Consider the following 57,494-nt stretch of genomic DNA (forward strand, 5'->3'; position numbering starts at 1 on the left):
AAGAAATCAGCAAGGTAAGGCTTTTCGCGAAACCTCTGTAAGACCTAACATTTGCTCAAAATTAGGCCTAATGGGGCAAAAGTTAAGCCTTAAGGCCTAATTTTTGCCAGAATAGGCCTAATTTTGCTACGAAACTCTGTCTTGTGAATTTAGTTATTTTTGACTGAGTCGGGATTCAAACACAGGACCTCGGGATATTAGGCGAAGGGAAAAAATTAAAAACCAGCAATTTGAGGGGAAAAATAAAAGACCACCCCCGAATAAGGACAATCGTGCAAATTATCCCTCAATTTTTGTGTCATTATTTAACTTTCGATCACTTTTTTATTACTTAAAGTGCCGAAGAAAAAAATTAAAGACCAATGATTTTAGGGGCAAAAAATGAAAGATTACTCCAAGAAGGGCGTTCGTGCGAATTGGCCTTAGTAAAATGGTCACAAATTTGTGTAGAAAAATTCAAACGAACCGTTTGAACCTTTGGAATTTAGACTTCAAGTACTATGATTTACTTTAACCATCTAGTTTGTCCTTTATTTAGAGCCGTACTCTTTCAAAGTTAAATCTTATTTCACGTACTTCTTGTAATATCTAGTCCAAAACTTTGTGTTGTGTTCCAACTCTTCTTGTTCCTTCTAATTTAACTCCCAAACATGTATTTCAGTATTCCAACACATAAGCATTCCTCAGTGTCCATCACTTTTACTTGTTCACTATATTAAAAATAAATTTTTACTTTTACTTATTCACTTTAGTATATGAAGGAAAAACAAACTTTTTTTTCTACTTCTACTCTTAACATTAATTACTCATTTTCAAATCATTCTCTTCAATGAGACTACCCACCAATTAATACGGGTATTATAGTAAAATACATACTTCATTTATTAATTCTTAAGGGGCGTGCAAAATCAAAAGTGGACAAGTAAAAGTGAATGGAGGGTGTAATTAAAATAGAACGCTGCTAAATGGCCACACAAATTTGGCCCAAATGTGGCCACACTTAGTGAAAAGACTACCATAACCTTTAATCTGATTTTGCAATACTTTCCTCCAAAACACACTAATAAATACAATGATTCATTCCTATTCCCAAAACACATTGAGCAACTAAATATGATCCATGTTTTCACACAAATGAAGATGAAAAGTCTTTACATGTCAACTATAAACTTTACTATACGTCTATTCCAACATGAATTCAAACGAACACATTAACAACCGATCACATCAATAGCAAAAAAACATGAACCCAAACGAAGAAAACCCGAATGCAACCGAAGAAACTTTCGCGGTGCATGAAAAACTTAACACAGACGAAGAAACTGTACTCATTGTAGATGATGTTGTGATTTCGAGAGTCGAACAAATCATTCTTTGACCGTAATATTATCATATGTCTTTTAAATATTTAACAATTATTATTTATTGTGACTTATAGTACGTTTTACGTAATTATCAACTATGTAATTTATTTCAAAAATTTTAAAATTTCTATATTCAAACACACAGTCAAAATTAAAATTTTGAATTTCGAAATGCGAAGAATATCACATAAGACAAAAAGTATAATCTATAAAACAGAAGCAAGAATTAAGGGAGAGCTCATAAGGAAAAAACAATTAGCAGCAAATAAAGAAAAGGAAAGAAAAGAAAAGAAGAAACAAAATAGAAAACGAGAGAAGAAATAAGGAAAAGTAAGAAAAGAAGACCAATATCCTGTAATTCTCAAATTAAATGTAGAAAACAAAGCAGTTATAAAAATGTGGGCCCCATGGGATTCAATCGCGGGCGGAACATTGAGGCATGCGCCAATGGCACCAGATAACTACTTGTTCTACCGAGTGCCTTTATTATATATATATATATATATATATACTATTTTCCATATATTCACTAACTAAATATTTAAGAAAGTTAATACAATTTCAGTAAATTTAACTAAATGTACAAAATTTTAGGTTCTAAGGCACATATTTTAAAACTACTTGAAAATTATTCAACATTGATGGAAGAAATTTTATAATTATAAATTGTTTCATAGATTCCAATCTCTTAGTGGTGATACAACGCTTGAATTGATATTGGTAATCATAGATATTCTATTTTTATAAAGATAATTAATTATTATAACACCAAAAAAGAAGATACTTGTTATCGAGAAGGGGGGGGGGGTAATTTTACAAAGAGCGTACTTTTAACAAGATCATTGTTATTGTTATAGATAAAATGTTGTTATAGATAAATAGAGTAAAATATAACATAAAAAATCGGTTCTTAAAAAACTTAACTATTATAGAGAAGTGTTGTTACATGATGATGTTGCTATAGAGGCGTACTATATTTTTCCCCTCCTATCCCTTGCAATGTGTAATTTTTACTCCTTTTTGAATTCTCATCCATGTAATACATTTCTATATTATAGTATAATATTTTATTTATGTGTTTCACCTATAATTTAATAATTTTATATCATCTTCTTGTAGATTTTAATTTGAATTCACTAACATCAACTTTATTTCTTATGATTGTTATTTTACTAAAAGAATTATGAAAAATAATTATTATTTTTTAAATGTGGGCCGGCCTTGCTGTGCCTTAACCCACGTACTGACGAGTCGGGGTGTTGTTTTAAAGCCCATTAAAATGGTGGGCCAACCCGATGTGGCCCGTCAAATTTCAAAGCCCGCATGGGCTTAGCCTAAATGGGCTGGGCCAAGCCGTTTTGACAGCTCTAATTGTAAGAAGCTAGATTGAACTTAACTCATTTGGGCTCAGCTCGATCCTAGGCCGATGTGGAGGTAATGATACTCTAGCGGGCGACAGTTTCAATAAATATATTTTTAAGTTTTATAATTGTGTACACATAATTTTGTCATTTTGTTTTTTAAAAAATATACAGTCAAACCTTTTTATAAATGACATTACTTGTTCGAATACTTTTTGCCTGCTTTAGTGATCGAGGTAATTTTTCAAAAAAGTTTACCACAATAGTAAGTTATAAGTAAAATGTTGTTATAAAAGGAAAATTTAATATGAAACATTGATTCCAAGAAAAATTCAATTATAATAGTAACAGATTTTTATAAAATATGATTTTTTTTATACATCAATCTGACAGTAGATAACAACAAAATTAAGCACATGAATTTTTTTTTATTTCGTCATAATAGGTGTGTTGTGTTCAAAGTAATAATTTTGAGAATTAAAATTTTGTTACATCTATCTAATATAGAAAATTTATCAATTTTATTGTTGTTAAAAGAAATTTTATTGAAAAATACTTAATTTTGTCAACATGGTATTTGTTTTTTTGATGGAAAAAAAAAAAGAATTTCAACAAAAAGGAAGGAAAATATCAACATTAATTATTTTTGAGAAATCTCCATGTATTGGGAAAAAGTAAAATCGAATGATGAGAGAGAAACTTTTGAATTTAGATGAAATTTGGAGGGAAGGGCAGCAATGTCATTAACATAGCATAAATGACCATGCTAACACAGTTTGGGTCATTGTGGCCAACTTAGTGTGGTAGAAATATCTTATTGATTAAAATAATTAATTTGACCAACATAGAACATAAAATTAAGTTAAAACTTAGGCCTCATTTGTTTGCACTTAATTGAGGTCTAAATCTTAATGATTCAGACCTTAGATCATTAAATGCACTTGTTTACATTAATATCTAAGCACTTATTTGGTATGAATAGGTCTTAATCATTAAGATCGTCAACAAAATCTTAATATATATCATCAATGTTGTAAAATAAGAGCAATATAAAACAAGAAATGTAGACAATGATGTAGAGAGGAGGAGAAAACTTTTCTTCTTATTTCAAGTATGTTCAAGTCACTTCAAGTCTATCTTCCATAAAGTTGAAGAATACCCTTTTATAGGATATACAAATCATCTGTTAGATACAAGCCTTAAGTTATACATTAATAAGGTACATGTATGTTAGTAGTTCATTGAATGGAACATTCACACAATAAATGAATTCATAACATGTTTGGGAAACTAAATGGGCAGCCACCATAAACGTAATGTATTCTTAACACTCCTCCTTAGACATTCATTTGAGAGATAGTGTGCCTCGTTAAAACCTTACTAGGAAAAACCCAGTGGGAAAATTCTTAGTGAAGGAAAAAGAGTACACACATCTTGTAATACGCATTGAGTACTAGCTGCCTCATTAAAAACCTTACCAGGAAAATCCGATTGGGACAAAACCTTGGTTAAGGGAAAATGAATGCAGCGCGTATTTTACTCTCCCTGACAAGAACATCATTTGATATCTCGGAGACGACGCATTCCAATCTTGTATCTTAGCTTCTCAAAGGTTGATGTTGGTAATGCTTTTGTGAACATATCTGCAAGATTATCATTCGACCGGATCTGTTGAACATCTATCTCACCATTCCGTTGAAGATCATGTGTGAAAAAGAATTTTGGTGAAATGTGCTTTGTTCTGTCTCCTTTGATGTATCCTCCCTTCAATTGAGCTATGCAAGCAACATTATCTTCATACAATATTGTTGGAATCTTCGTTTGCAATGAAAGACCACATAACTGCAAAATATGTGGAGTCATTGATCTCAACCATATACACTCTCGGCTTGCTTCATGAATGGCTACTATCTCAGCATGATTTGAAGATGTAGCTGATAGAGTTTGTTTCGTTGAACGCCATGATATAGTTGTATCCCCACAAGTAAATAGATAGTCTGTCTCAGATCTAGTTTTGTGTGGATCAAACAAATAATATGTATCTGCATAACCGATCATCTCTCCGGATTTGGATTCTTTGAATAATCCCATATCGCTTGTTCCCGAAGATTTATGAATATACGTTTAACACCATTCCAATGTCTTCTTGTCGGAGAGGGCCGAATTTCGCCAATCAACTCACCGCAAAATATATATATATATATATATATATATATATATATATATATATATACACTTGATCGGTATTTACAAGACAAATTACGCCCAATTGCACCGAGATATGGAGTTTCATCACCAATAAGCTCTTCGTCTTGAGGTTGGAATGATCTTTATTTATATCATGCGACATTACAACTATTGGGGTACTCAATGGAATCGCTTTAACCCTTATAAAGATTTGTTGAAGCTTTATTTTTATAAACCTTTATATGCTTCACAACAATTTAAATCCCTCACGGATTTCTTTCGTTGTCTATATAGCCATTGTGACAACAATTTATTATACGCATATCAAAATTTTCATGTATAGACTAATCAGAAACCTCATTGCATCCACCACAGGAGAACCTATCTCCATACAATAGTGCCAGGAATTTTGCAAAAAACTTTTATGCCACACGGCACAAACCGTACTTTATATCTTACGGATTTCATTTTTCATTTTACTTTTCGTACAAGAACCCATTGATACCCCACTGGCATTATACCTTGAGGTCCTTGGACTGTAGGTCCAAAACATCTCTTTTTCAAGTAAAACAAAATATACTTGATTGCATATTTTATTTGGCCAATCATTTATTAGTCAACTCTTTGATAGATTGATTTCAAGATCCTCATCACCATTTATAATGTTGAGCGCTACATTATATATATCAAAGATACCAGCGACGGCCATTTGATACCGGTTCCAATGCGACATAACTTACTGAGATCTCTTTATTTATTTCATCCTTTTTAGGTACATGAACCTTCCTAAAGTTTTATAAAGTGTTATGTCATGGCGCACTTTTAAAGCACCTCCCTCATTATTATGACCATCTTGATCATTTGCTTCTCTCTTTCTTCAAGGACTTTACCTTTGGAACCGATTGGTCTATAGCCATAGACTCCATCCTTCAAGGAATTTAATTCTAATATGAGCATTTGCAGCTGGAATATGATGTTCACTTCTAGTTCAGCAAATGCGTCTAGCGATTGACTTGAATTATCCTTTCAACGAGGATCATACCAGTGATAAGTCATTACATATACATTATTTTCCAGCACTTATCACCTCTCCCCCTAATGTTAGAAAATCTAACATTTACCCCTAACCTTATTTGGGAAACTATCTTTGTGTTGTGGTGGAGTAATTTATCAGAGCGGTTTGTCCTCGGAATGTCTACAGGCCGTGTCTAGTAGAGTCTTGTTTATCGGTGTGTTGTGCACCACATCTATAAACAGGAGGCTACAGGACATTTAGGATGTTACCCTTTCTTTGAATCTTAGATCGTGCGATAGAGCTGTGATATTAGGATGACTCTTTCCCGATCGGTTGTTGTATTTTTTCGGATGCCTCCGAAGAAGGCAAACGGCTGCCCGAAGGGCAAGGCGCGCGAAGGGCGGACAGAGAGACCAGCCGGCTCGGAGAGTTACCCGGACCCTTGCTCAGATTATGCATGATACCGCCCCGACGTGCTGCACGCTATCATCGTCGAGGGTATGGAGCGACAACATGCACCGGATCGTGGGCGCTCCACGCGCCCGCTCCCGAGGTTCCAGCACCAGAGCCTCCAGCTCCTCAGCCAGGCGCGGAGGACAGGGGCGTTGAGGAGCTGCGGCGGTTGCGACGACTCTCCGGGTGGCGCGGGACGAGGCTCGCGGCGCGGGCGAGAGGTGATGATGATGATGGCAGCGGGGATGCTCGAGAGTTCGGGATTTTCGACATGTGGTCCCCCGAGTTTTTCGGGTCAGGGCCCCATGAGGACCCCGTGACTTTGTTCGGCGATGCGCCGCTCGTTGAGACCGGTCGGGCTTCGAGACCGAGTCCGTCGAGCCGCTTCGCACGACACGGGATGTTGCTCTTAATTGGCACGAGTCCCGAGAGCTGTCCGGGGGGCGAGAGTGCTCCCCCCACGTGGGACGAGGTTTACGGCCGCTTTTTCTCCGTCACTTTTTGCCTCCGAGCCGCGCGCGGGCGAGAGTCGGCATTTACTGCCTTCACTAAGAGTGCGAGTATCGAGAGTATAATTTGGAGTTTGATTCTCTGGCCCGATATGCACCTACCATCGTAGCCGATATGGAGGACAGAATGCACCGATATGTGATGGGGCTGGACGGTTATCTGGTTGATAGTTGTATGGCGATGGCGTCGCAGACCGATACGGACGTCGCGGAGCTACGTGCTTACGCCAAGGGATGGAGGACCGCCGTCGAGCGGTCCGGACGGCGGAGAGATCGTGATAGGAGGCCGCCCGAGGCCGGACCGCGGGGTATTCCGAGAGATTCTCGGGCGGATGGCCTCAGCCGACGGTCCGGTGGGTCCGCACTCCGTCGGGCGGGGTACGCAGTCCCCGGCGGATGTTTGATGGCGCGAGGTCCGTCGGGGCCGGCCGGGTTCCAGAACATCAGGCCCGCAGACGAGTAGGGGTCCTGGTCAGTCTAGGCCACCTATGCCCCGGTGTACTTATGTGGGAAGCCCCATCGGGAGTGTTATCGCGCCACGGGTGCCTCGGGCTCTATTTTGTGCGCTCAAGATCATATTGTGAGAGAGTGCCCGTACAAGGGTGGTTCAGGTTCATCCCGGCCCTCGGGTCGATTCGTCGGCTCATCTTCTCCTTCGGTAGCCATGCGCCCCACGGGCGAGATGTCGGCACCGGCCGAGTCGCGGCGAGGTCGGAGCGGAGCACCCGGCCTAGCGGTCCTTCGAACCGCATATATATGCTTTGACTAGACGGCCGAACGGTAGCGTCACCGTATGCACCAATGTATATTATTAACCTTTCCTTGAAAAGTATGTGCATTGATTGATCTGTATTCTATTATACTACGTGATTTTCTTTTTCTGGGTGTTAGTGTTAGTAAGGTAAGAACCCAAATTAATAAAACCATTTGAGACAGTTATATATACAGATGGAAATGGACATTGAGAATTCAGAAGGGCGATATGATAATTGTATGGTTTAAACCGAGGTGGGACCCGCTACGAAAACTTTCCGAAAATTTACTGAAATCCCGATCTGCCCTAAATCGCGTGACAAAGGTCGTGTGGGGTAGTCGACGTAATTATATCAGCACTAACGCATCAAAATGCACTAAACCTTCGAGGTTAAGCGTGCTGGGACCAGAGCGATTCTGGGATGGGTGACCCCCCCCCCCCGGGAAGTATACCCAATTTTTATAAATGTTGCTATAAAAGACAGATGGGAACTCTGGGATAACCCAAAGGAAAATAGAACGTACCGAATGATTAGAAACCTTAAATAGGTCGGGTCGGCTAAGGCAAACTCCGCCGGCGAAAAAGAAGGAAGTGCGACACCGTTTGGAAATCAGAATAAGTTGAATAGCGTTTGAGGATGTACCGTGAGTGAAATGATAGTTAGTGTATATGTGTGTAAATGACATCCCAGTATGACTGTATTGACCGGCAGGTGGGCCCCAGCAGTTAGTGTTGCGGTATATGCAAAGCGTTGACTGAACGAAATTTAAAAGACAGAGCGAAAAGTATGGTATGAATGTTACAAGTAGACTGATACTGGTTCCACCACTAGTTAAGACCGGAAAGCCCTAATACAACGGAATTCAGGAATCGAAAGAAAGCAAATACGAAAAGGGAGATAACAATTGTAACGTCTGGAAAATTCTGAAGGGAAGAAAGAGACTCCCGAAGTATTATGAGACCCCATAAGGTCAGTTGAACATTCGAGGACGAATGTTCTAAAGGGAGGGAGGATGTTATATCCCGTATTTTCGCGTATTCGGAAAGTTGGAAATAATTTCGGGTTTGTAAGGAATAAGGTAATAATTGATTTTATTTAACACATGTGTTGTTTATGAAAGAATATTAATATGGAAGTGTTGAGGAAGGCTAGCGGCCAAAATTGAAATTTCGGAAATTAGTTTCGGGAATTACAAAATGTGATCCATAAGTCATTGGGCTCAAAATAATGGATGAAAAATTAAGGCCCAATATATAGGGGGTGGCCGGCCATGTATGGCCAAGCCCACCAAGACCAACACATTTTTTTCCATGTGCTAAATTATTATAAGAAGTCTTTATCTATTAGAAACTTCAAGAATAAAAGAAAGAGCAAAACAAGAACAAGAGCAAAAACCTTGAAGGCCATTCGGCCATACACTCCCAAAAAAATCACCCCTCAAAATCTTGATCCAAAAATTATTATCTTGTGGTATTCCCACTAATTCAAGGGTCCTTTACAACTTGGTGTAGTTGTTTTGGAAGAAAGGGGACTTGTTTCATCAAGTTGACAACTTAGTCAAGTGAAGAAGATTGAAGAAAAAGGTAAGAATTTATTCCTTGTTATCATGCTATGATGGTTTGTTTATGTTGTAGTATGTAGAAATGAGTAGAAATGATGGAAATATGGAAGTTGGCAAAGTGGGTGTGCATGTGTGCATGTGGCCGTGTATATGCAATGTTGTATAAATAATATGATTTGAATTTTATGTTGTATTCTAGTTGTGATTATGGTGGGATTGATAATGGAAATGAAAGTTGAATGAATTTGGTTGAAGTTGGAAATATAGGTGTTGGCCGTGGGGTGTATGGAATTGGAATGGAAATGGATTAATTTTGTTTAGCATGTTAGTTGTGTTGTTGTGATCCTTATAATGTAAATGGAGGTTAAATGGCTTAAGTTGACATTGAAATGGAATGTAGGAGATTATGTCATTTTAGGATGATTTTATGATATTATGGAAATGGAAGTGGTTAAGGTGCAATTATGATTATTGTTATTGATGGAATGGAATATGGAAATATGACATGAATATGTATGTTGAAGATTAGAGGTTTCGGATGAATTATGGTCTTGGTGGAAAATTTGTATATTTTGTATATTTTGTGAATATTTTGTAAAATGATATGAAATGATTTCGGATTGTGTTGGAGTGACCTTGATTAATAAATGAATATGAGAATAATGATATTAGCTTGATATGGTGAAGTTGGAATGGAAAGTGTCGCTTAGGTAAAAAGAGGACTATTTATGCTATAGTGCGTTTTATGATAATTGTTGATGTTGTTGGATTGTTGGGTTGTTGTTGTTGATATATTGGGTCGAGCTAAGTCTCGGGGATGCTATATGTATAGGGGAAATGCTGCCGAAATTTCGGTAGACAAACATGAATTTGAGTTGAACTCTTAGAAGCCATAACTCACAATTGGTAAATATGACCATTTGTAGATTTTGGGCGAAACGGGAATCGAACTTGGACGAGCGTAAGGCGCAACTAAGGTATGTAAAGTATTGCCCTTCACTCCTTGGCATGTTCTAAACATAATAGGCTCGGATGCGAGCCTTAGATACGACCTTGTTCCTAGAAACCCGAGATTGAAATTTGCTCTATTTCATTCAGTAAGATTAAATTGGTCTTTTAATATTTCGTCGGCAAAACAACTTATATGTATGCAACTCCCACAAATGAAGTCGGAATGCCCTGAAACTCTCTTGGATGAATCCATAAGACCTATGATCCATAATTTACTACACCACTTCGGTTCGGCCCAAGGTGGGCCCACTAAATTCTGATACTTCCTGTATGGCTTTAACTAACTCATTTCTCGTCCGAGATTCGCAGTAACTTTGATTATTATTCTCGTTACTATATGACAAGTATTATGACTATATTTATGAGCCTTATGATATATTTTGACATCCGGAACGGTTCGGACATGTTATTCGATGTAACTGTTGTGCCATCCCAAATGATCTATATGCGCGTGTTATGAATATTGTCCGATTACTTTGATTTGACCTACCGTTTGACCTACTCCAGTTTCATTGATTCTGTATAATGCTCTGTATGCGTATGGTTTCTCATTAATCTGTTCGTGGACGCCTCAATGCTTCTTTCACTGCGCCCGGGCCAGGTTCTGTTATTCGTGCACATTCCACTGCATTGTTCACCGCGTCCCTCGGTGTGCGGCCGGGATCCGTTTACATCCGTATGTGATCCGACGATGTGATGGTATGGGGATGGCGGCGCGTGATGGCATATGATCCGTCCGTCCACCGCGTCCCGTACTAAGAGGGCCGGACTGTTACCGCGTCCCTCACTAGAGGGCCGGGATCTGATATGTATGTATATGCTATCTGTATCTGTATATGTTTATGATTCTGCATGCATAATTCTGTCTGGTACACATCTGTATATCTGATCTGGATTAAGACTCTGTCTGTTGCACTTCTGTACGTCTGATTCGGATTATGATTCGGGCCCGTCATACTTTTGTACCTCTCGACTCGGATTACGATTTTGTCGCCACACTCGTACCCCCGATCCGTGTCATGATTCTCGTCGGTGCCTATACTCGTGTCTCTCGATTCATATTTCGACTCTCGTTGGCTATACCCCGTGCTTACTATATATATATTGCGGTTCGACCGTACACTCGTATTTTCGATTCGGCCGGGTTCGATTCTCGTCCGCTATATTTCGTACTTCGGTTCCGACTATGATTATATTTGTTACATTCCCGCTTTACATACTCGGTACATTTTCCGCACCGACCCCCCCCGTTCTTCGGGGTCACATGCCCGCGTGTGCGACGCACCGCGCGATACGCCACCGCTTAGGACCTCGGTCGTTAGCTGAGTGCTCCTTTGATCCGGAGCGTGTATTTTTGGTATATATCTTCCGTATTTACATATTCTGTATATATGATAACTTGGGGTACGGCGGGGCCCTGTCCCGTCATCTGATTCTGTTATGTCCGCGAGGCCCGTAGTACATGTATGTGGGTTGTGGGTTGCTACCGTTCGGTATATATGTACGCGTTTGTGACTGCGCGCGCGCGCATGCGCTATGATCGCCTCAACCCGCTTATGTGTCGGTATAAGTACGTTTATGTATCTATATTTTCGTGTGTTGTATTTAATTTGGTTTGAATTCGTGTACGTCCAATATGAATTAGCTGTTTGGTACGCCGACTCTGTTAGGTAGGTATGTACGGGTGTCCAGTTAGGATACTAGTCGCGGCCCACGGGGTTGGGTCGTGACACAATTGAATCATATACTGCACAATCAAATATCTAGACGAGAATTATTTGGTTCCTGACCTTGAACCACCCATATAGGGGAACCTTATTGGCTTGATGCGTGCAAGTGTTGCTACATATTAAACAACACATCTCATACCAAAATTTTATTTGGGAGCTTTGTTCTCATAACCAATGATTTAGCTATAATTGGAGGCATACAATTTCTGCTAAATCAACTTGGATATAAACCAGCATTATCAACATAATTTCATAGTTTGGAACCGTGCTCTTAATTTAAAAATTTGAGCAAACAACCTTGCAAAAACCAATTGCAAGTTGATACTAAAGCACATGTGATCATACCTTAGATGCATCTATTAATACCATATAATAATAAGTGGTCCACATGGCAGGTGAACGGGCCCATATTCACTTTTTATACGTTCCAAAAATCATGGGATACAATCCCAACCTTAGCTGGATGATCAATCTATCATGAGAACAAGCGGCACAAGAGAATCCTTGAAGAATCTTTTATTTCTTCTATATGTAACCATGTGAATTCTCCATTATTTTCGCATCACATTTAAACCGGATTGGCCAACCGGTCATGCCAACTGATATTTCTTTCAGTAAACTTTTAGTTTGCTATCGCATGTGATTCCATCATCATGCCCATATTTGTGTAGTTCAAACAGGAGGAAAAGTCGGGTAACCTTTCACATAATTATTTACAACCCGCTTTGATTGTAGTAATATGAAGATTAAATTTTCCCATAATTTAGTCTCAATATAATTCATTGACTTTGAAACTTAATAAGTTTCTTTTAAGACATACTACAACCCCAATATTATGAACAATTTCCTTCCTCTGGGTAGTAACAAATTAGCCCTTCCGTAACTCCCAATTAATTTTGTACTACCACATATTTCATAACACCATCCGTATGGTGAACATCTCCTTTTAGGAGAAAATTATTGTCATGGTAAAAAATTTAATAGGCAAGATTAATTTCTTACTTTTGCCCTTCGATAGTTTATGATAAGACATACCACAATAGTGACGTACTAAAAGTACGTGACCGATGATCGTTTATGCCAAAATATTTCTTTATTTCTCTCAAACCTCTCGTAGAGGTGAGTTGTGGTATTTATTCAACCATACATGAGCACGTCATTATCCATAATTGTTATCACCTTTTGACACATTCACCTTCAAGAATGGTCGAGCATTCATGATGCTTATCACAAGTCACATTCTCTTCAAAGAATTGACTATATCCATTTGTACGTGCTTCATAAATTTTCCTTATAAACTCATTGCCATGCCTTGGCATTTATCATATTTATATGAGCCACCTCAACATCACTTCGAAATCTCAAGTGTGCCTTCACTTTGTATTCCTTTCTTTTGATGGATGATTTATAAAACCTATCAAATTAGGTCGCATGACAACCTCGTGCCCAATGACCTTTTCATACCACATTGAGGCAAAAATTACCTTCACCCGTTGAAGGACTATTTGGAACCCATGGTGTTCTTTTGTTTTCTCTGGAGTCTAAAGGGTTCCAGTAGAGTACATAAGAGTGTAAGTTTGCTTGACGAGACACTTTCGGCGTTTGGCCGGGATGTGCCATCCAAAAAAAGGAAGCTTTAAGTATCTTGGGTCTATTATACAAAGAGATGGGGATATTGACGATGACGTCACGCATCGTAGGTTGGCATGGAGAGCTCACTTCGAGTCTTGTGTGATAAGAATGTGCCACCAAAGCTTAAAAAGGCAAGTTCTACAAAGTGGTAGTGAGACCGAGCTTTGTTGTACGGGGGGAGGCCGGGATACCAAGAACTCGCACGTCCGGAGAAGATGAAAGTTGCAGAAATGAGAATCTTTTTGGCCATGGTGGGCACACCAAAGTAGATAGGATTAGGAATGAAGATATCCGAGATAAGGTGGGAGTGGCATCAGTGGAGGACAAGATGCGGGAAGCGCGGCTGAGATGGTTTGGGCATGTGAGGAGGAGAGACACAGATGCCCCAGTGCGGAGGTGTGAAAGGTTGGCTATGGACGGTTTCAGAAGAGGTAGAGGTAGGCCGAAGAAGTATTGGGGAGAGGTGCTTAGACAGGACATTTCTACCGACTTACGACCTTAGATAGAGGCTATGGAGGACTTATTAGGGTAAAAGCTAGTATGACTAGTAGTCACGGTTTTGATTTTCATTTTCTTGTCCTTTGATTCGTGTAACTATATGTTAGTCCGTGTATCACGATTATCGTATTTATCTGTGGTAGCCACTGTTTCTGTTTTCTCATACTACTTTATCATGGCTTTTTCGCTTTCGTTAGTTTCATTTTCGAATTGCTTTAAATCTTATCCGACCTTTTCTCATCATGTTTTCGAGAGGGGTCTTCCGGGAATTTTCTCTCTATCTTTCAAGATGGAGGTGTCTGCGTACATTTTACCCTTTCCGTACTCACACGGCGTGGATTTCACTGGGTATGTTGTTGGTGTTCTTTCTTTTGTAATTATCACAAAGATGACTCTTATTTTGTCCCTTGTCACGCCCACATTTATTTATACGACCACAATAATTATTTTGTCATCTTTCAGACTTTAAATCTATCGCTCTCACATTCTCTTCAACGAATGTAGCAGATCCAGTGGGGAGAAATTCAGAATTTTTCATCAAAAGTATATTATTTTGCCTCAGTCATCATTCCATCATCACCGTGGTTCATTGAGACTTAAACCCAACACCTTGCCCATATAAAGGTGTGTTAGGCCCTAATGTGCTGGGACTAGAATCCAAGGTCTTAAGCCGTGTTAGACTATAATGTGTTGGGACCCAACCCAATATCTTATCATCATGGTGTATCAGGACTTGAAACCGATGTCTTACCCTCATGGTGCGTTGGGACTTGAACCCACTGTCTTACCCTTATATAATGTTTATCACAATTTGTCTTATTCATCAAAGAATGTAACATAATTTTGTTTAGTCACAATTAGACATAAAATAATCTCATAATATATTTTAAAACTCTTTTTTCGTAAATGCTGCTTTAGGAGCACATTTAAGATCATAAATATTGAGAATATTTTTTTATACATTTTCATAATTGATCTCAAATTTATTAGATCAATATTCATGTATTTTCGATCTGTTGGAATAATTGAATGCCATAAGATATTGAAAACACAACTTGTCGCTTACCTGATGAGGGCTTTCCGAGCTTACCTTTCATTGTACAATTGTGAGCTACAACTTTTTCACATTATTAGAAAACTTACAAAGTATAATATTTTTACAAGCAATAGAGCAGTTCATGAGTAATAAACATAGTAAGCATTTGAAAATATTTTCACTTTAAGTGATCATTCCATAATTAATAATATCTTGAAAGTATTGTCACTTAATTTAACAGTTATAAAGTTAAATGGTTAGTCATACTATTTCCCTTATGAAAATATTTATTATCACTCTAACGGTCATGTGTTTCTTGCAATTTTGTAAGTAACATTTAGTAATGGAACGGATATGTATCTTGTATTATAACCTTCAAAATTTATTGAAGATGCATCTAATATTGATAACCAAAAAAATATGATGATCATCACTTCCTTAGCATGAATAATGACCAAGATACAATTAATTGCTGACATTCACATATTAATGAAAATTTTAGTCATACTTGTGTAAAGTCTTTTATCACAGAGAAAAGTTTTTTTATCCACACAAAGATTTCATGTGATAGTTAATTGAGCATCTAATTCACATGCTATATAGCTATCGAATAAAATAATACATATGCAATCTCATATTGTAAATTGTCATAGTTCACTCGTGTTAAATAACTTTGGCATTTTATGGATAGTCAAATAATACCAAATATGAGTGATAATTTTCTTATATTGTGCCACATTTATTCAAAAACGTAATAGCGAATCAAGATAAGATTATGTAATGACAAGAATGTGATTGTAATTATAAGACTAAAGACAGTCAATCTTATCAAATTCATTTAAGCTACTAGAGCAATCAATATCGCTAATATTACTTCATGCTTATGTCTTGAGAATTCAAGATATAATTAGGTTCTATACTGACATGTAATATAATGTAACTATAATGATACTTCTATATTCCAAGAACCAAATAAAGTAGATCTTTTGGAAAACATACCTCGCTTGATGTTCATAACACAAAAATGAAAATCATATCGAAACCTTCTCAGTTGATTAGAGTTTCGTGTTGATAATGTGTTGTAAAATAAGAGCAATATAAAACAAGAAATGTAGACAATGATGTAGAGAGGAGGAGAAAACTTTTCTTCTTATTTTAAGTATGTTCAAGTCTATCTTCCATAAAGTTGAAGTATACCCTTTTATAGGATATACAAATCATCCGTTAGATAAAAGCCTTAAGTTATACATTAATAAGGTATATGTATGCTAGTAGTTCACTGAATGGAACATTCACACAATAAATGGATTCATAACATATTTGGGAAACTAAATGGGCAGCCACCATAAACGTAGTAGGCGTTTGGCCATAAGAATTATTCACTTTATTCTGGATTTTTTTTTTCATTTTTTTCACTTTTCAGGGTTTGGCCATAAGAATTCCAAATACAACTTGAAGTTGTATTCCGGAATTCCAAAAACAAGAAAAACTTGTTTTTCAAAAAAATTCACTTTTTTACAACTACATTTCAACAAAAAATACAATTTCAAAAACTATGGCCAAAAACAACTCCAACTCCAAAATTCCAAAAAAAGTGATTTTTTTAAATTTCTATGGACAAACGGGCCCGTAATGTATCCATCTCATAACGTAATGTATTCATAACAATTAAGAGGTATTTTGTATGTATAATTTTTACCACCGCTCCACCCCCACTCCCACCAACCAACACCCACCACCACCCCCACAACCCTCCCGCCACCACTCACCCCTACCTACCAACCCCCACTCCACCCCCCAAAACCGCACCCACCACTACTACAAATCATCTCCACCATTACTTGCGAACATAGATGTTTCATTTTTTTTATCAAAATAATATTTTTATTTTATTACATTTGTATTTATTTTCTAATATTTAGTTACGTGTTTGTTTGAATTGTATATTTATTTTATTTAAATAAATACGTTACGGACATGCTGATGTTGAAAAACACACAGTCTTAATCATCCAGTGTTTAGATCTAGAAACAACATCTCAATCATTCAGATGTGCATTCAGATTCAGACGTCTTAATCTTAATGAAAACAAATGAAACATTAGTAACTGATTTACGGGACATAATATTTTTTTTCCCGTTTAAAATATTTATCCTCGAACGTTAACAAGCCACATCGGAGGGCGAAAAGGGTTGTAAGTTGTAACCTCAGCTTTCAGCTCATTCCAACTACATTCGCCTTTCATAGACAAACTGTGAGCCAATATATACGTGTGTTCTTTGATAACGGAGAATGACATGAGCATCTTCTGTGTAAGACTTTTATCTAATGTTAGCTAATAAACGACATAATACAAACCTCTTAAAGTCTACAAAAATAATAATTTACATGCTCAAAATTTTAAAATCTTTTCTATTTATTGGGATGTGTATGCCCAACCAAGAAAATGTTGGTGATGGATAAGACTTAAAGAGGCATCTACAATTACTGGTAGTTTACACCACAGATCCTCCAAAGCCCATTACGATAACAGGTGTCGAATAGAGGAAGAAGTTTAATGTTATCCTGTCCCTGCCAAAATATGTTCTTGTGAAAAAGAGGAGAAAATTAAAGCATATATCCCATCAACTTGTGGCCTCAACATAGAAAATGACATCCTCCCATTCTTTTAGAATCTATTTTAACCTTATCCTGATTGGCATCCAGATACCAAAACTGTGCACCAAGTGAACTTCCCCTCGTACGTGATTGGATTTCACATCTTTTTTTTTTTTCCTTTTATCTCGTTAAAACCAGTAACTCGGTGTCTTGACTATAAAAATAAAAGACTCTATATAACAACCAACAAAATTAACGTCTAATAAGACCTCTATAGAGTTGTAGAAGTCCTACTTCGAAATAAGATACACAGATGTGATTATAATCATTTGCAAAAATATGACATGCACGGTCGCACCTGCCTTTAAGTTGTTTTATAAATTTGAAATACGTTTTTGATGTGCGATTTTCACACATAGAAAAGAAGCCTGAATCAAATTGTTGCAACTATAATTGACTCATTTTTAAAGTTTGTAGATAACATGATAAAATCATATGAGATGGCATCTCATCTATCTCTCCACAAAATTTAGATAATTTTCTAAAATTTCAGCACTTTTCTCGGGCCATTCAATATGACTGAATGCAAATTTTAGATTATATTTGATTTTTATGAGAAAAGTTAAAATATATATGCTACTATTTTAGATTCTTATAATTTAATTAAAATTAAAAAAATTAAATATTATAAAGTTTTATAAATTCTATAAAATCTAATCAAAGTATGTATAAATTTTGAGAAAAATATGTATAATGTTTGATACAAACCATATTCCATACAAAGATCGAGAAAATAAATATATATTAATTATATATATATGGTCCTATACCAAAATATTATAAAAGTTGTATGTATAATTATAATAAAGTACTATAAACCTACTATTTTTATAGATTATGAGAAATATATATGTTTTCAACATTTTTTAAAACTACATTTATATAAATCTGATTTTAACATGATCATATATATCTCAAAACGATGCACATCAATTTTTATATACAATTAATCAAGTTAGCTTTGTAATATTAGTTTGCTATAAATTTATAGGGGAGAGAGAGAGAGAGAGAGAGAGAGAGAGAGAGAGAGAGAGAGAGAGAGTTTAAAAAGAAGCAAAGATATATATTTGTATCATTAAATTGTATACTTTGTAATTTTATTGGTATGTTTTGTAAATAAGGAAAAGTGATTCTTATGTTTTATAATATAACTTAAATAGGTATTGTTAGGTTATTTTCCCTAAAATCATATTGAAGCATCAATCATCTCTCCATTTATCACAATATGACTGAATACAAATTTTAAATTAATTTGATACAGAGAAAAGTTAAAATTACTGCTACTATTTTGCCTATTTAATAAAATTAAAATTAAATATTAAAAGTTTTTTACAAAAAACTTATAGTTGTGTTTGGATCAATATTCTATTGGTCCTAACCAAAATTTTAGTATAATTAAATAAAGTAACTTAACCTATTATTTTTTAATTATGACGATATAATATTTGTAAGAATCTAACATTCTATCTTTTTCTTTCATAATTAGGTTTGCAAAATTATATATTTGCTTTTTGATTAAGTAATTTTATCATTTATATCAATGTCTCTTGAAGATCAATCAAATATCACAAATAAAAATTAAAAAATTTAGCGGCATTCAAAGTGTATTCATTCCTTAAAATTTAAGCACGATATAATAAATTCTTCTTTCTAATTACAATGATATATTGATATATATTTTATCATATCAAATTAATTTTGTTCTCACATCATATATTTTTCTTTAAAATTTAATTTAAATTCTACTTTTATGATATATTAATGTTAATTTTTTATATAATTTCTCAAATTGCAATTATTTATTCATTATTTTGTCGCTTTTTTTTAAATAAAAGTCCGCTTGAATCTTTTTACTTATATTACCAATAAGTTGTATGTTCAAAACACGACTAATATAATACTGTAGTTTGTGCTCCGTATTCAAAACTTTATTATATTAATGTTTGCTACGAATATAAAGTTTGCAAAAACTCAAATTCTTCGAGATGATATTTTTATGTGATTTATTAATACTTTTTAAAAGAGAAGACTTGCTTAAAAAGAAACTATTTTCCCCTCTTTGAGACAAAACAATAGCAATATTTAAGCATCAGTTGATAACTTGAATGTTAATTCGATTAATTTAAAGGTGTAAAATATTCTATTGTTAATGTATGTAGATTGGACCTAAGCAATACTTGTTATTTTTTTATCAAATTTTGATTTGGATAATTCTAAAATCAAACTTACATTAGTTCAAATTATTAAATTAATTTTACATGTTTAAAACGTAACAAAATAGAAATTTGATTTTCCGTTTAAACGAAGAACTACTATTTTTTAATTTTTGGTAAATACTATTGGTATACTCTAATTTCAAATACTCCATCCAGCTCATTTTACTTGTTGTCTTTGTCTTTTGCAAGTCTTTTTAAGGAAACGTCAATTAGAATTGTAATTTGACTAAATTAACCTTATTTATTATTTGATCTCCATTTAATATTATTTTTCCTTTTATGACATTAATATCTTTTCACATTTATTAGAGTAAGAATAAAAATGAAAAGGTAATTAAATTCTATCTTATTAGTAGATTTATCTTAGTAAACATAACAAATAAATGACACGGCTGAATAACAAATAAAATAATTAAATATCTAGATTAGATCTCAAGCTAATATAAGAAAAAAAAAGAAATTGTATGCTTTAACTACTTAACCTTTTGAAGATAAACAATAATACGGGTTTCACATTTTTTGTTGTACAATGATTTCTTTTGCTCCCACCAATGAGTTGATAAGCACGTGGCAATGAATCCACCATTATCGTTATTAAGGTGATAATTTTAACTTTAGGGTATTGCCTTATATTTTTTTTTTTTAAAAAAGTTATTGCTTTCAGTGCATCATGTACAACTGTTCTGAGCTAGAATTTTGATAAAATTATGAAACTGCCCGTGGTCGTCTCAAGTATGGCTCTTCTATATAGTAGAAAAATATATGAGCTAATTGCAACCTCCGTCAGACCATAGTTATTACTCTTCTTATTTCAAGTCAGGTAAACTCATTTGATTGAGTATAAAATTTGAAAAATAAGGACACAATTTATTGTAGAATTTGTAAACTTTTAAATATGTCATAATATTTGTGTAGTTATAAAACTCTTGAAAGCTGCGATCTTGTGATAATATTTTAACTTGACCTAATATGTTTAAATTAGGGACTTTTAAAATATTATTTTCAAATTGAATTAAAACAGAAATTAATTTATATAAATTAAAAAGATGTTTAGTTGAAATATTATTTTAAATCGAATTAAAACAGAAATTAATTTATATAAATTAAAATTAAGAAAACAAATTGCGTATTTGATAGTAGTTGATACTCACCTACCTTGTACTTATATTTTTATTATAATAAGAAAGACAAAAGTAAAAAAACTTCACCTACCTTTGAATTTGTTTTATAAAAAATTGAAAATTTGAAAGAGATTTGTCGGAAAGTGATCTTCACGCACCGCAAACAGTCGTGAACCAAACCCATCGAAAACACCAAATAGATGTTCCCATTAGCAACAGCAATTTTCTTTAAGCAAGAGTTCACCCAATAAACAGTAAACACAAACCAGAACCAGAACCACAACCAGATAAGCTCAAAGCTGCCATTTGAGAAACCCATCTTCATTTTGAGAAATGGCGGTAGCATCATCAACTTCTTTAGTTTCTCAACTATCTGGTCCTAAGTCCGCCATTTCGTTTTCCTGCCCACACTTGTCTGGTCTTCGCCCATCTTGTTTCAAGCTTGAGAATACTACTACTCAGTCCCTTTTCCAAAATGTTGAGCCTCACTTACGCCTTTCTGACACTAAGAAAGCTTGTAGACCCGTTGTCTCCATGGCTGGCTCCGGCAAGGTAAAGCTTTAACCATATACTTTTTTTGTCCTAATTTATGTGACATTTTTCGTTTTCCAGATTTAAATTATGTAAAATTTGACCGATGCATTTCTTCATCATATTAATATGAGAACAAATTGGTACTTTGAAAACAGTCTCTCTGCCTCCACGTGGTATGTTGTTATTGTAAAGATTTTAAATATCTAAGTTTTGATTTTAAAATATGAAGTTGATCTAATCCAATTTAGCTTTAAAGTTTACTCAAATTAATTAACTTTTGGAGAATGAAAAGTGCCCTCCCCTTTAACTTGCAAGAGTTGGCAACTATGACCTTAAACTTTGCTTTAGTGCACAAGTTAGTTGAACGTATAAAGCACTATCTTTACGCTGATGTGGTAGTGACCTAACACCCGAACAAAATTTTGCCGCGTAAATATAAAATGCCAGATTAAAGGCTTCTTTTATGTGTTTTGCCTAAATAAAAATGTCTTCAACTTTTTTTTTTTTTTCATCAAAAGGCTGACCTTTTCATTCATTCGATAGCAAAGCAAAAGATTCACGAGTTTCATGTACAAGCCATATAGAAAATTGGTCATCCCAAGAAACTGCATCGACTAAAGTCTTTGAAAAACTAGCAAGACGGTGACTACACCTATTTTTGTTCCTTCTAATAAAAGAAAATCGAACTACATCTAGGGTGTCCCTGAGCTGCATGATATCTTCATATACGTTTTGCACAGGCCAAGGTGCTGACTTCAGTCCTTGACTTATCATTACCAATTCCATTGCATCCGATAGAATATGCACTTTCCTCCATCCTTTGTGAACCGCAATCTGCAATGCCTCTCTAACTGCAATTGCTTCAGCGATGATTGGCTTCCCAACTGACTGAATTGGAGAGCCAAAGGCATGAAGCATCGAACCACGAGCATCAACTGCCACAACACCAATACTGGAATCTCCTGTGTCCTTTTGCACACCTGCATCAGTAAAAAACAAAACCTCATCTTGACAAAAGATTAGTTGCTCATCAATTAAGGATATATCATTTTGGGTGTTACTGATAGAGCCAAGTTCTTTAAACTCATGGTAATCAAATAATGCTTGTGACACAATATTAGAAGCATCCCACATTTCATTATTAAAAGTCCAACTATTCCTAGCTTTCCAAATAAACCACATTAGATGCACAAATAAATTCAAAAGATTCATAGATTCTGGAAATTGCTTAACATTCAAAAAAAGATCATACCACCAACTAGCAAAATTATTAACTCTATCGATATTAGGCCATAAAACAGGACTCATTTTCCAGACAGCTAGAGATCTAGGGCAGTGAAAGAACATATGTTCAACTGTTTCTTCTTCCATCCCACATACCCTACATGTCGCATCTTCTAGCCTTAGCCTCTTTGCTAGCACACTTTTAACCGGTAAGGCATTCAACAAACACTTCCTCAAAAAATGCTTTAACTTGTTCTTAATTTTCATTTTCCACACACTCAACCAAAATGATTTCGGAAAAGACTGGTTACTCGATTCAATTCTATCATTTCTCCTTTCATGAGCCTCCAATAAGGATTTTGCTAGGTGATAGCCTGAACGCACCTCATAACTCCCAGATTGCTATTAGATGAGATGTTTTACACATTTCTAATACTTTGTGCCTGCTTAGTAGATTTATAAAATTTCTTCTTAATTTGTTTAGTCTTAGCAATTAGGGCATCTCCAACCCATTACACTCTTTTTTTCACCAAAATGGTGGAAACATTAAAATGGTGGAAATTAACTCCAACCCATTACACTATTTTTTACACCAAAAAAGAATATCCCTTTTATATTCTTCTCTCTCTTCTATATTATATTATTTTCTTTTATTTAATTTTTTTTTATTTCATAAAGGCTAAAGCACATCGTTTCTTTTTTTCTTTTTTTACATATTCATCCCATATAATTCATATTCCTTTCTTATATAACCATTTAATATAAAATTATTTTATACCATAAGTTTTTAGATGATATAAATTGTAAGCAAATTATTATGTTATTTAATGTATTTTCAATTTTAATCTATTGAACATTATTATGTTGTTGAACATTGTGTTATAATTTTAATGTATTTTCGATTCTAAATTATTATGTTATTGAACATTGTGTTATTTATTAATAACATATTATATTTTATATTTGCACTTTTCATTTTTGTGATGGTTATATTTTTTTATACAAATATAACTTATAATAAAATTAACTTACAATTTTATATAAAAATGATATATACGAAAATTAATTTATAAAAATTATAGTCCAAAATTAAGATGTAAAATTAACATTATAAAGATATTACATAAAAAATAATTAGGTATATTAGGGACCTAAATGAAAAAATTAAAATTTATAATATGTTAAATTGAAAGTGTTATATAATAAAAAATAATAATAAAATATTGATGAATAGTAATGATGTTGATGAATAGTGTTACACCAAATTTGGTGTAACACTATTCACACACCAAAATGGTGTAAGAAATGGTGTTGGGTTGGAGATGGTCTTAGTGGAATTTGAGAAAGATAAAAGGCTGCTTTATGTGTGTGTGTGTGTGTGTTATGTGAATTGATGAGTTTTTGGATTGCTTCTGAATTCTGATGTAATTGTTGATAATGTTCATTAAAAGTTACTGGAACAGAGTATGGTAAATGCGTGTATTGAACCAGTCTTACTGAACAACACAGCAAATTATAAACAAGAAATAAGTATTGAAAATAGTTGGAACAACAAGTTTTTACCTTGTCAAATTCCAACTATGCGTTCACGCCTCAATCCCAAAGTAGTTGGGATCAACTATGTGAACTGTATATATCCATTCTACTTAATTTGGGCCGCCTTCATTCTAGTGATAAACTTGTTGTCTTTTTATTAAAAAAAAAAAAAAGGTGGGTGGGGGGCGGGGGGTGGGGGTTATCTGAAACTAGAGGTTCCCTAAGATGCATACTTATTGCTATATTGGCACACAAGTATCTAACCATACTAAAAAGGCTCCTAACAAACACTAAGCATTGGATGGATGCTGTTTGTCTCCCTTCTTTTCTTCCGTGGAAACAATAGAGATTGGAGACACACTCAAATTATACTGCTGTAAACTGCCAAAATATTATTGGTCTACATTGTTTATGGTACTAGATCTTGTGACTTCAAGTTCCCACCTTAACTCGCTGGATTAGGCTGGTTGGTTTCTTCATTTATCAATAAGCATCCAATGCAACATGTGTTAGATTTGTCATGACTCTTGACACTAGGATTCACCCTTAAAATGCATTATCGTAAACTTTCACAACTTTTCTAAGCATCCTGTAATACATTTGAACTTTAAATTATTCCCTTTTCCATTTGGATGTCTGATTGTAGCTCTCCTCTTGTTTGCAGTTCTTTGTTGGTGGCAACTGGAAATGTGTAAGTATCAGATCTTACGTCCTCTTGTCTCGCTATGTAACTGAAACCCCTCTTTTTCATAATGGGTGGTGGCATTTTTTCCCATGTCTTTTTATCTTCATAACTTCATTGATGTTTCTTCCAGAATGGAACCAAGGACTCCATAAGCAAGCTTGTCTCTGATCTGAACAGTGCGAAGCTCGAGTCAGATGTTGGTGAGTTCTTCTATATTGTTCACTTTCCATGGCATCAAGGTGTACATGTATATCCACATTTCTGTGAAGCTGTCTTGATGACTTTATCCTATATTCAGATTTTGATTGCAGAGTGACCTCTCTAAGCTTGTAATAATTGCCACTTTGTTTGACCCTAGTTTGCTGACTACTACTTCTCACCCTGCATTCAGTATAGTTGTTGTGCATATCCCTTTCATAGTTCTGTTCAAGGCTGATATCTCATTTTTCGCCGAGGCCACACGGATAACAGCATGCTCTTGTTTCCTTTTTATTCTTGTATTTGCAATCTGAAATGATTCTTTCCTTGTCTTGTTGATTCTGTTATTCAAAAATTTTACTAGAATGGAGTTGATTATTCAAGCATAAATGGGAAAACAGAAATTTTGTAAAAACTGATGATTTGTAATCAAAGTGTTCATGACACTGCCCTTATCCACGTGTCCTGTTGACACTTATCACTTTACAAACCTAGGCCTAGAGAAAAGTCTTGAAAAAGCAAGTCATCTTGGATGTTCTGGCTGTTGGATTTAGAAGCACACTTATGTTAATTAGCTTGCTCAAAGGATGTTGCAAAAGGCTTGACAAAGGCACACAAAAGATGATGCTTCTGTTAGGGGATTTCTTCTTCTGGTTCTTGTTTGCAGGTCTGCTGCATTTTAGATAACTCGGTTTTTCTTCCTGCTCTACTCTCATTCTCTTTTCTTGTTTTGCTTCCCAATTTTGTCTCTGTAGTACCAATAAAAAAGATGTAGTACCAGTATATGTAATTGATTTTCCATGTCTAAGGTTTCATGAATGTTTGGTGCAGATAGCCCAGTCAGCCCAGTCCTTTCAGGACATCCACCGTAATGGTTGCGGCTCTGTAATATCGTACCCATCTATAGAGAAGACACTTTTTCCACCTCTGATATGAATTTTTTCATATCAACAATGCTGAAAATGTTATCAATTTCTGGCATTCAAATTGTGATTTATCTTTTACTGATAAAAAAAAAGAGAGTGATTTTATCTTCTGAATCAGTTGCTAACACAAAAAATATATTTTTCTTTGCAGATGTGGTTGTAGCACCTCCCTTTCTGTACATTGATCAAGTAAAGAGTTCACTAACCGATAGGATTGAAATTTCAGCTCAAAATTGTTGGACTGGCAAAGGTGGAGCTTTCACGGGTGAAATCAGGTTAAGCTCACCTATAAAATTAGATCTAAATCAATTAATGCACCAGAATTGCGATGCTCTTTACTGTATGATGGTTTATGATAATTCAACAAATTCTGGTTTTGAATGTTAATTTGCAGCCTTTCGGGTCTTTCTGAAAAGCCAGATCAGAATTTACTTCTTTTTCTTTTATAACGATGGTGAACGGGTTAGCATGGCACACCTGGACTATTCTATACCTGCTACTTCCCACTGGCATATGTATTTGGTAACTTTACCTACCAAGGCTTAGGCAGACCAGAAGTAGTCACCTAGCATTTTTGACTCTTTGGGTAATAGGAGCTCAATACCCTTCTTACAACCAAACGATTTGGGAATATTGCCCCATTAAAGGAGCGACAAGATGGCTAACAAATCTATACAAGTCTATCTTCCTAGACCTGATTTTCAGCTTAGTTTTAATTGGTTTGGGTCCTTCCAAGGTGCATTGAACCAATGTTTTTCTTCTACTCCTTATAAGAGAGTGTTAACTATATTTTCACCAAGATAGAGCCTGCATGACTTGGCAGTTGAGACCAGAAGTTTCTCTTTGTGTATTCTCTGTGGTTATGGTTATCTTTCTTACTTTTTTCTTTTTTGGTGAAGGATGCAAATATTATATATCATTAGCAAAAAAGCTGTGCTAAGAGCCACATCTACAATTCAAAAGGAGAAAGAGTATCTAACAATGAGTCTACTTATATTAATTCTCCACAAAATGAAACAGAAGCATAGAATTCTCCCTATCCTTCTGGACAAGCCTGACTACATCTTCAAAACATCTTAAATATCCTTCCTTCCATATAGTCCACCAGCCAGAATTGTACTCCAAGTAAAACATGCCATTTTGAGGGTATTTTTACCTTTGCGATGTGTTTCCAGTGCCAAATACCAGCCTTAGCCATGCCAGTCTATCATGATTAATAGTACCATTAAAATGCTCCAGTATTCTGAAGAAATCAGACAGGCTATTGATTTCCCAATCATTAAGAACTCTTCTGAAGCTACTTCGTTGACTCCAAATTTCAGCTATTGTAGCATTTTGTTGTTGAACCAGGTTAAATATATAAGGGAATGCATCTTTGAGAGGCCCATGCACAATCCAATCGTCAGTAGGATTTGTGTTCTTAAGCGTGGGATTAAGCTTGATATAGCTTTATTGTTTTCAACGCAGTGTGATGTATAGTCAACAAACTATGCCCAATCCAATTGTCAGTTGCATTTTGTTGTTGACCCAGGTTAACTACATAAGGGAAGACACCTTTGAGAGGCCCATGTCCAATCCAATTGTCAGTAGGATTTTGTGTTCGTAAGTGTGGGATTTCAGGTTGATATAGCTTTATTGTTTTCAACAGTGTGATGTATAGTCATCAAACGATGACTTTTAGCTTAATCTCCCCACCCCAAAACTGCTGCCTAATCACCCAACATACTCAACAAATGAGAGCTGTCCAGGGACTGCCGGAGGGAGCTTGCTTACAGAAAGAACCCCCCCCCCCCCCCGCGGGGCAAGAAAAAGAAGACCACAATGGGTAGTGAATTTAGTTGAATGAAATCCGCCGCATTGTAATATCATTTCTATAAAGCGAAGGCATTGAAGAGAATAAAAGGGAATTATTTATCTGATTGCTCTATAAGTCCCCATCTCCATTAAAATACTAGCCCATGCTTCTTTCTGCCAATTAAATATGCCGAATCCTATTAGAAGTGTGGTTCTTTAGGTTATGGACGGCAGAGGCAATACTTTTTCTATGAGTCATTGTGTTTGACTTCAAGATATGTCATAGATCAAGTGTGGGGCCAATTACTCTCCTGTTAGTGTAACTCAACTTCACTTTGTAATGTATTTTGTTTAACGTCTGTAGTGTGGAACAGTTGAAAGATATTGGCTGCAAGTGGGTCGTTCTTGGGCATTCTGAGCGGAGACATGTAATTGGAGAAAATGATGAAGTAAGGCTTCGCAAGAACTAATTTGATTTGAGAATTTTATGGAAAACTAAGAAATTTGTCACAAGTGAAACGAAGTAAAGCATTTGCCGGGTCTTGATGATACTCGTTGTGCGTTGAGCTGTTCACTAAGGACTTGACTGGGCCATTCTGTCGTGCAGTTTATTGGGAAGAAGGCTGCTTATGCTTTGAGCCAAAATGTTGGAGTTATAGCTTGTATCGGAGAGCTATTGGAGGAAAGAGAAGCTGGAAAAACTTTTGATGTATGTTTCCAGCAGCTGAAGGCTTTTGCTGGTGAGATTTTGCTGATTATGTTGTATTATTCTCTCTCTCAAAAACGTTCATCTCATATTCGTGAGACCTATAGATTTATATGATGTTCAATGAAAAAGCAAAGATCACAACCTCGGGTTAGGGATGGGATAGTCATTTATATCCATGGGCCTGGCTTAACGAATTTTCTCCCTTATGCTAAAAGTATTACATGCGAAAGCTTTATCTTTCTTAGATCTGCTTGATTGACATTTTCTGTGATGTGCAGATGCTTTACCGAGTTGGGATGATGTTGTCATCGCATATGAGCCTGTATGGGCTATTGGGACTGGTAAAGTGGCGACACCTGAGCAGGCTCAGGAGGTGCATGCAGCTGTTCGTGATTGGCTTAGTAAGAATGTTTCTGCAGAAGTTTCGTCTAAAACACGCATCATATATGGAGGTAATGAATTTGAATTCATGTATAAATAACTTCTCCTCTTTCGCGTTTCATGCATGAGAATTTAGGCTGTATGAGTTGTTAAAAGTTAAGATTTCAACCGTGTTGTGGTTTGATATCGACATGTCAACTAGATATTGTAAAAGTTCCCCTCTTCCGTTTGGGTTGTAGGGAGCCTTAGAGTGAGTCAATAAATTGAAGTAGTCAACAATTCATTTTTTTTTTTTTTTTTAAGGGGTGATCTGATTTGTTTGTCCTTTTGAGGAATTCTTCTTTTGTTCTTTTTTACTTTGAGTCAGCTAAGGACTTTGACGCATCGTTAACTGGGTATATCCATCCGGTCTGTCTCTTGAAAGGGCAGTCTTTTGTTCTCAAAATCCTGTTTGCACCTTCTTAGCTATTGATATGCCTATGGTGAAACTGAATTGTAATTAGCATGGTTCCTAAAACTGTAAAATTTTGACAGGCTCTGTGAATGGAGGCAACTCTTCTGACCTAGCGAAGAAAGAAGATATTGATGGCTTTCTAGTAGGAGGTGCTTCTTTGAAGGTAATCTTTTAATTTCTAAATACATGCATTTTGGATGGCGAACATTTTTAAATTTCCCCTTTGCCTGTTGCAAGTGGAAGGTATCCGTAAAATTTTTGGGATCAGCGGAAATGATTGTAACTTCCAAAATCTGTGTCCTGGACCAAAATTACAAGAATTAACACATGGATAAGATATTGAATTTTAGGTGACCTAGAATTTATGGCATCCCCAGAAAAAAAACATCATATCCGGAAAATGTTGTTCACTGGCTTTTCTAGAAAAAAAAAAAAAAATGTTGCTCATCGTGACTATAAGTGGACCTACCTCTTTATCTTGGACACTAAAAATTCTTTGGTTTTGGGGCAACTACTGCAAACACTCTGGAGAGTCTAAGTTGGTTTGGAAAGAACTTATTAGTGATATGCGGAGTTTAGTGTGAAGATCATTGGTAGTTTGACGGAGTGTGACAAAACAATGTCCCAAGGCTTCAGTTTAGTGGTAAGAGTGCAGCGCATGATGTGTGGGTTAGACGCATGTCATGAGTTCGACTCTGCCACAGACTAAAGCCTGGTATTTAAGTGGAGACAGATAAAGGGACGATCCGTTATCCATCAAGTTACGAACTATGCGCCAACTGGCCCTCGAGTTTTTTTGGTTATCAAAAAAAGGTAACAGAAGCAGTCAGCCATAGGTGGTGGTTGTACCTTAGGAATTTACTTGAATATAGATAAGGTAAGAACATAGATATTGCAATTAGTTTCACTAACTGTGTACTAAACCAACTCCATTGGAGATATTTCTAACTTATTGTCACTGCATTATTTATCAAAGCAGAGCTCCTCTACTGGAATTTTTTTTAAAAAAAAATTAAAGGTGAGCTTTAGGAAATTCTCAGTAACCTTAATATTCTATGTTTCAGGGTCCTGAGTTTGCCACCATTATTAATTCTGTAACTTCCAAGAAGGTAGCTGCTTGATCATTTGTCACGAGTTGTAGTCGTGGAAATAAATGGCCTACAAAAATACCAGTTCCGGAAGCATAACACGGCCAATCTATGAGCGAGTTGTCTTGCGGAATTTTGATAACTTTCCAACTCTTCCTGTGTAACTTGTTTTTCATACATCACTTTTAATAAAACTGTGATAGCAAAATTGTGAGCTTCACAGTATAGATGTTTCTTATACCGGGCTGCTTGACAATTATACCAAAGTTGAAGTTACTTAACCCCTCCCCCCACCCAACTCGGGAAAATACCTATGCTTCATATGATGAGCGAGAATTGTGAAAAGTATCGTCGAAGAGTACTACATGTTCTGCATTTTTCTTTAATTCCAATCTACTTCTTGAGGGCACCTTAGTTCAATGCTCAAAGTACATATTCTGATGCCCGCCTTGTAAAACAAGTGTATTTCTTTTGGAGACTGAATTTCTGGACTCCGTATCAGGGTATCAGCCTTATGAAAACAACTTTGTTTATAAACAAAGTGACAGAAAATGTCCGTGGGATATTGCAATCTTGGTGTTGGTGCTTATATTTATCTTGGCCGTTGTGTACTCTTGTTTTCTTATATCCTGAGTCCTGACTTTCTGTCCTTCAAATGAGTCCAAGCATAGAAGAACGAAAAAGACATTATAATTGAAAGTGGAAAAAAGAAAAGAGTGAACTATCTCTACCATAACTTGGGCCAACCTATTATTATTTATCTGATAGATATCCCAGTGCGCTGCATTGCATGGTTTGATCTCAAGAGTACCACCACCAGAGTGGTAAACTTATAATGCATGGCCGCACAAAAATAATAGGGACGTGGCCAGAGCTTTGTTTCAAGGATGATTTTGACAAATCGTCATTCTTACATTCTGCTGATTGAAAAAATCAGCTTTCGTTTGGAAACTAAATGAAATCAAAACATTTTTTATTAAGTAAATAAGATTCGGGACAATAATACTCCATATATGAGCGACGTGTAATTGCTTATTCTCCGAACAAAGGCGCTTCTTTTACTTTTCCCTTCCCATCACTTTTTTATTTTTATTTTTAACTTTAGAACACTATTTAAAATTTCACTTGTAGAAGTTTGAATTCCAAGACATTATTCTGGAGTTCAGCTTTTGCTAATATAATTCAAATAACTATATTTTATAAATAATGATAAAAAGATGTGTAATAAACAATTATTTTAACTCAACTGCCATTTTCTCTTTAGAAACAATTCTGCTATTCCCACATGATAACGCGACACAAAATACAGTACTGGTATACTATAGTGCTGGAAGCTAAAAAAATATGTTGGAATGAACTATAATTAACAATCCCATGCAAGTTGATCTATAGAATTTACGTTGGCGTAAATTTCCACAAGTCATCAATGACGAATCCACGAACTCAAAATCAAAGTTGTGAAACTCCAAGATAATGTTTTGGAGTTTGAACTTTAATAAATGAAACTCCATGATAGTCCTGGAATTGGAATTCGAACTTTTTTATTATAAGCATGAGTTTGGAGGTGGTTTTTTCTAATGGTATATGCCGTCACCTCCAACTCATGTGTAATGAAAAAAAAAAAAAAAAAACATGGACCCCAATATCCATATAATTCTCAAAGTATCCCCCATTAAGTCAATAATGGTGATTAATTTTTCAAAAGTAGTTCTAAATATATTATTATCAAGCTTCATTTTTTAAAAGTTACTATTACAACTGATTACATTTTGTAGTTCCATGTCGATATCTTACTCCTCACCAACGATCTATTTCTTTCCAATTCTATAATCAACTTAATTGAATATTGTTACAACTGATAAAATAAATTACTCGGATGGTTATTGCAGTACTGTTTAATATCCTAAAAAGAAACTAAGATGGGTATTACATTCTCAAAAGGCATTTTCCAATGTTTAAGTTTCTAATTATATACGGAGCACCATAATAGCCAAAATAATTTATTAGTACATACTTATGATAGGTTAAGTAAAAAAAAAGGCTAGAAATCTTATACCGCATCTACGCCCATGTCATATGACACAATTTACATCATCACCATATGTATAAAAAGTTTCACGTTTTAGCCTACGGGAATGGTAGTTCAAATGATGTTTCCGTATTTAGAAGTAGTTAAAAATTCAATAAGTTTTGAAATTCTGGTTCAAATTTGATTAACGCGTAGTTTAAAAAGTGTCTATTAGCCTTTTTCTTAAATAAAGTCATATAAACTAAAACAAAGAAATAACATCATGGCATAAATTATTGAACCCGTGCTCCCAAAATTTCTATCTTTACATACGTGACTTTCAAGAAATGTTGTAGAATATATCAATTCTTTTTATAATTGCATAAAAATAAAATTATAAATATATGTTGAATAAAATTATAAATATATGTTGGGCGCTCTCTAAAGGTCTTTCAGATGCTATGTTCGCAAATGTCTGGTTTTCTTTTCTTTTAATGGTATCTAGTTTATAAATGAAACTCCATGATAGTCCTGGAATTTGAGCTTATACAGGCGAGACTCCAAAACACTGTCCTGGAGTTTGAGAAGGAGAAGGAGAGCAAAGGGTGAAAAAGTCCTTTTGTGCTTACTTTAATGGAAACTAACTTTTTTTTTTTTTTTTTCAACTACTTTGCAAACACCGGTTATATTTCAACAGGCTGTCCTTAAGGTGGCTACCTAGTATAAGTATCACTTGGTTCAATGGCAAGGATGTAGCGCATGAAGTGTGGCTTAGGCGCACTCAACAAGTTAAAACTTTACCATTGATCTGTGGAATTTAGGTGAAAGCAGGGTAGATGGGAAGGTCCATTATCCCTCACACCGGTGAGTATAATTGCGCTTGATTCAGTTAATTGACAAGGATTTCTCGGTTATCAGAAAAAGTAGAAACCTATCCATTAGCAAGGGGTAGAAGATCGAGATTGCTTAATTGCTTTATTTATGTTATCCTAGCCAGTTGGGCACATAAAATATCTTTACAATGCAATGTTTGATTTACATATGCAAGTGATTGCAAATTGACTACAGATACAGCATCCACTTTACCCATTGCTTTGCTCTTATATAATTAATGAGGATTATCTAATGATGTTATATGCGTAGTGCATTTGATGACAACAATGACAACGAAAATAAGGTCAGCAGTAAGCTCAGTCTTTTTTGTTTGATTTCGACCTAAAGTTTTACTGTTCTATTACAAATCTTTTTTCTTCCAAACCCATTTTTAAAATTTTATGGGCAATAACAATCAGCAGTTACATATGTACACGCTTACATTGTGAACTATTACTATTAGTCTATTACCATATACTGGTGCTTGGAAGACTACAAACCTGGAACCACCTATCAACGAAAGTAGACTGGTACCGATAGTAACAATGGGATTGCAAGTAACAACGAGAATGCTACGGCCCGGCGTATCGAACCAAAGTTTTTGTTGGTGGCTTTCTACCAGACTCGGGATATATACCATTGGATAACAAGAAAGATAAAGATGAAAGCTAGGAATAACAGCACCTGAATAAACGTTTGATCAAAACTCATTTTCCTTACCACGGAGCAACAGCTTTCTGGTTTTGACATGTAATTGAATTATTCTAGAACTCAAAAGTGACCACAAAGACAAGTATTGTACCCTTGAATCGTCACATAATTGAGAAGAGATGTAATACTTCTACTCGTACCGGTATACAGGAACACTCAAGGCTCGAGCTCAGCAAAACTTCTTTTGTACAAAATGAGTCTCAGCTTTTGATGAAGGCATGTATACTGTTTGTTACAACATTAGCAGTGGAGCACAAGCATGTCCCTAAGGAACCAACGTCAAATCCTCGCACTCTTTGATTATCCTTCACCATTGGTCTTGAAGAATGGATCAACAGAGGCATTTCTGATTGCTGTTAAGCAGGCTGCAAATGAACACCATAGTGCAAGCCTTTAAACCTGCGAGCAGTGCTGCAATGCCGAGGTTGCTTCACTGGCAATATCACTCTGCAAGTCTTAGCCTCTTCCTCCACAACAAAGACTTGTCCGCAAAAGCAGTAGTCATACAGATCTCCACAAGGAGACTTTGCCAACAAAAGTAGTTAATAATGATCAATCACACTTTTCCTCCATATTGGAAATGGATCTTGTAATCATGTTGCAAAGTAGCAACGGTGTTTCTGCAGGGCCCCTCTGTAAAAATAAAAAGATTAAACTAGTGAGTCGACTAATAGCTCAATATTCTTTCAAACTTCAGAGCAAGTTGAGATTGACCTAGTTTTACTGTTCTATTACAAAAAACATTTAAAATTTTATGGGCAATAACAATCAGCAGAAGACGTTGAACTATTACTAAGATCATCTGCTACTGGAACCAACAAGCATCTACTAACGCATAGACACCAGGATATATCTTAAAAGCTAGGAATAACAGCACCTGAATAAACGTTTTCCTTTGGAGCTTTCTGGTTTAAAAAATTCATTAAAATTGGAGAACAGGAATCAAAAATGCAAATCACAGTGTGCTTGAAATCAAAAGTCAATACAACGAAAAAGTACCGGATGATTCCATTTCTAAGCCGACCATATCCACAGTAAACCCATATGTAGCAAGATAGGAATTGAAAACAATTGTCACCGTAGACATCTTTGTGCTGCCTAATCTGCAACATAGGAAGGTAACAGTCATTGTATGAAAGACATAAGAAAGAAATCTAAAGGATTTATGTGAATGGACAAACAGTGAACGCAACTAATGCATTGGTGACCCAAAATTGAAACTTGCACTAGTTCCCTTCTAACAAAGTAATTGCAACAAGAAACCAACTTTGTCAAATTATCGTTGAATCAAGTTCCATTATTGAGGGTGGGTATAATGTACAAGTAACTCTTACCTCTTCATACACCCTTCGAAGAAAACTGGCGCATTTTACTCCTCCTTGCACTTCCCATCCAAAATAATCCCCTCCAACTGAACTGGTGCACACCATCTCCAAACAATTAAGAAGCATGCCAACTGAATCTTCCAGAAGCGCGATGCAGCGCCGTGTCTCACTATATATTAGAGCAAAAACCAAGATAAGAAATCAGAACTTGAAAGGAAAATTTGCTCAACATCCACGTCTATAACGTGTCTTTATCTCTTTTAAAGTTCCCCAGGAATCATCATAAATTGCCAATGTGAAAAACATAAGGAAAAAGGCTCTCAGTTGAAGGAAACAAGAACAAAGGAGGTAACAAACTTTCTGTGATGCTTAAGAACAGTACACAGCATTCGGCAGCATGCAGCATATAGCTTTATGCAAAATTGTCTATCCACAGCACTTCTTTCGCTTCCAGGAACCTCAGTTTCTCCAGAAGTCCAGCCTCCAGTATAATTAGAACAAAGCGGAACTTTGGATGTCCAAAGCTGGAAAACACTCTGAAATATTGCAGCAGGCATATGCAATAACTGCCCAATATGGCACGCTTCCAATTGGAAGAAAGCGTGTTTGGCAGAAATTTTTGTCAGCACTGAAATGCACATAAGACAGACAGCGCCAGGGTCGGGTTCAGTAAAATCTTTTCTGAACTTGAGATTTCTGAAAAATATCTTGGGCCCTTGCAAGTGCAGGACTACATTGAGTAGAGATGATACTAAGTTCTGGATATGCCTTTTGACCAGAGCCAACTTCTTACGCCCTATAAAAAAGATAAAAAGGACATACAAATCCCCAAGTTATGCACAAATCTGACAAACTTGAGTATAGGGCATCAGTATCAGGATTTTTGCAGCTTAATATGAAGAACAGTCAGCTTCCTAGACAATTCAACAGACAAATGAATAACATCACAGCTTCCAGAGAGAGCTCACACATAAATAGAGATCTTCGCAAGCACTACTTTCCCTCTGAAGTCTGAACATACATTCTTTACATGCCATGAGCAAATCCAAGGCAATTATTGTTTCCAGTCAAAAAATTCTTGAAGAAAAAGGGAGAAATCATGGATAAAAATAATCAAAAGTCCCCCTTTTTCAGGAGACAATGCTATTTTCTCCCCTCCACTCAACACGCTCCTCTTGTGATTTATGATTTAAGTTACTCATCTGTCCAAACCAGAGCTTTCCTATTTCATGTTAATGCAGCATCTGGAGGAATGAGAACCTATTAAACAGCCCTGATCCTACTCAAACATATCCATTCAAACCATAAGGATTTTTTTTTCCCACATCCAAACCATTAGTAATAGCATAATGAGCATCTGACTGATAGAGCTATTCAGTAAATTTCATGTCGAGAAGACAGACAACAACCAGTGTTTTCTTATCCTTCACAAGGTTAAAAAACAAAAAAATAAATATATCATCTCTGATATTTCTTGCAATCCAAAGAGCTTAATTGCTCTCTCTTCTTCTTTTAGAAATCCAGACAAAATTATGTAATATATGTGAGAAAAGGATGCTAATCATTTGTGGAGTTCAAAAGAAAGCAAAGTTCTTTGATGTAAAAGATGTGGTACCTATCTTGCATTTTGTCTTAGTATTTGAAAGTAAACCTAGGATATAAAATAGTACCTGAAACATATTCAAGAATCAAATCCAAGCAATCAATGCCTGCAGCAACATTAGCAGAGACTTTTCCTCCGTGTGAACTTCCAGCAGTTACTTCATAGTTAATACAGCAGTGTTCCTGCACACCCACTAATGCTCTTTCAATAGCCTGAATAGCAGACAATAAATGCAATTCAGAAGCTCTGCTGACATAATTTGCGAATGACATCCTCAATCTGGATTTTAACTCATCCAAGTGGTTTAGCCAATGGGAGTTGAATAGGTCATGTTCTGGCAGACCACTTAGCATCTTGGTACTTGATTCTATCTCTCGTGATGCTAGAGTAGCTTCCTTCCCCTGTAAAGATATGCACTTCCCCATGGCCCTCAAATGCAATTCTATTTGCTTGACAAATAAATCTCTAGAAGACAAGGGATTAAGCAGAGGAAATGTTTTTCCAAGCTCCCCAGTGAATTTCGCAACACCATCTAACCAAATAAAAGAGAACTGTTCTAGTGACCCACTATAGTTGGCAAACTCAGAAAGCAAGACTTGAGAGACACGGATTAGCATGGGAAGAAGATTCGGGGGCAAGGAAATAGACTTGGTATGCGACGAAAATTTTAGAATAGCTGAAGAAGCACCGAAAATCTGTTTCAGACAAAATGCTGCTTCAAGATTTTCTTCTTTGAAAAGTCCTTGCAATAAAGATTTTCTCAAGTATTGTTGCTCAAAGTCCACATTGGCCAAAAGAGACTCAATACCTCCGAACTTCTGCAGGTCATTCTTAATGTCATTGGTCTGTAAGGAGCCAGCGGAACCAGAACAGTGTTCTTCCTTATTCACATTATCAACCTCAGTAGCAGAGTCCCTAGATTGACGAGTTCCCGTTGTCAATAGTTCATTGCAACATTCTGTCTCAACTGAAGTGTGGGCACTAGACAAACCTTGAGGGCACTGATCCCCCTCAAGAAATAACAAATGCAAAACAGAGTTTAACAAGTCTGCACATCTCTCTATACATGGTTTTAGTTTGAGGTTGCAGCTTGTTGATTTTATAAGAGTACTGCTACTTTTAATGTCCAAACTGTCCATTGCAGAAGCCAGACCACATAAGAAGCCCTGAAAGCAGGAGACTACAGGTGAGACTTTATCCACTTCCTGAACCCCAGCTAGATTATTCACTTTTCTGTTAACAACCGCCGCATTTAGGGAGTCCAGCAAGTCCTGTGCATGTTCCGTTAAGGTGCCAGCTACAGATGAAACACTTCTCCATGCATCACCATTATCAGAGAAATCTGAACATGGACCATTTTCTTTCAGAACAGTCTCTTCGTGGCAATCAGCAGAGCTGAGAGCTCCTCCATAAGACTTCCCAGCAGTCAAAGTAAGAATAGCTTTAAATTGATCTTTGAACAGAGTCAAAAGGATGAAAGATGTGTGATCCATCAATGAGAAAATCATATGTTTCAATTGAGGAGAAGTCTCTTGAGAAAATGCACTCTGAAAACCAGTTATTCCAGACAATGACTTCAGAAGCCAAAAAACAGGAGAGTTCTCCGACCACAAGCAAGCTAGCAAGGATTGATGACCTTTCTTCTCTTCGCATGATGCCATTATTAGATTTTTAAGGGTTCTCCGACAGGTCACAAGCAACCCCAAGAGCTCATAATGGTTGCATAAAGCTACTGACCCGTGCTGATCAAACAGGCAGCTGACTACAAGCCTGAAATATTCAGATCTTTTTTAGCAAACCAGCATTACAGTTTGAATTACAAGCTTGAAGTTGTCGAGTCAATATCTAAAAGCTTTCCAACAGCTAATATTAAAGGCATTTAATGTCTGACAAGACTGACAAGAACAACAAAAAGGGGAAAGGAGTGATATTACCTGTCGATATTGAGAATGCTAGTCGCATAAAGTGAGAACGATTTTGAACTAAGATGTCCTTTCGGTATCCAGCTCAAAAGGTTGAGAAATGCCCTGCATCTGGTGATTTCTGTGTTAAAAGTAGGACTTAGCTCCTTTTCACAAGGTTCGGCAGGTATGTCATTTAGTAATGAGTCATTCTCCTGCGGATGATTATGTCTGAAATTTGTCGATGACTTTTCAAGGACATGTATGGCATTGTCCCAATCAGGTGAACTATCTAGATCAACATCTCCAACATATGAAAATATTGACGAAACAGACTTCTTCAAGATTTGGCAAAATCTGGATGCCATCTGCCTGCAAATGGGCTATGATAACATATAGTTAGAAGTTAGAACACCACAAGAAATTACCATTTCCAATAGAACTCAATAAGGCAACCAGACAGCACAATAAACCAAATGATAAACTAGCAAGGGGTAAGTGGGATAGGATTATCCAATCTAATACACCGGGACTTGAGAAGTGTCCAAAGTCACAACAACGCTGGGATGCTAATGAGATCCCATATACAACTGACAGTCTGACATAGAGACCTAAGCAATCCAATCTACCTGCAACCCATACTGGTCTTTGAAATCGATAGATCATTCTTAACAGAATATGAAACCTGCCTCCAGGAGGACCCAAACTTGAGTCTGAAATTGTAGCAGGCATTAGCAAACTGCTACATCAGGATAGATTTCACATGCGAATATGGTTCCGTGGGTCTTTCTATAACTAGATGATATTTTACTTCAGTTTATATATCAAAATGTGCAAGTTCAACTCATGAAACCTGCAGTTGAACCAAAGAGCATAAACCTGTGTCCTTGTCGTTTCTTTCTTTGGCTGAGATTTTCTTAATTAAGGGATTAATAAGTAACTTTTAGATGGATTCATCGTAAGGTTCTTTCACAAAGTTGTGACATGTGATGCATGAAGATTTGATGGTCATTAGTAAGCTAAAATAGTGGTAAATGTATGTGCTGTAGAAGCTACCCAAGAACTTACTCTTTGTTCATAAAGAATGGTGTTCCTCAGAAGTTCCACTGAGATCAAATGTCGGTTGACTCCTGTCACGTAGCCAGATTTCTCTATATGATTCCTGAGCTCCCTCATATCCATGCTTAAACAAGGAAGGGAGTTCTGAATTAAAGCTAAAAGAAACTTCTTCAAGTCTTTTTTAGAAGCATGAGGACACCAGATATCAACATTTTGGCAAATAATCCACCAGAAAGCAGATGGAAACAGCTTCTCATCTATAGAGCCAGCACCAAGATCCCATACCTCGGTTTCATACAGATGATTGAGATATGTATCCTTACTACTGACTTGGTCAACTGAGGACTTAGATATCCTATCTTCAGTCACTAGTGAGAGATATCTCATCATGAATTCTGCGAGGCCTGCTGCCTCTTTCCTCAGAGTTGAGACATGCTTTTTCCACTTTTTATTATCCTTGGAGTAAGATAGCAGACCAGCATCATTATCTAACCTTGCCTGGACTAGATTATCATTCCTCTGAAGCAAGTAATCAATGGACTTCATTTGCCTATTCAAATCAACAAGTCTTTGAAGAGCCATGCCACTCAATACATAAATAAGTGGATAGCAACCTATAACAGTTTGCTGATGACAAAACTCAGCAATAATATGTATAACAGCAGGAAGAGGAGCTGAAGGTTGGACAATCCAAGAAAAGTAACTTTCGTCTTCCCAACCAGTCCTCTCCAGCCAGTCCTTCGCAGAATAAGCGGCAAAAGAATCACCAAGTGCTCTTGACATCTTACTTGATGCATCTGGGGACATCAGGCTGATGGCTTGTCTTTGCAAGCTTCTGCAAGACATATATAAACGAAAGAAAAAGACCACAATCCAGCATACTGAGCGAATATCATTCTCAAGTGCAGCTGCCTTGCTGAATGCTCTGCCCGTTACTAAAGGGAAGAACACGTTAAGAACGTCAAGATCTTGCGAGACCAGAGCAATCAAACCAGGGCGGATAACAGCTATCAGATCTTTCACGGAAAGAGCAACGAGGTTGCTATTACCGGTAGTAATAGTCATTGAGTCGAGAATAAGGGTATATAATTCAGTCAAACTTTTCCCCAAAAGCTCAGCTTTTAGATCAAAGCAAGGCGTGGCACAACTACTGAAACGTGGTTCTGCAGAATCGCTCTCAGCAGGCACCTGATATTCGGATTTTATCCATTCCAGAGATTCCGCAGCATCTACGATCAACTCTCGGATGCATCCACTTGCTTGGCCCTCGGGAATGGACTTAACAGCCTTTCTGATGGAAAGTCTGAATTCTGGAGAGCACAATAGCATGCTCAGAGAATTAGCAAATGAGTGACAGAGAAATGAAGATCTGAATGCTTTGTTGCTTCTGAATGATGATACTACTTCTCTAACAGCTTTGCTTAGTGTGAATATCGCAAGGTTAACCTATAAAGTTCAGGATAAAAAAGGACCACAAAATGGTTCAATACCCAAAAAAATAACAATAGTAACGCATTAAATTAAAAGTTAGCTCACCCATTATCACTCGCACAAAGGGTGCAGAAAAAGAAGATGGATAGCAGTTCATGAAGCTAAGTGTTTGTAAAGATGTCTTACCTTTCTAAAAAAATTAAGTTATCCCTCCATATTTCAAAGTAACTGTATGCAAACTAATCAAAGAAACTACACAAACCTGTCGAAGCTCACTGTAGAGGTGAACCAGCCTGCATCCCAGCTTAAGTACCTCTGAAGTCAACAAATGCTGCTCTGAGGCGTTCATCAGAGAGTGACTACTGGCTGTAAGAGCAAGTATCATACCCCATAGTTTCTCTAGATCATCCCTAACAACCTCATATTCAATATCCACTAAATAATGAATAGCGAGAAAAATTTCCTTGGCTGCTTGAATCAACAATTGCCCGGGTATTCGTTCTTCTGGAGCGCCAAATGATTGTAGTAACCGATTCATGTGGGCAGTAAGCGACATGATTGCATCATAAATTAACTTCAAAAAACTAAAGCAAGCCCCTTCTGAGGTATCTTCAGTTCGTATGTATACCTTTTCCTGTACACAAGTTGCAAGCAACTTATTGATAGATCTTAATGTGCTAACATCCGAATACAGAGATCCAGCTTCCAGTTCGGCTTGTGAGTGAGTATTAATCTCTGATAAGAAAAGTTCCATAATCTCTACGAAAAAATCAAAAACCGATTTTCGGGCTGCCGCATCCAGACCATAATAAGGACTTTTTGAAATCGCAGAACTGTTGGAAGAGCTCTTGAAAAAGGCAGTAGAATTGCCGTCCTGCTGCCTAGATGCTTCCGCACCGACTATACCCCCATTTTTCATATAAATACAATTAGTGAACACGCGAAGCAGCTCTCCAGCACCACTGAGCGCTGATGCATTCTTCCCGGTTATAATCTTCCCCAACTTATCAAATAAGTGTCTATGGTAACTTTTTATGAAAGTTTTCTCCTCTTTTGATTTTTTATCATCAGAATGCCTGTACTTAGATGTACTTTGGAGGCTTAAAAATCCATCAATATGAGTTGGATGGAACAAAGCCTGTGACAAAACTTCTTCTATCAACACCAATAGATTTCTTTTCCATTCTGGATTGCTTTCACATTCATTAACATCTAATGTGTCCCACAAAATCACCAAATCTGCAAAAAGCTTATCTATAAACTCACGGAAACCATTTTTACGAGTTGGATGGACCTTTAGAAACTTAACAAATGGCTCAAGCAAGTAGCAAGACAACTGCTTGGCAAAACGACCTGCCTTCGTGCCATCAAGATTATCATTGAGAACCTTTTGGACAAATTCAAGCACTACACTAATCAATGAAATCCATAAGTCTAGATTTTCATTAGATATACCCCCATGAGATGAGAAGACCAAGGATATGCAATCAAGCACAATGGTATGTAACTCCAATTCTTCACTAACCATAGGCTCATCACCCAAACGTATCAATGCATCCCTTGAAATGTATTGGATGACCCGTAACAAGTCCCTTAGGAAGTGTAATGAAACACCAAGCTTTTTTGATTCCTCCAAACCGAACCTGAAAATCACCCAACATCTATAATCTAAATATGATCCTGCAATTTCCATCCCATGCTTGTCTCCTTCCACCCTAATTTTCTTTTCAGAAGAAACCAGTATCCTCTGAACCCAATTATTAAAGAAAACTATCACTCTCGAAAAGCTTATTGTCTGAAGTTCCTCCCTGCTTTCACCAGACCCTTCTGTTCTTGATTTCACATAATTATATGCCAGCTCCAATTTTCTGCACTAGAAGTAGTTTGTTAGAAGAAACTCATCAATTCACAATAATCAAATGAGAGAACACTTATGTTTCGACATGAAAATACTAGGTTGTGTTTGGTTCAAAAGATTGAAGAAGAATCTTTGCACCAAAAAAAAAAAAAAAAATCGCAAAAACTGCTTTTCAACCAAAACCTAGAAAAGTAAAAAAAAATTCAGTTAGCTTTCGTTGAATAGCTGCCTTTGTGAACTTCACAATAGATGAGTCCTAAAAAAAAGCAACATGGATAGTGATTATTCATATAGCCGACCCCAACAAGCTTGGATTGAGGTTAGTTGTTTAGAAGACCAAATAAAGAGTTAATGGTCAAAAACACACCTAAACTATCACTTTTTCGCGAGTTTATCAATTGTTCCTTTTCCTTTTACTACCTAAACTATCACTCCCTTTGTATTAAAACACACCTCGATGCTAGTTAAGGTAGGTAAAGGAAACAATAGATAGTTGGCTAACTCTGCATCGTGGTGTGTTTTAATACAAAGAGAGTAATAATTTAGGTAGTATGAAACTTGCGAAAAAAGTGATAGTTTAGGTGTGTTTTAGACCATTAACTCATAAAACTATCAAAAACACAAAAGCAAGTTTCTCTTCAAATTAATATCAAAATCAATTCTCCCAAAACTTGCCCAAAAAAAAAAAAAAAAAAAAAAAAAAGCACAACATTTCCAAAATAAAAATGAAACTAAACCGTTTTCTAGTCCAATCGGCAAAATATAGCAGAAGTGAAGTATTAGTAACTGATTCTCGGAGAGGAATAGAGTTATTCTGAGGTACAAAATCAATTATAGATTTCTCCATGGAGAATAATCCTGTAGCATAATTTGCAAATCCGTAAACTTGCAAACAAACCAAAACATTTCCAAAATAATAACAAAACCAAGAGCCCATTTGGATAGGCTAATGGCTTTTGACTTATTTTTGTTACTTTGGGTTAAAAATAAGTGCTTTTAAGCACCTTTTTTCTTACCCAAGACATTACGAAAGTGCTTAAAAGCTATTTTGACTTTAAAACACCTAAAATAAGCCAATCCAAACGAGCTCCAAGCTGTTTTCTACTGCCTCAGTCCCAATTTACGTGATATTTTTAGCTTTTTGAGATTTAATCTGCATGAACTTTGATTGATATGATAAAAATTGCAACTTATAATACCTTTCATGTAGTTTTCAAATATATATAAATTTTAATCTTTTAATATTGAGTTAATCTATTAGCTTCAAAGTTTAGTCAAAAACGAAAAGTATCACATAACTTAAGACAGAGGGAGCAGTATAATTGCAAAATATAGCAGAAGAGAGTGAAGTATTAGTAGTACTGACTCTTGGAGAGGAATAGAGTTATTCTGAAGTGACAAAATCAATTGTAGATTTCTCCATGGGGAATTATCATCCTGTAACTTAATTGTTTCTTCACTACTTTCCGGCACAATACTAGGTTGTACAACTTCGACAGTTTGCTGGTCTGTGCGATGGGATTTTGAAGGTCTGTTATTACAGCCTTCTTCTTCTTGTTTGTCGGTGCTATGTTGTTGCTTTCGTTTCTTTGTCTTCATCTTTTTTGTCTTTCTGTTTTCTGATTTTGACTCATAATCCACCATTGTTAGGGTTTAAGGAGGAAGCCCAGCAGGGTTTGGGTTTTGTCACTAGAGGTACCACAAAAAGGAAAATCAAAGGAATCGACTGGTCTTTTTAAGTTTGACTTTGAAGGACAAAAAATTAAAGACCAGCAGAAATTACGAAGGTTCGAATTTATTCAGTTAAAAAATAAAGAAATCTTCACAAGATAGATATTTAAATTCGCAAAGCAGATGGAAACTCTGCCTTAAGGCAGAATTTTACAAAATCCTCCAGCAACTTCTTGTGTGCCATTGAAGGAAATATTTACAAAGGATGCGCAGTGCCTTTGCTCTGTGTTTGGTAACGCTGATGTGATGAAGAGTTTAAATTTTTCTCAAGATCAAGCTTTAGATTTTGCAAAAGCTTGTGCTGCTAAACCAGATCTTACCCTTTGCAAACATGCGACTGCATCACCTGGTTCAACCGCTGCACCATCTGTTCCCACTGCTCCTTCAGAGTCTAACAGTTCGACTTCCAGTAGCAAAACTGCAAGTCCACCAGAAGCAAACGCATCAAGTATGACATCCAAATTTGGTTGCATCGTTTGTTAGTTTAGTAATGATGTTGTTAGCATTTTAAGCACATAGCAGGATTAATATGCTTATTGGGAAAAACAAGGTAGAATTTTATCTTCAGGAGGCAGAGGTTTTTAAGGTAAAAATTGCATGTAACTGCCACGTCCGGCTACACTTTACAAATTTATTTAAATTTTTGATTGAGCGAAAATTTGAACTCGAAGCTAAAAAAATTTCAGCAAAGGATAAAAATTAAAAACCATTAATTTGAAGGACAAAAATTAAAGACCACCCTCAGCGAAGGTCAATCCTGTAAATTGCCCGTATAAATTCGATTTTAAAGTGCAGAAACAAAAGACTGGCCCATTTGAAGGCCACACCATACAATTTCTTCGAAACTAGTAGTGGTCACCACTACGACGTCGCTACCGCGCGCTTGGGGTCTTAATAGAGTTGAGGCTACAAATGTAAGGTAATTTAGTAGTAGAAATTTTATTAGTACCTCACTAGTTAATCTTCGCGCAATCGAAATATTTTCACTATATTTATAACTAGTGTAGTTGTCGTGTGGTCATAAAAAAAAAAAAAATCTCTTACAGATACAAAATTATAGATTTAATGGAAGAGAAAAAAAGAAAACGAACGTGGATAAATAAAGTAGAGGTATAGACATTAATCCGCACATTAGTCCAAAATAGCCTTCCGTCTCACTTTATGTGATTGTATTATTGTTTTGGAAGTCAAATAAATTTTTCTTTGATTGCAATTTTCTCCAATTTTTTTTAAGTATTTTGAATCATTAGCTTTGTTAACTTGTAAAACTTTTTGTGTAGCTTTTAAATATGTAAATTGTAATTCAAAAAATTTGAAAATATATACCTAAATTCATAGTCAAAATTAAGTGTTTCGACGCTGAATTCCTTCCTATAAATTGAGACAAAATAAAGGGAATAATTATTTCTACTAAGAAAATACAATTTTACCATATAGAACTGACACGCTAAAATGCATAAAAATTCTTTGAAAAGTAAGAGGAGAATATGAAAAAAAAAAAAGTGGAATAAGAACACAATAGGCATTTTGTTGGCCTGGAACCTCTCTCCGAGAACATCAGTTTATACAAAAACAAATATAATCAAAGTCCCATAAAAATTACAACCCCAAAATGAAAATAATCGGTATCCATAGAAAAGATATATGTTTCTCCAAAAACGTATAGATTGATATTCAAAGAAGAGCTCATATTGGAAAAAGAAATATGTTCGATCCTAAAAATTGGAAAGCTTAAAATTAATACTTCAATTGAACAACAGAAAAAGGTCGCATCTTTCTCTCATATATCAAGAGTTAGTATGAACATTTAACTTTAGTATAGTAAAATAGATACAAGAAAATATAGATGAGAGATAAATAAAGAATAAGTGGAACTAAGTGGAACTTTAAAAAACAAATGAATAAGTGGAAAACTAAACTATAATCTACGTAGATTTATCGAAATACACAATGAATTATTGAAATCCACAATGGATTCAATTAAGTTAAATGAGATAAGCAAACTTGACTTTTAATTTATTTTTTTCAATAATAAACGGAAAACATGTGCACATATATAATCAAGTCAGAAGAAAGTGAATGCACTCAATCTACAACATGTGAATATTGGATTGCCGTTCTGAATAAACTTTCCTCACTTGCAACACAATAACATTCCTATAAATGCTAAAAATTCTAGTCAAGTTCAGCAAAATCTCATTACAAATTAATAAATTGAAATTCTCAATTAGACACTTCAAATCTTAAAGACATCGCAGAGAAAATAAAATCCCCACGTACAAGTTTCTTGTCATTTGCCACCCAATAACAGAAAGTGATTCCCTTAATTCATACTTACCAAAAGCTCAAGAAAATTATCAAAAATATATAAATAAATAATAACAATAATAATAACAACCAAACAATAACAAAATAACCATAAAAACACGAAACACATCCCAACTAATTAAGTATTGCAACATGAATCATGGTTCGATATGAAATTCAATTCAGTAAAAAATATTTAAAAAAGAAATTATATTAAAAGAAGGCGAGTAGATGAAAAGAGAACATGAGGCTACAAAATATCCCAAATTATGTGGCACAGTTTGAATTTTGAGACTGAAACCTGTTAAAATTGACCAAGTATCCGGACAATGAAATCCTTAAGTTTATTTTGACATAAAATTTACGTATTTAGAAATTACGTAAAAAGTCGTTTCTGATCACGATAGTTGGTATTCTAAATATTTACAAGACATATGAAACAATTATGGTCAAAGAAAAACTATTTGAATCGAAATCTGAAAGGTGCCACATAAATTGGGACGGAGAAAATAGACAAATATAGAAGATAGTCTCCCTGTTAACAAAATAAAATGTATTGCGAAGAATGAAATTTTAATATTTGAGAAACTATGTAGTCTCAAGTCCCAAATATCAACACCACCAACAAAGACCCAAACTCCATTGCTGCGAAAATGAACAGACTTCATGTCCCTGCTTTATATTACTATAGATTAGCTATAGATTTTAATATGTGAGGAACTATGTGGTCAATAAGAAGGTTACCGTTTAACGCATGTAAATATGTAATTGTCTTTACGGGTCTTTCATTAGAAGGTGTGACTTTTGAGATTCTTTTTCAGCCTAGTATATAAGATTTAATAAAGGTTTAAAGATTATAATAAAGATAGAAAACTCAAGAGACTCAAGACATTATTGTGTAGATTTTAGTGTTATTTAAAGCTTATAATGAAGGATTTAATTGAAAATTCATGGGAAATTTATATTGAGACATTTTTTAGGAAGAAAAATGTCAAAAAAAAGGAGAAAAAAGATAAATGGTTTTCTAACTACAAAAGTGACACGTCACCTTGTCTATGCCTAATTTATATTAAATATAGATATAGATTTTTTGTTCCCTTCTAATACCCAAATACTAAAAATTACGAAAAAATATTTTAATTTTTTCTAAAAAAGATAATCCAAACAGAAGTTTAAAACTTCAATCCATTGGCAATACTAAATTTTCAAAACTAAACCATAAGTTAAGTTAAAACATAACTTTAACGGGTCATTTAGTTTGTGAGACAAAGAATAACAATTACCGAATAAAAATACAAGATTGTACTCATATTTGGTTGACCTTTTGATTTGAGAGTTAACACTTAACAATAACCGGATAGTTATACCACAATTGTCGTATTATTTTTAAAAGGGCAATTCGCAGGATTGCCCTTCCTTTGGGATGTTCTTTAGTTTTTGCCCCTCAAAATGTTGGTCCTTAATTTTTGCCCTTCGCGTTGTAATCCTGAGCTTCGCGTAGAAATTATGAGGTTTTGGGTTCGAACCCTCGCTCAGGCATAAATTAAAAAAAAAATCGCAAAGCAAGGCTTGGGTCGCGTGTATGCCGGACCCGGCATACACTTCTTAAGGAATAACTAAAGTTATGCCCGACTCGACATAACTATAAGTTCCGCCTTATAAGACAAAGTTTATGCTTAAGGAAAAATTCCGCCTTAGGGACATACTTTTAGTTATGCCTTAACTAACCCATAAGGCATAACTAAAAGTATGCGCTGGGGGGCGGAACTTTTTCTTTAATGCATAGCAAAAGTTTGTCTTATAAGGCAAAGTCTATATCTTAAGGAAAAGTTATGCCTTATGAGGCATACTTTTAGTTATGCCTTAATTAAAAGTAAAAGTTTGCCCCATAAGGCATAACTAAACTATATCTTAAGGAAGACTTCTGCCTTATGGGCAGACTTTTAGTTAAGGCTTAACTAAAAGTGCGCCCTGCGCATAAGTATGCTTGGTCCGCATAACTTGCTAGTTATTAATAACGAGTGTATGTCGAGTCCGGCATACGCGCGACTAGCCTTCTTGTGATTTTTTTTTTTTTACTGATGCGGGGGTTCGAACAGGAGCACTTCGAGGTATAAGGCCATTTTTCAAGCGAAGGACAATACTTAAAGATCACAAATATGAGGGGCAATATTTAAAGACCACCCCAAAAGAAGGGAAATTTGCGCAATTTTTTGTTTTTAAAACATCAATTTTTTTTTTTAAAAAAAATGGTCTTCTCCAAAGCTCTTCTCACGAAATCTTCTAAAAAATCTAAGGTTAAAATTTAGAGATAAAATAAAAATTTACCTATACTTGTCTAGTATAAACCAACCACATGTTTTATACCTGTATATCCCATTTTTAGTAATGAACCAAGCATCTACCAACAAAAATATATTCACTAAATAATTTCATATTTTAATTTATGAAGAGAAAGTTTGCACAGTATTCAGATTACAAGAGAAATTAAATAAAAGTAGACCATAAAATCTTACACTAAATTTGTACCCATTTTAAAATGTGTATATCAACGTTATAACTTCCTTTCAATCACAGATTGATGTTAATACTTGTAAGCTTAACATTTGCTCTGAGTATTTAAGTTGCAAGTACTTCTTTTTAATAACTTGACAAAAGTAATGGATCAGTCCTCGATTTTGATACTCCTCGGTTCAAAATAAGTATTCACTTAGGCTTGTGTTTGGTATGGAGTTTCCATTTTAAAAGTTTTGGTTGGTCGAAAACGTCTTAGAAAACATTTTATACAGGAAAAGCGAGTTCGCTTGAAAATGACTTCCTTAATGAAAGTAGGGTTACGCAAGTAACATTACGAGTTCGTTAGCTCCGCCGCCCGCTCGACACCCCCCTGCCTACCCTCGACCGATTGTTTGGCCGGTTACTTGGTCCTTCTCCTGCAATATTATCGATATTTGTAATACCATAAGTCTCTCGTTTGTCAGAGATTTCCATGTTTCGTTGCTTGAGTGATTGGATCTCCTTACCGACTTTGTAGAATTTGGTCTCCTTCCTACATATGCAAGCACCAGCCTTGAGACAACTAGCAAATCCATCGTCACCACCTTTTTCAGCCTCGAAGTTGTAAGTCTCCAGTGTAGCGACAGCGTCATTAGCAACAGAGTTGATTTCAAACACCCATTGTTGAACTCTTTAATATTCGCTTTGCTTTTCTTCTGCATCTTTGAGGAAAGACTGCATGAAGAGCAGCTTATTTCGCAGCCACTGCACATCCTCTCTCAGACTTAAACGCAGGGAAACTTCCTGTATGAGGAAATCCCCCAGTTTTTGAACTGCAAATGACATAAAGGCATCAACCATCTTCAGGAGTTCGGGTTTTTACTGTTAAAGCAATACATGCAGTAGGCTTATAAGGTCGTTGTCCTGTTTGCTGTTTCCTCTTATTAAAAGTAATATATGGGAGAAAGTTAAATCAAGTTGGCTGCTAACTGCTGCCAGAAAAAGTTTGATGTAGAGTAAGTATATTCTAATATGTTTCTAGCTGTCATTTAACTGCTCTTGTATTTTAATTTTTTCAAGTTTGACCAGCCACTTGCATCCACACTCTAGCTATCATTTAACTACTATATACAATCAATTGACTTTGCATTATTCCATCAGAATAATGATCAGACATTTTACATTGTGTCTCACATAACAAACACAATTTGTTCTCCTAATTTTTTATCCATTTGCTCTTGTCAATGTCATTTGCCTTTTATCTTTTCTGTCACTTTTATTCATCCTCTGCCTTTAGGAACACCCATATGTTCTTTCCTTCTTTAGCCCCCATTGTTCCTTTCTTCTCACCTTTATCTCTTTCTTCGTCCTTAACTTTTCTCTTTTGGTGTTTGCCCTATCTGAAGCTTGGTTTTGGTTCTTGCCTTCGCTCTGCAACTCTTTTTATTTTATTTTATTTTATTTTATTAAAGGCATCAAGAAGATGCAAGTCAAAAGTGAATACAGAATGAAAGAATGTCACTGCTCATGTACAGCAAAAACCGATGAAAGAACTTCTTGGCCTATTCATCGATCCATGGATATGCAAGGTGTTATGGCTGACCTCTCCCCCTTCCCCTCTCTTTTATTTTTTATTTTTTTAATCGTTATACAAAGTGGCCGGTGTTTGGAAAAATATCACTGTTAGGAATTCAGACCTTTAAGTTCTTCTGATTTTCACTTTAAGTTAATTAATTTAGTTGTTTGTTTGAGGAAATTCATGTCACGCCTCAATTTTACTTCATTAGCCAGTTGATAACTAAATAACAGCAGAAGTTTAATAAGTTTCAACATAATAATGGATAACAACATCTGAATCATCTCCCAATACTGAGTCATAATCCTCAAATACATAACCCATCATGGAAACATCTAGGAATCTTTACTGGACAGACATCACATGATAAGTTCAGTCTAAGAACTAAAAAAGCATAAAGTAGCCATCACGGTAGTAATGGGGCCAGCTCACCGCTGAAAGCCGCCCTCAAATTTGTTTGCTTGGCTGGCCTCCGGAACTAGATGAAGGATCTGCATTTAAGGAGTAAAAGAGAGTAAAGGAAAACAGGAGTACAAAAGTACTCAGTATGCTTCGTTGACTGTCCCCTTAATGGTGAGATGAGACTATACATGCTATACTGAAAATAGAGCTGCAATATGAAGAGCTAAATCATAAGCATAAAGCAATAAATAGCATGTTCGTGAACAATCTAGCACGTAGCATAAACGAGAATATGCATATCTGGTGAGCAAACAAATACAATATCTCAAGAAAGTTAATGCAAGTAAAATTATTATCTATTCTGGCTCTTGCGCATCTGGCACAATGGAATCCTAGACGAAACACGAATTAGTGATTCATGAGGGGTGATCGAGTCACACGCTATATATAAGAGTCATAGAGTCAACATATCTTTAAATCTTTTACTAGTCTGGGTCGGATGGAAGACTGTTCTATCAAAACCTTTATATCTATATACTCTAGCATATAATACAACTGCATACTCGTCTGGGCAAAGCCCGGAACACATAAAGGAATTAAACGATTTAACACCACCAACAACATATGTGGTTTCTGTGCATTGACTTGGTAATTGAAGAGGCATCTTTATTCCGCAGGAAAATCAGGTTTCATTGAAAATACGTCACAAGGAGTACGAACTAGAAGGGAAACAGAATGAAGGATGCAGCAGCAGACTAATAACTTTAGCGAATGTGCAGTTACTGTACTTAAATTCCACCAATGTTTCAAAGTTCAGGTAATACATGGAACTTACCTTCTGCTTTCATAGGATATTTATATATCTTTATATATTGTGATCCTTAATCTCTTTAAGCAGCAGCATGTACTTTGTCAACTGCCTTTTGTGAAAAACTGGTGTGCCATCGTCTTTCGTTTTTGTTACTCTGTTGTGGTACTTGGTGATGTGTTTGCATTTGATGCAATCTTGATCTTAATTACTAGCATGAAATGGATGTGAAGCAGCATTTAAGTAGACGGCAGAGGGCACCATCTGGTAAGTTATAGAAATGACCAATAAAGTTACTTTTGTTTGTTTTATTCCAGAAAAATCATTCAAGTTTTACCTATTATCCCACAAAATAAATCCTACATAAAACACTAGAAAATAACATAAATGGTCCCTTAAGTTTGAGATTAGGTCAAAAGTTGTCCTATAAATATGCTTTTGGACAGTTATTGACCTATAAATATGCTTTTGGACAGTTATAGCTCTGTAAGTAGACAGAAGAGGGATCGAAGAGGGAGCTCTCTGGTAAGCTTAAAGCAGGCCCTAGATAGAAAACATTGGACAGTTATTGCTCTTTGGTGTGTACATGGGAAGTGGGTGTTGTCCATGATGTTTTCAACGCAAAAAGACTTCCGTCATATCATTTCTTACTGACATCATTTTGATGACACTCTAATTTAGTTCCTATAAAGGTTAGATCACGTCACACGAAGAAGGCATGTAATTAAATTTGAGTCAGTACATTAAACTTCTAATAATTGATAATTTTGGCATGCATTGCGTCTCTGCTTTTGCAGCTAATGGCCTTTATAGTTCGTAGAATCCGTCTAAAATCAGAATAATGAGGCATCAGAATAGGCATTGAATCTTCCACGTGTCCTGAATATACCTGGAGACTAGCAGTTTGATGATTTTTGGAGAGTAAGATTTCCTAATACCTTTCACAACTAATTCTTTAGTATTCGTTAACCAACATTTTTCCACTGATTATAACAGATATATTTAAGTGTTTGCAGATTTGCGAGTTTGCCAACTTGCAGAGTTTCTCATTATCGAGCAATTAATAGTCTTAAGTTAATCAAATTAATTCTCTCGAGGGATAATCAATAACGGGAATCATGAATGTTAGTACATAATGCATAGAGAATTGAGATAGACCAAGTTGCCTATGGCATCAGGTAAAATAGAGTTAGCAAAATAGATGTTCTATAACTCCAGCACATACAGATGTTGGAACATATTACAAAAAGCATTGTCTTAAATATAGATAAAGCAAAATAACAGTTGAACATTTAATTAAAACATCACAAAATCATTTTTGCATACACTCCCAAAAACAATTTTCTTCAAACCAATCCCACACAATCAAAGCAAAAACAAAAAATTAAACACTAAAAAACCATGCGAAACAAAACACTGAACTGGCAGAAACCTGATTAATGCTTATATACTCCATCAATATTAATGTCTTCAGTTTGCTTGGCAAAAATACCCCCAACTGCCATTTTATTTTCCACTGACAGTTTCTTCTCCTGTTTCACCCAAATTGTAAGACATTATTTAATATAATAAATAGTATTCAATATAAGACAACAGATTTATCAATTACTTAAATTAATACGTAATTAATTATAATTTTCAGGACAGTATCAAGTGTCAACCAAATAATAGATTGCCAATGAAACTGTGTTTTTGGCATGAAGAAAATCATTTTTGAGGAAAATATTTTCATGAGGAAGTCATTTACTGGTATTAGCTTACCAGAACTGTTCCCATAAAAATGGGGAAGCTCACTTAACTTCATATTAGTTGCTCCAACTAACACTTAAACATTTAAACTTACCCTTACTATTAAAAAAAAATCATCAAGAAACTCTCCGATGTGCTAATAATATTATTAATTTGTGATACGTATGTTTCCAACAACATTTTTCATTCACCGACTAAACACCGATAAACATTTTTTAGCAAAGTATAGGGAAAAGGCATAAGTATCCCCTGAACTACACCCGAAGTTGACATGCCGACACACTTTACCTAAGGCGTCACTGTTATCCTTTAAACTATTTTAAAGTATAATAAATACACGCTTCGGTCGAGGTGGCACGAAGTAGTGTGCTCACTCCTTTGGAGGCATGTGAGAGGCGAAAAATAAGCTACATTTAAGTTAATATGGACATGTGTGCTTTTTAATTGGACATGTTGCAATTAATTAGTGAACATAATTAATTAACATTAAAATTTAAGCTGATATCTTTTTAATTAATTTTCTTTCTTTATTTTTGTGAAATAGAGTCAAATTTTATTATATTTTAATTTTTTAGAAATTAAAAAACTCTATGGAAGCTCTGTTCTACTCGAAAAACTCAAGTCAAATTTTATTCTCCAAGAAATCAGTCAATTTTTTTTTTTGAAATAGAGCTAGTTTAATTCATTTTATTCTCCATCTTCTTCATTTTTGGGTATTAAAATTCAATAAAAACTCAGTCAAATCCGAATCAACTAAGCTCAAATTTCAACTAGAACTTCACAACAACATTATCACCAAACCCATGTAATCAATTTGGCTAACAACTAAGAATTTCGACAAACCCATTTTTTTTGTTCTAAAGCTTTTTTAACGTTCAACAACGGTGGATTCGAAATTCTTTCTCCATTTTCGTATCTCACACTCTACTCCGTCCCTAGCATTTCTATTCCGCTCATCGAACCACCCCCATTTCACCCAAACACCATCAGACCTACTCTAATCACCAAAGCTCAGCCATTGCTCAACACCAAAAAACTACATAGCCGCTACCCATTTCACGAAATCACCTTCATTTTGCTACAAGACAAAGGAGAGCAAAAAGAATGATGAAGAAACAAGAAAAAATGAAAATAAATAAATTAAAGTGATAAAATGATGTGTCAGGTGCGTATATACACTGCATCTAATGTAATTGGGATTTGGGTCCACGTCAACACGTAAGGTGCAAAGAAATATGGCAAAAAAAAGTTTAGGAGTAATAGGACCCCCATAAAAGTAAGGTGTATCACTAGAACTTCGGGTATAGTTCAGGGGTACTTATGCCTTTTCCCCAAAGTATACCCATGAAATCCAAAATAAATTACTTTTGTCATACAAGACAAAATCTTAGCCATAAATAATTTACTTATAGATAATTATTTAGAGTTGATTTCTTTTAGTAAGTTGATAATGTATAAAAAAAATAAATTAAAACTGTCCTGAGTATCTAAAATTAAACCTAATAGTAACAGATCTGCGGCAGAGTAAGTAAAAGCAATTAAAGAATCATTGGGGATTGGGATTTGTTACCTTTGCGATTGTGAAAGAGGCCGAAATAGGATATCATATATGCTTGAAAAGCTTCATCAATACTCTTCAACCTCTCCACGTCTTTCATTCTCTTGGGAATCTCCGCTAGCTCTGGACAGTAATAAATACCAAGACCTTTAATCAGTGGCATGGCACTTGTGGCTAAATGCCATCTTTCTAGCCTCTCAAGTAATACAAGACCAAGGAACTCCAGCTTGATTTGCTGTTATCATTGCAGGTAATTTCTTTTCCTTCATAAGCTGCTACTAAATCGAGATCCCTTAGGTTTGGCAACATTCCCAGAATAGGCATTGGATCTTCCATGAGTCTTGAACGCTGAAGGATCATCATTGTGATGGAATTTGGAAACGGGTCTGACAGAGGCATTTTTTCTATTCTCCCAAATAACCATAATTTCTGGAGCTTTTGACAAGAACTAAGATATTCAAGGGCCGGGAATGATTGATCAGCTTTACACACCAAAATGAGAGTGCTAAGGTTTTTCAAGCTGCCAATGTTGTTTAGGGAGTAAGCTTCCTCAATATTAACCATGCTTAATTCTCGAAGATTGACTAAATCAATAGGGTCAATATCTTTCCACTGATCACAAGAGATTTCTTTAAGAACTTGAAGACTTGTGAGTTTGTTTATACGTTTTAGAGGTTTTGGATATGGAGCAACTAAATGTCTTAGATTTATTAGGTCAGTTGTCTCGGGGGGTAGTTGGCATGAGTTTCCGTCTTCATTGACAAGAAGTGTGTAAATTCTTGAGGTTGCCAATGGAGGAGGGAAGACCATGGATACCTGTCAATCTTAAGAATTTGAGGTGGTACAACCTTCTTATGGCATCAGGTACTATAGATGTAGTGCTAGAACGATTATTCAAGTACAACACATATATATGTTGGAACTTATTACGGAACTTTATAAGACCCATCTTATAAAGATCTGAATCGAAGAACATAATTGACCTCAACTTCAAGTTAGAAAGATCAAGTGAGAGGTACCTTTGTGCTTGACCATGAACGGCATGTCTGAGACATAAGGAGGATATGGAGTGATTTCTTGGATCATAAATGTCAAAGAAGTTTACCTCACGATTCCTTTTTACGGAAGATCGCGAAGTAGATCATGAATCCCGCATTTAGAAACTTTTTCCCAAAATGTATCTACTACTTGAACCAAGCTTCACTTATCGACTCATTCAGAAGTCTTAGGAGGGCTACATCCTCCATTCTTTCTTCTCCTCTTGGTATCAATCCGTCGACCATCCACAACCACATTATGTTTTAAAGATCAATCCGACTATCTTCTAGAAAAATACCAAAGTAAAGAAAGGCAGGTGTTTGAGCACGGTTGGCAATTCCTTGTAGCTCGGTGATAGTATGTCCCAGATTGCAATAAATCATTTTCACCCGGCCCCAAAGGGGGGTTCCCTTTACCCTTTTTC

The 57,494-nt window shown here is 35.7% G+C and overlaps 2 protein-coding genes and 1 long non-coding RNA gene across 3 annotated transcripts; 1 reads left to right on the top strand and 2 right to left on the bottom strand.

The window, feature by feature from the left end:
* Nucleotides 1-21,261: 21,261 nt before the first annotated feature.
* On the top strand, nucleotides 21,262-31,022 carry LOC132049902 (triosephosphate isomerase, chloroplastic-like). The gene is made up of 9 exons (XM_059440878.1): nucleotides 21,262-21,659; nucleotides 25,066-25,092; nucleotides 25,217-25,286; nucleotides 26,362-26,485; nucleotides 28,369-28,453; nucleotides 28,612-28,744; nucleotides 28,992-29,165; nucleotides 29,629-29,711; nucleotides 30,613-31,022. Exons 1-9 carry the CDS (start codon nucleotides 21,441-21,443, stop codon nucleotides 30,667-30,669), a joined length of 972 nt encoding a protein of 323 aa, XP_059296861.1. The 5' UTR covers nucleotides 21,262-21,440; the 3' UTR covers nucleotides 30,670-31,022.
* A 3,506-nt stretch (nucleotides 31,023-34,528) lies between these two features.
* On the bottom strand, nucleotides 34,529-45,650 carry LOC132048725 (uncharacterized). The gene is made up of 9 exons (XM_059439418.1): nucleotides 45,457-45,650; nucleotides 41,810-43,415; nucleotides 40,126-41,562; nucleotides 39,091-39,440; nucleotides 37,224-38,926; nucleotides 35,911-36,349; nucleotides 35,563-35,722; nucleotides 35,106-35,331; nucleotides 34,529-34,593 (listed from the first exon to the last, which is right to left on the bottom strand). Exons 1-9 carry the CDS (start codon nucleotides 45,501-45,503, stop codon nucleotides 34,529-34,531), a joined length of 6,033 nt encoding a protein of 2,010 aa, XP_059295401.1. The 5' UTR covers nucleotides 45,504-45,650.
* A 4,698-nt stretch (nucleotides 45,651-50,348) lies between these two features.
* Nucleotides 50,349-57,228, bottom strand: LOC132049903 (uncharacterized). The gene is made up of 3 exons (XR_009413171.1): nucleotides 56,045-57,228; nucleotides 52,753-54,257; nucleotides 50,349-52,006 (listed from the first exon to the last, which is right to left on the bottom strand). It is a non-coding gene; the product is annotated as an uncharacterized LOC132049903 (long non-coding RNA).
* Nucleotides 57,229-57,494: the final 266 nt, after the last annotated feature.

This window comes from Lycium ferocissimum, chromosome 3, assembly GCF_029784015.1.
Source record: "Lycium ferocissimum isolate CSIRO_LF1 chromosome 3, AGI_CSIRO_Lferr_CH_V1, whole genome shotgun sequence".
Classification (NCBI taxonomy): Eukaryota; Viridiplantae; Streptophyta; class Magnoliopsida; order Solanales; family Solanaceae; genus Lycium; species Lycium ferocissimum.

Bases quoted from the DNA above. Each gene is read 5' to 3' on its own strand.
- LOC132049902 (XM_059440878.1), top strand. From the start codon at position 21,441: ATGGCGGTAGCATCATCAACTTCTTTAGTTTCTCAACTATCTGGTCCT. The intron at 28,745-28,991 runs GTGAGATTTTGC...TGTGATGTGCAG, and splicing joins GCAGCTGAAGGCTTTTGCTG to ATGCTTTACCGAGTTGGGAT. The intron at 29,712-30,612 runs GTAATCTTTTAA...TCTATGTTTCAG, and splicing joins TAGGAGGTGCTTCTTTGAAG to GGTCCTGAGTTTGCCACCAT.
- LOC132048725 (XM_059439418.1), bottom strand. From the start codon at position 45,503: ATGGTGCAGCGGTTGAACCAGGTGATGCAGTCGCATGTTTGCAAAGG. The intron at 39,441-40,125 runs GTAAGTTCTTGG...ATGTTATCATAG, and splicing joins CCATTCTTTATGAACAAAGA to CCCATTTGCAGGCAGATGGC. The intron at 35,723-35,910 runs GTTTGTTACCTC...TCTAATATATAG, and splicing joins GTTCTTAAGCATCACAGAAA to TGAGACACGGCGCTGCATCG.